At 33.1% G+C, this 72,089-nt stretch overlaps 6 protein-coding genes across 7 annotated transcripts in view; 4 read left to right on the forward strand and 2 right to left on the reverse strand.

The window, feature by feature from the left end:
• The first annotated feature begins 3,806 nt into the window (after window positions 1-3,806).
• LOC122610165 (receptor-like protein EIX2) lies at window positions 3,807-6,962 on the forward strand. Its single transcript, XM_043783158.1, has one exon. The coding sequence runs from the start codon at window positions 3,807-3,809 to the stop codon at window positions 6,960-6,962; it is 3,156 nt and encodes a 1,051-aa protein (XP_043639093.1).
• Window positions 6,963-20,475: 13,513 nt separating this feature from the next.
• On the forward strand, window positions 20,476-21,007 carry LOC122579938 (non-specific lipid-transfer protein 2-like). The gene has a single exon (XM_043752205.1). The coding sequence runs from the start codon at window positions 20,542-20,544 to the stop codon at window positions 20,833-20,835; it is 294 nt and encodes a 97-aa protein (XP_043608140.1). The 5' UTR covers window positions 20,476-20,541; the 3' UTR covers window positions 20,836-21,007.
• Window positions 21,008-24,219: 3,212 nt separating this feature from the next.
• Window positions 24,220-24,663, forward strand: LOC122610166. The gene has a single exon (XM_043783160.1). The coding sequence runs from the start codon at window positions 24,220-24,222 to the stop codon at window positions 24,661-24,663; it is 444 nt and encodes a 147-aa protein (XP_043639095.1).
• An 8,181-nt stretch (window positions 24,664-32,844) lies between these two features.
• LOC122578989 (alpha/beta hydrolase domain-containing protein 17B-like) lies at window positions 32,845-37,033 on the forward strand. Its single transcript, XM_043751064.1, has 5 exons — window positions 32,845-33,456; window positions 35,732-35,768; window positions 35,902-36,138; window positions 36,221-36,268; window positions 36,356-37,033. The coding sequence occupies exons 1-5, from the start codon at window positions 33,158-33,160 to the stop codon at window positions 36,755-36,757; spliced, it is 1,023 nt and encodes a 340-aa protein (XP_043606999.1). The 5' UTR covers window positions 32,845-33,157; the 3' UTR covers window positions 36,758-37,033.
• A 619-nt stretch (window positions 37,034-37,652) lies between these two features.
• LOC122610167 (delta(7)-sterol-C5(6)-desaturase-like) lies at window positions 37,653-58,303 on the reverse strand. Its single transcript, XM_043783161.1, has 4 exons — window positions 58,228-58,303; window positions 55,538-55,753; window positions 38,273-38,578; window positions 37,653-38,084 (listed from the first exon to the last, which is right to left on the reverse strand). The coding sequence occupies exons 1-4, from the start codon at window positions 58,301-58,303 to the stop codon at window positions 37,792-37,794; spliced, it is 891 nt and encodes a 296-aa protein (XP_043639096.1). The 3' UTR covers window positions 37,653-37,791.
• A 5,096-nt stretch (window positions 58,304-63,399) lies between these two features.
• The window catches only part of LOC122580417 (delta(7)-sterol-C5(6)-desaturase-like), a 12,163-nt gene continuing 3,473 nt past the window's right edge, over window positions 63,400-72,089 (reverse strand). The window contains exons 2-4 of one of the 2 annotated variants that reach the window (XM_043752683.1): window positions 68,928-69,233; window positions 68,488-68,758; window positions 63,400-63,433 (exon numbers count right to left, since the gene is read on the reverse strand). In XM_043752683.1, the coding sequence (XP_043608618.1) occupies window positions 63,400-63,433; window positions 68,488-68,758; window positions 68,928-69,233 (611 nt within the window). Of the gene's footprint in view, window positions 63,434-68,465; window positions 68,759-68,927; window positions 69,234-72,089 lie in introns of those variants that run through there. The other variant, XM_043752682.1, reaches the window with a different exon arrangement.

Genomic DNA, 72,089 nt, shown 5'->3' on the forward strand with positions numbered 1-72,089 from the left:
TAAAGATGAAAAGATATATAAGATCCAACAAAAGTGAAAATCTTATATACTTGAAAGTAGGTTTTTGAAGGTGTGATTTAAAGGCAGATCTACACGCATGAAATTACATTTTTACCCCTCACATACAAGTCACGTAGGAGGATTTTGACGGTCATCAAACAACGTTTGGGTCTAGGTATGGTCCGAGTGGACTTTTGAAGACGTTGGGTATGATCCGTGTAATATCAAAAGAATATGTATGAAACCACTAATATCGCGCAAACGTTAGGTACAATTTAAGTAATTAACTCTAAAAAAATAATCTTAACAAAATATTTTTAAAATGTAAAAGGAAAAAAAAAAAGAGAAAGAACAAAATGACATTTTCAAAATCCAAAGGTATAGAAATTATAAAAGGAAAACCAAAAAGTACAACAAAGTAATGTTAAAAAAAATGTAAAAGAAGGAAAACAAAAGGAATATAATGGCATTTTCAAAGTCCAAACAAAAAGAAAAAGGCAAAAAATAAAACAAAAAGGAGTAAAATATAAATACCTGATTTTTTCAAAAAAGTTAAAATGCAAGAAGTCTAAGTATTTATATATTTATTTCATAAAACTTAAAATGTAGAAAACCATATATTACGACTAATATGAATTACGTATATAATTGTTGTAAGATTTTGGACGATAAATCAAGCGTCAAGGTGGTGTCTACAACATGATTGATCTATATATATATATATATATATATATATATATGTATTTGAAGTGTCAATCTAACTAATGTCGTTCCAAGAAGGGAAATATATATATATATATATATATATATATATATATAATAAAAGGAAAAAAATAGAACATAACTACATTTAGTTCCGTTTTTATTTCAAGCCAATTAATCTCTCTCTTTTTTGATTTTCGGCGTCTTCTCGGGTCTAAATGAGACCATTTACTTAAGTTTCTTTCCCAGATCAGGCCGTCACATCTTTGCTTTCTTTACATCAACGATTTCATCAATCAGAGGGTTAAAGGAGAAGATGGAACAGGAATATCTACAGAGAAGGAGAGATGGAAACATGGACGAGTCTCAAAAGCTCCCGATGCTAACTGTTGCAACGGCATTAAAGCTAGACTTTCGTGACCATGAAGATATGTTTGAGGAATTTGTCTCAGTCCAAGCGGAAAATGGCATCTTGTTCAAAGAAAATGAAGTGTAATGCTAATGGTGTCCCAAAACGTAAAGGACTTATGTATTGGGACGCAGAAAACTGCCAATCCCAGCGGGTGTAAAATCCACGCAAGTATACGACAACATTAAATGGTTTTTAAATGCAAAAACTGGTTTGGAGTGAGATTTTCTACAGTGGACTGCTTTTGCTGATTTTTGGTTGTTAGATGAGGCTGCGGTTAAATCATTGTTTGGGACAGGAGTATTTCTGGCTCATACGCCGCATGATGCACACAAAAAGGACATTGCTGACAGGGCGTTGACCATTCAAATGTTCCTTCAATTTGTTACTACGGATTCCCGTGATGTTGATGTGATCCTTGTTACTGGAGACAAGAATTTTGGAATTCCATTAGGCATTTTAAATGGATTAGGATACAGGGTTTATCTTTTAGTAACAGAAAACAGAAAAATTTTAAAAATATTGACTCAGAATTTTATTTTTTAATTGTTTTCATATGGGAGCATGCAGCCAAAGGGTCTGGAATGAATGCAAGTCAGCAGGAAGAAAGTAAGAAGAAACGAAAGGAAATTTTAGATGACTGTAAATTGGAGGTGTTTAAGGTAGAGATAAAAGACCTTTTATCGAATTCTGATAAAGATAAAGAACCTTCAAACATTTCTTGTGTATTAAGACTAAATCATGGAAGAAATTTAAGTTTAACAAACATACTAACATACAACTTATATTATATAATTAGTGTATTGAACAAGGTTTTGTATAAACTTACAAGGAAAGAACACCAAAATAAATGGTGGAAGAAAGCTTAGAAGATGAAGTTGAATTGCTGGAGAAGATGTTAAGATCACCCTTTAGAAGAACACTTGAAGATTATAACAACTTTGTTGAAGAAAACTTGATGATATAAGATCAAAGATACCAAACTAGCAAGAACACCAAAGATAGTAGGATGAAGATAGCCATAATGTGGACTTAATCCTAATGAAGAGGCATCCTCCTCTTAAGAAGATATGATGATTTGAGACCCATAACAAGAAATCTTGATAAAAACATGAAAATGGAGATCAAAGAGCACTTTCTAGTTAGGAAAACTTGTAAGAACTTATGCTCTGGTTTAAAGCTCTTGCATTATTATTGTCTTGTTCGTTAAAGACAATAACGTAAACTTAATATCGTAAATGTGTTTAATAGTTGGAGGAAAAAACAAATGAAAAGTTTAATGAAAAACAAATCTTCTATAAGAAAAAAAATTACAAAATGAGTATAAAAAAACTAACATGTTATCTGAAATAAAACCAAACTTAAACAAAATGTTAACAAAAAGAAGCCATACATGAATAAAGAACAAAAAACTACAACAAAATATGTAAAAAAAATGTTTTCGAAAAACGAAATATAAAAACATAAAAGAAGAAAAACAGATAGGACATAATGACATTTCTAAAATCTAAAGAAAAAAAATTGACAAAAAAAAAGCTAAAAAACAAAAGAAAAACTTTTGAAATATAAAAGAAAAACATGTTCCCTAAATTAAATCTAAAGTTAAACAAAATGTACACTTTTTTTTTCCTTTTGAAAAGATACAAAAGGAAACTAAATATAAGAAAAAATAAAAAACACAAAAATATATAAAAAAATAATGTAAAAAAATGACATTTTAAAAATCCAAATATATAAAAGGTATAAAAGGAAAACCAAAAGATACAGCAAAATATAAAAAAAAAAATTGTAAAAGAAGGAAAACATAAGAAATAAAATGACATTTTCAAAATTCAATAGGAAAAAAAAAAGGCAAAAAGCAAAACAAAATAGAATAAACTGTAAATGCCAAATCTTTTCAAAAAAATTAAAATGCAAAAAAGACCACATAAAGAGATTAGTTTTAAACCTTCAACTTCTAACATACAAAATATATTACAAACCATCTATTTAAGTTAATAATTTTTTTTTCAATGAAATCCTAAACTATATATTATATATATATATAGGAAAAAGTTCATTTGAGAACCATTTGAAGTGAAAGAACCATGAAAACTTTTAAATTATAACTTGATGTTCATATGTGAATAATGTATGTGAACAAATTTGTCACATATGAACAGATCAAATTATAATTAAAATCACCTATATTCACATGTGAATAGTTCACAAATAACTTTCCTATATATATATATATATATATATACTTTGTATATTTTGCTTTAAAACTTATCTTTTACTACTCACATAGGTATTTGTTTTTTATAAAAAAATATTATTTGAAGTAAACGCGAAGGTGCTAAATGTGATGCACCTAGAATTCCATTTTTCAATAAACTATTTTTTTTTAATATATATTTATAAAAAAAGTTTATCTAGATTAATAATGATATTTTTTTTCTCATTAAATAAATGTGAAAACAAATTCGTTTTTTGATTTGTGGCCACACGGGCTATAGGCTAGTGTGTATACATTTGGCATTATGGTAGGTTTATTGTGGACCAAGTTTGTTACTTGTGCTAGTTGATTTTTTCATAGCTTGATTCTGGTTGTTAAAAGGAAGAAAAAAACGATACGTATATATCTTTGAAGCCTACTCATATAAACTAAAAATCTATTGACCATTTTGGTTATATCTATACATAAACATTCAAAATGAATGCTCGTTTTTCATCATCATGTCATTTGTGTTTGGTTCTTATTTTAACCCGCTTGTTTCATTTTTGCTCATCTAGTCAAAAAATTGATGATGCATTATGCTTGGATGTCGAGAGAAACGCACTTCTTGATTTCAAACACGGCCTCATAGATGAAGCAGATCGACTTGCTTCTTGGATCAGTGATCAGGAGAGTGACTGCTGCAAATGGGCTGGAATAGTATGTGATAACGTTACAGGTCATGTTCGTCAAATACATCTTCCAGGACTTAATGGAGATTGCGCGTATACATCAAGTTACAGCTCCTACGAAACATACGAAAAAACATTAAAGTTTCATAGGATGAGAGGAGATATAAATTCATCCTTGTTGCATTTAAAGCAACTTGAACATCTAGACTTGAGCTGCAACGATTTTGGAGGGATCCAAGTTCCTAGTTTCTTAGGTTCCCTTGGAAACTTGAACTATCTTAATCTCTCGAATTCTAACTTTAGTGGAATTGTCCCTCCTCAACTTGGAAATCTTTCTCAACTCAACGTCTTGTCTCTTGGAATTTCGTGGTATGATGAGGGAAAACAAACAAGTATGACAAGTATGCAATGGTTGTCAACGCTACGTTTGTTGCATCACCTTGATATGAGTGGTGTGGACCTAAGTGAAGCAACAGATTGGTTTCAGGTGATCAATACTCTTTCTAATTTAGTCGAACTTCGTCTGTCTGGTTGTGAACTTTCAAATATATATCCTGATGTTCCTAGTCTTAATCTTACATCCCTTACTTTGCTTGATCTTTCTTTTAACAACTTTAATACCTCTGTTCCAAATTGGATATTTGGTATAAATAGTCTGGTTACTTTGGATCTAAGTCAATGTAATCTTCATAACTCTGTTCCTAATAGTACTTATAGTTTCCGTAACTTGACATCTCTCAAGTTTCTATATGTTTCCGAGAATGATTTCATGAACTCTTCGTTGTTACTGAAAGAGTTGTCTAATACTATAGCTAGTAATCTTGTTTTGTTAGATATAAGTTCTTGTGGTATTTCAAGTTCTGTTCTTGATTCCCTTCACAATTTGACCTCTCTTCTTAGCCTTTACCTCTCAGATAACTTACTCACCAAGATGATACCAAAATCTTTCGCTGATCTTTGTAATTTGAGAGAGATCAATTTGTCAGGCAATGATTTTAGTAATATTAGCTTGATGTACCTTATTGAAAGTTTTTCTGATTGCAAATCCCCTCGTTTGGAGTCCTTATCCGTCGGGAAGTCAGGTATATATGGTCATCTACCGGATAAACTTGGACATCTAATACATCTGAAGATCCTAGAACTTTCTTATAACCGTATTTCTGGTACAATTCCAGATGCCATAGGACAGTTATCTTCTATGTGGGCATTATTACTTCCTGAAAATCTAATTTCTGGTCCTATTCCACTCTCAATCGGACGACTGTCATCATTGGAGTATTTGTATCTTTCAGATAACCAACTGAACGGCAGCATTCCTGATAGTCTTGGTCAACTTTCCAAGTTGACTAATTTGGATATTTCTTACAATTTGCTAACAGGTGTTGTGACTGAAGCTCACTTTGACAAATTAGTGAACTTGATATATCTAAACGGAAAAGGCAACAATTTAACTCTAAGACCTCGACTTCCAACCTGGATTCCCCCTTTCCAGCTGCAGAAATTGTATTTGAACTCTTGGGTTTTAGGGCCTCAATTTCCATTGTGGATTCAAAAGCAGAAAGATTTAATAGAGTTGGATATAAGCAACACACACATTACAGAATACATGCCCGACTCATTTTGGAGATCGTTCACCAACTTAGAGTGTTTAGATATGTCTCAAAATCGTATCCAGGGGACATTGCTGAGTATCCCTGTAACACTTCGTTTACTTGACTTAAGTTATAACAAGTTTGGTGGAAAGTTAACTCATCTCTCTAATGGTTCATTTCCGATTTCTTTGGATCTATCAAATAATTTATTTGCAGGATCATTACACCAATTACTGTGTTCCAATGGCGAGAAAGAAACACAAGCTCTTAATTTAGGAAATAATAATCTGTCTGGTGTCATTCCCGAATGCTGGCAGAACTGGCCAGATTTGCAATTCTTAAGCCTCGGGAACAATAGTCTGTCTGGTACAATTCCAAGAACTTTGGGTTCATTATCTCGTCTTAGGTCATTAAGCATAAATCAGAATAGAATAACAGGTAAATTACCGGCTTCTCTAATGAATTTGACAAAGCTAGTAATCCTTCAACTAGGTAGAAATGAACTTATTGGAAGCATTCCAACATGGTTAGGAACAAAACTCTCCTTTTTAAGACTTCTCAACCTCAGATCCAACAACTTTGATGGAATCATTCCTCATGAGCTTTGTTTTCTTACAAATATTCAGATTTTGGATCTTGCTGATAACAATCTGTCAGGAAGTATCCAAAAATGTTTCAACAACTTTAGTATCCTTACTGGAAAAGAAAATATCCCCAATGATCAGTTTTCTTTCTATGTGGTTTATGGCGGAGCAACTATTGCTAGTGATCTATTGGTGTTGAAGGGACGAGAAGATACATATAGCACTATTCTTGAATTAGTAATGTTGTTCGACCTGTCAAGTAACCAACTTGTTGGACAAATTCCAAGTGAGGTAACCGACCTTCTGAAATTGAAATCATTGAACTTCTCAAGAAATAAATTGACAGGAAAGATACCGAACAACATAGGAAACCTGAAATCACTTGAAACATTTGACGTGTCAGTGAACAGGCTCTCGGGGGAGCTTCCCATGAGCTTGTCTAGCTTGAGTTTCTTGAGCAACTTCAACGTGTCGAACAACAACTTGACAGGAAAAGTCCCACCAAGTACTCAGCTTCAAAGCTTCAAAGAGTCGTCCTTCTTAGGCAACAATCTTTGTGGTGCTCCTCTAAAGAGTTGTGCAGTCCGAATACCTGATACAAAAGACCAAAATGATGAGGATAATTCAGAAAAAATAGATACGGGCCTGATTATTAGTACAGTTTTTGGATTGGTTGCCGGCTTTTTCATGATTGTAACTCCATTGATAATTAGCAAATCATGGAGGATTGCATATTTTCAGTTCTTTAAATTTGTTATAAGAAATGATTCCAAAGAAAATTGGTGAAATTGCCGGAGTCTTCAACTAAACGACCCCTATTTTGCTTCAACCTTATACCCGAATCAGTGGTTACAGTTTTCTGATTCCATTCAGGATAAATATCATACTCCTTCTATGTAATAATTGTTTTCCCCTTGTAACTACAGCAGCTTGTACCTTTATATTGCTCCACTTCTCTTCTGTATAAATATTGATTGCTAATTATCTTTATCTATATGTTCTCACTTCTGTTTCACTTTTTTTTTACATGAATCGAACCAACTATATTCTTTCAACATCATTGATCCAAGTTGTAACTTGTTTTACATACATTTACATCGTTTGAAATATTTTTGCACTAAATGAGGCATTGGACTTGGGTCCTCTGCCACACTAGCAACCCAACCCAACCCAACCCAACCCAACCTTAAATAATTCTATGATGTCATCTGCCCGTTGAAAGCTAGCTACTAATGTCGTTGCTTGTCATACATGATTAATCATTACCCTTCTTTGTGTATTTCAGTAGCAGTATGAAAATATTACCCATTTATTTTTTACACAGATTCTTATGAACCAGTATGTGAAAAAGTGTATCATGGCAAAGTTTATATCTTACTTTGGAAATTGGACATTTATTTTAGAACAAACTAAAATAAAAATATTAAGATGACACTATATTTGGAACAAAGGGAGTAGTAGGCTTACAAAGCATATATAGTATGGTGGTTTCGCAACCCAAACAAAGACTTTAAAAGGCAGAACAGGGTGTTTATCTTTGTCCTAAGGCTAAACTTCATAGATTTTTTTGGGGATCCTTGGAAATGGGTAGAGAAAAAGGAGAAACGAGATAAGAACAAAAAAAAGCAAAGAGAAGGCCACCAAGTCAAAGCATTGTCAACAGAAAGCTTGCCACACCATGAGTTTTTTTGCACACATAGGGTATATTTTCAAATGCTTTGTAAACATTAGGGTATTTTTCATTAGCCTTTGGTCTATGGACATAAAGAATAGGCTTAGATGTATTTTTCTGTTCAGACTAAAACAATTGCTTAACTTGTTTCTTTTGTCGATCGTTAGTGTAGTGTATGGATCAACAAGTATAGTTGTAATGGGATTAAGATCCTCTAAAATTCAATGAACTTTATAGGTAAAGTTGAGAGATTTCAATCATTGGATTAAAATTAATTGTTAAGATTAAAAAAGTCATCTTTAAATTTTAACTATTGATTTTAATCCAATGGTCAAGATTCTCTTAACTTTACCTATAAAATTACCTTAACTTTAGAAGATCTCTATCAATTGTAATGAAGTCTAACCTTGTAAAAAACAATGGTGTAACAGTACTTGTCTCATTGATTTTATATGATTATAGAATCATGGTTTCTATTATGTATATGATTTGTGTTCCAAAATGTGTTACGAGTAATATTTTAGAAGTTTCACATCTATATTCTAAAACATCTATGTGTTGTTAGTAAGAAAAAATATGATCGGAACACAAAACAAAGGACATCAAGATTAACTGGTAATTAATCAACTTCATTCAAAATAGCAAGTGCATTCAAAATACAACAAATAACTTCTAATTCAAGTCTAATGCAATGAGTATACATAACAAATTAACAATGCTACAATTATAAATACAAACATGAGAAATTGATCCGAAATTTTCAATTTTGACTTTGTCAAAGTCAAATCTTCTTGAATCCTCATGTCAGATTAACATTCATGTCTTCATTTATTTTTCCACTTTGCAATCTCATTCCATAAACCAAATCCGTGTTGTATTGAGAAAAAATTAAGTTCATCATCAGCGAACCGAAATTGCTCACAATACATATAACCCAAACTAAAGAAAACTTTTATTTGGACGATTTTTGTCTGTCGACCTATTATCAAGGTTGCGGAAGTCGTTAATCATTCCCGGGTCGGTCGACAAGTGAGTTGGGAGTACTCGGGTGTATACGGAGAGTACTCGAAATAATCGGCCGACTCGGGTCGACTCGACACCTTACCTTGTAGCGAGTACTCAAAGAGTACTCGGCTCTACTCGGTGAGTTTTACAACAGTGCCTATTATACCCTCAACTCCTCATTATCACTAACTTTAATCCAAATGTGACTTATATATATATATATAAAAAAAAAAGTAGCATTTTATTGATTGAATAATTTGGTAATTATTCACATATTAAGTAGTAATAAATAATTTTTAGTACAAACATAATTAGACGGATGGAATAGCAAAATATATTGGACTTTTTGAGTCCCGGTAAACTAAAACTTTAGAATATGAACACTAATTAATAGATTTTTGGTATTTGAAGAGGCTCAAGAACTTAAGATTTTGGGTTAACTTTAGACATAGCAAAATGCTTGTCGAGTTGACGAGGGATTGTTTAGTAAAGGGTCCTTGGAGCTTTTTTGAACTTAAAAAGCTTAAACTTTGAAATATACTAGAAATAAAAAGTCATAGTCCCGAAAAACTCATAAAAGCTTCAAAAGATTTTTGAAAATAAAAACTTTTAATGAAAGGTAAAAGAAAAAGCTTACTTGGATATTCTTTGTGGTTAAAGCTTGTTCAAAACTAAGGGTTTTTTTTAAAGATGTTCTTACTTTAGGGCATGCCCTTACTTGTCTTTACCTTATATATTTTTATTTTTAGTGTGGGTAAAAGGATATGTAAGGATGTTTATATGATTGGAGATAAAATTATAAGATTTAAAAAATTTGTAAAAATGTATAAGGATTTCTAAGAATATGATGTGGCAGCTCAAGGATAGTCTTAATCCAACCTCAAGCTCGAGTTCCAATTCCATTACACACCCGAGCTTAACGCTTTGTAGCTAGAGTTCTTCCAAAAGTAATCAAAATTTCTTTTAAAATGAATATATAAATAGACAATACGTTAAGACTCAAATTTTGACGTTAATTTTTTTTTTTACACTGATAGTTCCTGCCAACATAATTGCATCGTTGTTCTGTCACCGAAGGCAATCCAAATTTAATAGAAGAAATTAAATGGCATGGGTCACCTGTACTTGAAGAACCCAATCACCAATAATTGATTACAGAATGACCGACATATTTACCGAGTACGTGTTTTACATTTTCTTTAAAAATAATGTAATTATTTGACTGTTTGTAGGTTTAATTTACACGAAAACTTATATTAGGAACCCAAAAATTGCAGAAACTTTTTAAACTTTTTTTAAATTAAAACTATTTACTATATGATTGATTACACATGTTTATATTGCTATGTAATTAGTTACAAATGTTTATATAACTATCTATATACATTATGAATATTTGATCATCACCAATCTTATTAAAACATTAATTTATAAAATACTTACATATATATGATCGATAGGGGTTGGGTATTATAAAACAAATATTAAAGTAAAACAAATAAGACAAGATCTTGACCCTTAGATCATGGTTAAATTGATGCACGAAGATTCACGGAGCAATTGATATACGATGATTTTCATGATGCATAATGACTATCACTAAAGAAAAACCTATTGTTTTATTTGTTTTACCTTAATAGTTGTTTTATTTTACCTATACCCATGATCGATATGCATACATGTGATCAAAGCACTATTTGTGCACATGTGATCATAAAGTTCATGTCTCCAAAAATTATATAATGGGTGATACATGTTTCCACATAATTGTATAATCCAAAATTGCACGTAAATAACTCAAAAATAATCAAAAAACAATCACCATGTAAAGAATAACCAAAGATTAAGCTTGATTTATTAAGTTCCTAAAAGTTTTTGCAATTTTTGGGGTTCCTAAAATAACTTTTCACTTAACTTACATATGTATTGTCTTGCTTTTCACAAAAAATTTATATAGGTTTTAGGTAAAATAAAATTAGCATTAAAGTAAAACAAATAAAACAATAGGTTTTCGTTCACTGAAAATCATCATGCAGATATGCATCATGAAAATCACAATGCATCAATTGTTTCATGAATCTTCGTATATCAATTTAATCATAAACTAAGGGTTAAAATTTTATTCTATTTATTTTAGTTTAATACTTATTTTACAATACTCTATCTAACTTAGGTATTGTTTTAACCAAATTTATACTAAAGTCCCCTGCATAACGCATATCCCTATTTAAACCCTTCGAAAAAAAAATCCATACATTGTGAAGGATTGTGAACATGAAACATTGAAGGGCAAGACTCCCCTGGCCCACTATAAGGTAAATAAGTGAAAATCTATATTTTTATACTTCTATACTACTATATAAAAATTATACCCCTATGTTGAAAAGTTTATAATTTTGGGACATGCGAAATTATTATTTTACTCTTAATTAATTACTTACACAATCATTCCATAATCTAAAAAAGATATATTCACTATCCCTAAAAATCAAATATCTTTGTATCAATTACCTACACCACTTAACGTCGACGCCATCACCATCCGTCGACGCCACCACATCGCAACTAATATCATCGTTGCCGCATTGCGCAGGTACCATACTTGTTGAAGTTGGAGAACTTGTGAGTTGTGATTTACACTCAAGTAGATGAAAATGAGAGTTAAAAGTTTTTAGAGTCTCAAACTCAATTTGAGGTACACATTTTGAAACTATACATAGTAAAAAAGTTATAATTATATTAATATCTACAATTTTAAATATATCTGTTTAAGAAAATTAATATAGTATTTCAATGCTTGAAATTAAAGCATAATAGCAGTTGATATATTTACATTTCATCATTATTTAATCTGTCTTGCCGGAGGAATCCGTCAAGTTCATATTCAACTTCATCTATCATTTTTTCTTTTTTTTTACAAGTAAAGTTTCTATTATCACTTACCCCGGCAATTTACCGGCAGTATAAATAATTACATGAATTGGAATTACAACAATTTACATGAATTTGGAATTACACCAATCCTCCTACGTGATACTTTTATTTTTTGATCTTGTACTAAACCATAGATACCCTAACGATTTTATGTCTTGAACGATCTTCAACACATTCTTTTTTCCATTATCGAACTTGATCTCGTTCCTCGCTTTCCAGATTCTCCAACAACTAATCCTAATAATCCCTTTGATAAATTGTTTTTCTTCCTTGTTCCACGCCTGCTGCTTGTGAAAATCCATGAGGTCTTTGATGTTGAAGATTTAAAAAGGTGGCAGCCTACACCACCTACTGATGGCGTGCCACACCCTTGCCGCCACTTCACATTCACAAAACAGGTGGTCAACATCTTCATTCCTTTCCTCGCAAAAGACGCAAACTTGGTTCCCAACAGAGCAATTTTGAGCTTGAAGAGCAGCAATGGTGGGAATCCGATTCAACGCAACTCTCCACATAAAAATATTGCACTTTTTGGGTACCTATTTGCATTCCTCAAAAATGGTTCTGTTCCCGGCATCCAGATTTCCCCATAAAAACTCTTTCACATTTCTCACCGTCATAACATTATCTTTTCCCCCCATCCATACCCATTTATCGGGTTTGGTCCTAATATTAGTCCCATCAAGCAACATAGTAAGATTATCAAATTCCCTCGACTCCTCCATGCTTGCTAAACCTCTTGACCATTACCACTTACCATCGAATCTGTCCTCCCTGTCGTTATACCTATCCACCACAAGAGCTTTCTTATCTTTATCAAGCTTAAACAATAAAGGGAACAATACCTTAAGTGGCTCACTACACACCCAATTATCGAGCCAAATTTTTATCTCCTTTCCATCTCCCACCTCCCCCCTTAGCATACTGTTGAAGCCTACACCCTTGACTTTTTGAGCTTCTAAACAATTAACAATGTTCTTCCAGACACCTGGAAGATAATATTCATAGGAATATAGTTCCAACCACGTTTTGTATCATGAATTGCTTTGATGACACCCCTCCAAAGACTATTCGGTTCTGTTTATATCTCCAAACCCATTTAGAAAGTAAAGCCAAATTTGAATCTTTAAGTATGGAAATACCCTACCCGCCCATGCTCTTGGGCGAAGCAATAACATCCCACGAGACCCAATGTATCTTCCTTCCCGATTCCATGCTTCCCCACAAAAACTTTCTCATGATTGACTCTAACATATCTATCACAACCCCAGGAGATTTGAAAATAGAAAATGAATACGAAGGAAGACTTTCTAATACCGATTTGAGAAGTGTGATCCTCCCAGCCATAGATAGCGAGCAGGCTCTCCATTTAGATAATCTTGTTTCAAAGATGTCAACCAAAAAATTCCAGTTAGCCGACTTGTCCATATTTGTACCGATCCACACCCCGAGGTATTTAAATCGAAGAGATCCAGCCATACAGTTAATCTCTTTCGCCATCTCATAAACTTCATTGTTGCCCACCCCTACACCGAATAAACTGGATTTACCCAGGTGGATTTTTAATCCCGAGCATATGTTGAAGACTTTAAACACCTTTGCAATATTCCTGATATTTTCGAGAGACTACTCCCCAAGGATGATACAATCATCTGCGTAAAGCAGATGTGAGACCACTAACCCATCTTTGTCTAACTCAACTCCTTTCACCGAACCGTGGTTAGTTGCTTTCTTTATCATACACGATAGAGCTCCATCACCATAATGAAAAGAAAAGGCGCCAAGGGGTCTGCTTGTCTCATCCCTTTTTGACATTGGAACTCGAATGTCGGGGAACCATTCACAAGGACCGAAGATCTTGCTGATGATAGAATTCCGAAAATCCAGTCACACCTTGGGGGCGAAACCCATCAACTCCATAACAGAATTCAAAAAACTCCAATTAACATTATCGTACGCCTTTTCAAAGTCCACCTTTAATGCAAATATCTTCCTTTTTTTCTTTTTGGCCCACCCAAAAACCTCATTGAGAATAAGAGGCCCATCTATAATGTGTCTATTTCCAATGAATGTCGTTTGATCATGTGAAACAACTGATCCCACGACCCTTTTTAATCTATTAGCCAACACTTTCGAAATCACCTTATTGATAATTCCAATGAGATTAATTGGCCTAAACTCGTTCAGACCATTTGGATCTTTAACTTTAGGAACAAGAGTTATGAAAGAGGAGCCACATCCATTGTTGATTTTGCCAATCATATAAAATTCATTGAAAAGTTCTCAAAAGTTACCTTCAAATAGATTCCAGAACCTTTTCACGAATTTGAAGTTAAACCCGTCCGGCCCAGGTGCCTTGTCATCTCCACACTCAAAAACTGCCTTTTTGATTTCTTTAATGGAGAACTGAGTGATCAGCCCCTCTGCCTCATCCCTGCTCAATCTTGACCCCCCTAGTTAATAATTTTAGGTCGGTTGACCCAATCCTCCTTATATTTCTCTTGAAAGAATCCCATAATGTGTTTTTTCAAGGCTTTAGGACGCTCCACCCATTCCCCATCAATAAGAAGTCCCGGGATATTGTTACTTGATCTCCTTTTATTAATAAACCCATGAAAGAATTTCGAGTTCTCGTCACCGTCTATGGCCCATTTGATTCTGGACCTCTGTTTAAGATCCATGACCTTTGAATTATCCATCTCCACCATACGTCTAAGGCATTCAGTTGGAATCCAACTTTCTTCATCGTTCAAGTCCCTTTCTTCCAATATCGAATCAATTTCAGCGAGTTCTTCTATACACTTTTCTCTTTCTTCCCCTTCTCTGTCCTTGCATTCATCCTTCCATTTTTTAATGCTTTGTCTGACCTATTTCATCTTTAACATAAGCATTGTATCAGCAGACCCGAAAACCACGGCCTCCCTCCATGCCTTATTAACAACTTCCTCAAATCCATCTTTATCCAACCACGAATTAAACACTCTAAAGGGCTTTGGGCCGAAATTAGACTCCTTAAAACTGAGAAGAATTGGATTGTGATCCAATAAGAACCTAGGCAGAGTTCTCGTGCAGGCCTCGGGTCATCTATTAAGGATCTCAGCACACACGAGAAATCTATCGATTTTACTAAGCTTTCGTCTCCCATTTTCTTCCTTCAAGAATGTAAATTTATTCCCTTTCATCTCATATTCGTGCAAGTCAGCTTCATACAAAAATTCGTTTAGCGCTCTAGCTCATTGAGGATTAAAAATAGAGCCTTTTTGCTCCTCAGGACACCTAACCGCGTTAAATTCTCCCATCATTATCCATAAAGCCTCTTTGGTTATTTTTTAACTCTATCAATCTTTCCCATAATAATCTTTTCTTGTCCCTGATCTTTTGTGGAGCGTAAACGTTAACCATCATTATACTTTCACTATATCCTTTTATTTTTCCTTTTAATGCCAAAAAATTAGCTTCCTTAATGGTTCCCACCACAGAGAACACACTCGGATCCCACACACAAATCAATCCACCTGACCTCCTCCCCGTCGGTTCAACCTTCTCCTAGCCCATATCACAGTTTCCCCAAAAATTACTAACAACAGATTCAGTAATAGAAGTCTGTTGCGTTTCTTGAAGAGATAAAAAAGAGACACCCTCCTTTTTCTTCAAACCCTGTACCCACTTTGCTTTCCCAGTCCCTCCAACACCTCTAATATTTAAAGAAAGACAATTCATTGATGGATAGTATTAATACCTTCTTTGATTATCGACTCATTCACCTTGTTAGCCTGACTCTGAAAGTCAACCCCAACAATGTGTCCCATGTCCATAGTGGAATTGTATTCTTCTTCAATGTTTCTTTCAATTTGATTTACTTCGCCCGTCTCCACTTCCTTATCTTCCTCCATATTTCCTTCTTTCAATTCGCTAATATGAGATTCTGTATTGTCTGAAGGGCTAGGGTTAATGTTTAAATCCACCCTATTTAATTTATCTTTGATCCCCAAATCACCAGAATACTCCTTATTAGGATGGCTACCCCAACCTTGGGCTACTAAATCATCCAGCCCATTTGACACTTCTTCTCTCAGTCTTTTCTTGGGCCTGACATTTGGCTCGCCCAATTTACTGGCCCAGTCCACCGAAAACGCCCCATAATTCTTTTTAAATTTATGTTTATTAAAATTCCTTTTAATTACTTTTTTCTTTGTGGGAACCGTTAAAAATTCAGCTTCCTTGGGGGAGGCCCTGACATTAACTTGCATGGGAAAGGTGAGAAAATCTTCTACCATTGAGTCCACATTATGTTCTCCATGCAACCTTTCGCCTTCTTCCACATCAAGCCCTTTCGGAACCACCTCTTCTTCTTCCCTGATCGGAACCTGCTCATCGGAAAAACTCTGAAATGGTGCAGCTGATACTTTTGCATTATTTTCTTGCTTCTCCTCACCATAATTAGGGCACCACTTTCGATTTTCTTCATTAATCCAGATTTTAAACTTTCAATCTTTCCATTTTAAGGTCATAGTTCTGTTGATTATACTTCCTTCACCACATAAGATCCCTACCGAGAAGCATGAAAAGTTGAAATCTTCATCTTTTATTGACGGGGAAACCACTACCTTACCCAGCTGTGAACCGATCGAATTGACCACCTTAGTTAGGGCAAGATGTAATGGGACACCAACCACCGATACCCAAGCAATCTTTTCGAATGGGAGGACCTGTCCCACCCACACTTCAACCTTACTGAACCAACTCTTCCATTTTGACTCCATATATATAAAATCCGTGGCTTTATCTTCGTTACCAAACTCTAGTAACAGATTTAGACCCCCGACATATTTGTGTAAGTCCACCTACACAAGATGTACAACGAGAACAAGATATAACAAGATATAAAATAGGTTAGTAATAAACACAAGTATATCAAGTAACCCGACTGGCAAGTGGTTCGAATCTAGATAACGACTAGTTAAGGACCACGATCCAGATATGGACATGAACAATAAAGAACAAGTGCTTGAAGCTATATAAATACTAATTATATTCAAGTATTATGGCAATGAGTCGAGATGTATTTTTTCAATGTGTTTTATTTATATCTATAAACAAAATACAAGAGTTGTTGCGGAACAAAGATAATCACACTTGTGAAAATATCTAAACAACCCTAGAAATACAAATGATCTATGCGACAAGGAATTACTCGTAAGAATACTTAGAGTAATATCACACGTTGCAATTGCCAAAGTTCCAAGCATTTTTGCAAGTGTGAGAAGTCTTATATTTATAGGCAAACATGTCTTGATGACATGGCAATATGCCGTACAAATATGGTTGGATGCATTTATGGATTTGTGGGACAAATCCATAACATGCTTGTTTAAAGTAACATGTTTGTTTAAGGTAAAGTATGTAAGTTTCTTTGATGTGACTTGACATACTTTATTCCCAACCTTTTGCTAAAACTTTCCCAATCCCAGGTATAAGGTAATAAGCCGGGTAAAGGTAGTTAAAGCTGCAAAAAGACTTTCCTCATAATCAGTGAAAAAGTGTTGTAAATACTTTTTCACTGAGAGCCTTCAGATTTTCAATCAGGTAAGATCCTCTCTGAGCTCTGAGTCTGAGATGATCTTCTTCTTCAGTCTTCAGTCTTTGACTTCAGTCTGAACGTCTTCAGATATGTTGATCTTGATCTGAGGTGAGACTTCAGAAGAACTAATTCTGAGGGACGTCTTAGAATTTCTGTACAAGTATTTCTTCTAAGCTTCAATATTTCTGAACAAATTATACTTGGTTGATTTTCGACCTAACAATTTGAGTTTCACATCAGCCAGTCCCACCCCAATAAGCAAAGATTTTGCAGAACATAAAATCGAATAGTCACTGCATCTAACGATCATTGACCTGAAGTGAAGCCCACCCAGCGCCATAATCTTTGGAAAAGCCATGATCATCTTCTCCTTATTCATTTCCTCTGTATCTCCAGCCACCACATCTCTGAAAGTTTTCATCCCCCAGGACCCAGCTGATCGTTGAGGAGGAATGAAAGGCTTAGGTGGTCTTGCTGGAGCATGTATACTTTTATTCCATGGACCCTTTCTTTCCTCCTGACCACCGTTCTCCTCAGCGAACAAAGCTACATTCGCAATGATGTTGTGTTTCCCCACCTTCGCCTTCTTCATTTTCAGAATCAGATCGGCCTTATCCCTCACCTCTTTGAACGTAACAAAACCAAATCTCTCCCCATATTTGTTCTTTCTCCTTGCAATATAAGCTCCTTTAATCGTACCGTATCTTTCCATACTTGTTCCAAGATCCCAGGGACGACAACCATCTGGGATATTAGAAACGTAAAACTTAACCACTGAAGCGTCCCAACCGCCATTCCGTCCTCCCCCACTCTGCCTTTGTTTTTTCTTGTAGCTGACTTCTTCCCAATTGGTCTCTCTCTCTTGGTTTTCTCTCTCTCTATTTTCTCTCTCACACACACCCATTTTTTCTAAAAGATATTAATCCTCATCATCATTTTTTCTAAATGCACCTTCTTGAAAAACAATATTTCAACATTATTCACCGAGTCATGACCAAGTTAAGTCTAATTTTACCGAGTAACTGATCTTAACTAAATTGCCCGAGGTTTACCTATAATCCGAGCCTGAGCTGTTCACTGAGTTATAAAGCTGATAGAGTTGGACTGATTAGACTGATTTACCCACCGAGTCATGAGTCTATTCTGGATATTTTTTTGTGTTTTACAATCTTAAATATCTCTTATTTATTTCATAGGATCGTCAAATATGTATCTATATATATTATAAAACAAGAAACACATTATTTTTAAAATTGTTGAAAATATGTAATTATTTCTTTTAGCACCCTTTAAAATATTAATTTACATTATCAATCATTTATACATCAATCTTTTACATCAATTAGTTTTACGTTAATAATCTCCAACATTTGACGCCACCTCCACCACCAACAGTTGTTCACACCGTCACGACCACCGTCGCATTTCGTGGGTACGGTGTAAGTAATAACACATATATACAATGTACATGTAAATATATCAGATATTGTTTTTAAAAATTGGAAAAAAATATCATTTTTTTTAAAAAAAAAAGATATATATATATATATATATATATATATATATATATATATAACCTATTTAAACACAATTCGCATGAACAGTGTTTTGATTTGATTTGTCCAGAAAAAAGTTACCATACCATTTAAATATTATATGTGTGGCTAAAATAAACAACTATTAGGGTAGAGAAGGTGGCTATCAGTTACATCTTTATAACACTGGTGGGGGTTTGAACCCCACTTAACATCGGCCATGATATTAATTTTTTGTTTTTTTAGTTCCAGACCTGATCCAGAATAAGATTGGGCCATTGGGCTATTTTGCTTCTATTAAAAAGTTTTCCCCTGTTTCATATACAAGAGATGGTAATAAAAAAGAAATGGAATGATGATAATAATAGGATTTTTTTATTTTATAAATTTTTGTTGAGGTTTTTTTTTTAATTCTTTACATTCTTTTTAAAGCTGTAATTCGATATGTGTTTTTTTGTTAATGGATGAGTATTTATATTTGTTGTCCTTGACTAAGAATATTAACTTTTTCCTATTTATTAGAGTATTAATTTTTCAAAGTTTTATTTTATTTTTTTTATCAAATACTTAACCAAATATTTGTTATTTCCGACCGACGACCGGATATAATACTAGTTTTTTTATCAAAAAATATCTGATACATTGCATATTTGATAGCTAGGTGCCTTAGGGGGGGGGGAGTGGTCGCGGGGTGTGTGTTCCCCACTAGCAGCGCCGCGCGGGTACACCACCGCCGGCCATTCGCCGCAGGAGAGAGGGAAGGAAAAACGGGGAAGAACACCGATGGGGGCAAGAAAGGAGAGAGAAAAGAGGGAAGAGAGAAATTGTGTGATTGGCTGATGGATGTGGTCCCAACCTTTCTTTTTTTTTTGATAATGGTGGTAAAAAAATACATACATATGTATGTATCTATACAGCTGCTGCAATGGAGAAGAAGCAGATCTCAAGCTTTTCTTTTATTAATTTTTTTTATAATAATTACATTTCAGTCCTTGTAGTTTGTTTATATATAAAGTTTGTCACTACATTTTTATTATATTAATTGCAGTTCAGTCCCTATACATTTATTTTATTTCTTTATTTATATATATATGTATGTATGTATATGTTTTATTTTTATATAGTTTTAGATTTGATCTATTAAAATAAATAGAAAAAGAAATAATGAGGTGGAGATTGGGAAAGATGAGAGAAAATGACGCCAGTGATTTAGGGAAGATGGCGGAAGAATGGAAAAAAATAAGGTTACAAAATTTTATTGGTTAATGTTGGGAGAAGAAAATTTTATTGGTTAATGTTAGGGGAAGAGGGGTGACCACTCCCTCCCCCTTAAGACTTACTCATTATTCCTTATTTTTTAGTTTTATATTTAGGTGGGTTAGCTTTTATTCTATCATCATATCAATCATACATTTTATTTATCGAAGTTAACAATCCCAATCTAACATTCCTAGATTAGCCGGTGCAATGATAAAGTGCTACCAATCTTTTTCCTGTACAATTGACTATTTAGTCACGGGAACATTAATTCGGTCACCTACTATATCTTCTTTTTCATTATAAATAGTACACTCTTAAAACTTTGCTCAAACCACACCACTCTTCTTTATTTCTTGCAAAAACCTTAATCAGTCCAAAATGAAGAGTTCCACCAAAGTATTTTCTATTGTTCTACTTTCTACATTCATGTTGGTTCTCATGAACCAAGTTCCCGGCTCAGAAGCCGCGAACTGCAACTACATGGATCTAATGGTGTGTGCGGGTGCAATTTCGTCACCGCAACCACCATCTAGCGATTGTTGTGCCAAGGTGAAGGAACAACAACCTTGTTTCTGTGGATACCTAAAGAACCCGACACTTCGCCAATATGTCACTCCTGATGCTGCTAAACGTGTTGCTACACAGTGTCATGTTGCCATTCCTAGATGCTAGAAAGTGAATTTTGTGTTATGATCCTAAAAGTCTTGTCGAGTTCTCTAGTACTAAATAATTATTCCAACCTAAGTTATTATATATATAAAATACTGTATGCTTTTGGGAGTAACACAATGAAATGAAGAAGTATTATGAGATCTTTAATACTAATATATGTGGCTTGTTTTCACTAGCTAGTTTCATTTTCGCTACGATTATGATAAAAGAAAATGGAAATGTTGCTCTTGGAGGGGTCGTAATTCAAACCATCAAGCAGTTGCGTTACTAATGTGCTTAATTATGATTTATGGATATTATTAGTTAAGGGTAACTTTTTAAGTTTGTAAGATTCCTCAAAAACAAAGAAAAAAGAATGCGATTGTAAGTTTTCACTTCTTTAAAAACATTATAAAAGTTTATCTAATTCATTTATAAAAAAACCGTACATTGTCAGACAATAAAAACTATATCGGTAGTTTTAAATTTTGTACTCTATCATTGAATAATGTATTAATATACTTTTAACGATCATTTAACTATTAACATTTTGATGACATGTACACCGGTGTAAGTTATACAATATGTAAATTATACAACTTATACATGTGAATGTAATATATATATATATATAGGAGCACAATAAAAAAAGAACAGTCTTAAAAAAAAAATTGTGAGAACACTTAAAAAACATCATTTTAATGCATTAAAAGTTTATAAAACTAACATAGTGCATAACTAATTATCATTATTTAAGTGTACAACAACACATTGACCTGTAAAAATCAAGAAAATCATATTTTTTGTTTTGTGCATCCATCTTGGATGCATATTCTTCAAAATGATGCATCCACCAAAAAACGTGATTTTTTCGATTTTGACGGATTAATGTGTTGTTAAACACTTAAATAACGATAATTAGTTATGCACTATGTTAGTTTTATGGACTTTTAATGCATTAAAATGATGTTTTTTAAGTGTTCTCACCGTTCTTATTTTAAGACTGTTCTCACTAGAATGTTTTTAAAGTGTTCTTACTAAAATATTACCATATATATATATATATATATATAATAATTAGTTCGTTTTGAATGAAGTCGGGCCCTGCTCTTAATATTATTATTAATAGAGGCTAGTTGGTATGGGTGAACGACATAGGAGGTGATCGGTGAAAGATGATCCATCGAACACTTTAACCGTCATTGTTGTGCATGTATGATCTTTTTGTATATTACATGTGAAAGCAAATGTTTTACACATATATAAATGGGGAAAGGTTAGGTAAAGCATGCAGTACCTATCTTAGGTAAAGCAGGGGGTGATTATGTAAAATTTAAGAGGAGTTTATGTAAAATTCAGGGGGGGGGTTATGTATGTTTATTAAATTCAAAGGATTTAATATGTAACTTTTTTTAATGTGGCAGTACCTAAACTTAGGTAAAGTATGCAGTACGGATTATTTTCTCTATGTAAATATACAAGTCCTTAAAAAATGGACGAAATTTTAAAATACATAAGATGAAAAATAAAAATCGTTAAAAAAATATATCGAGTTATTATAAAAGAGACGAAATTTTTAAAAATCGAAATTGCAGGGAATAGTGGTTTAATTTACTTTACACGAGACATGGGCTTTTATAAGTATGGAAAATGGGCTGAGTATACTGTTTTAAGTTTTATATTTTGTACTCATGGGCCAGGTTTGACTGGGCCTTTACAAATGCTCCTGCCTCCATGGCTCCATATGATAAAAGGGATATGAGTGAATGTCATTTTGTTTGTTGTATGTGGTAACCACATAATAGAAGTATACTCGTCTAATGTATGCACGGTAGTGGTAAATGATATATCAAAAATTAGTTGTAGTGTATATAAAATTGGTAAACGTATTCAGTACACGTATCGAACAATGATGGTGGCCGACGGTCGAATAAAATTGTACAGTACAACTGTCTGATGTTGGGTATATATAATATATTTCTTTTCATTACTAGAATGTTTAAGATTTAAATTATTATATATAAAATTTAAATAATATAAATTATAAATGATAAGGTAAATGAGTAATGTTAGTTATAATAATACCTAAAACTTGTAAAATCACTATATAAATGATTTATAATGAAATATAGATTACATATTTGTACTTATAAAGATTTAAATAGTGTACTTATAGTTATAAAGATTAAGAGAGCTAGTAATAGTAGATTAAGTTGCTTGTCTTCATGGGGTAAGAGGTCATTTTGCCTTGATCTGGACCTAATCCTTAATTTGTGTTAAAATGGTTTTCATATGACTCGAGCGATGCCTCCTTCTAGACGGGATGTTGTCCCCTTGTTATTGAGGATTAAACGTGCATAAAACATATTGAAAAGCGATGTATTCTTAGCAGGCAGCCGTTGATGTTTGCTACATAAAACATATTAGTGCATTGCAATAAATATATTTGAAATTTGGCGATATAACCTCAAGGGGACAAACTATGTTACAATATTAGTCATAAGGTCATTCCCAATGATTTTAACATATTCTTTCACTAATTTTATCAAATCAGGCAGGATTACATCAACACTTTTAATTTGACATATTTTTATCAACACCACCACTTCACTTTTATGTTATATCATCATTTTATTTAAAAATAATCATCAACGACTTTCTGTTCTATTATAAAAATAATACTCCGTTAGATTAGTCATGGACTCATGGATCACTCATCGTCTCCCTAGTATCGCTTAAAAAACGTTACAAACCGATACCCAAAAACCGACTCAGCCGTCCAACAATGTTGTTTAACCAACACAATCGTTGGAAGTTTCAACCGACGCTACCAATTGGGGCAATCTAACAAAATTCCATTACTCATTATTCTCATAATAATTACTCGAAATAAGTTAAAATTGTATGTTGATGTTACGTTACGATTAAATATTTCACAGCAAACTCATCAGCGAATAAAACTATTATCCATACACCTCTTAGAAAAAACAAACATAAAATGCCAAACAAGATACTTTACAGATCAATAAAAACAAGAGTACAAACAAAAATACACGAGGTACAATAAACAACATTCTATTTCAATAGAATTGGACTGCACATAATTTTCATCTCACCCATCACGACAAACACACCCATTTCAAAATTCCCCACACCCTTCCACGTGTCATCATATCCTAACTCTCCAACTGTCACCGCCCGTTACTCTAACCTTGCCGTCCGTAACCGTCATTCTCTTTCATTTATTTAACCCCACACATTTCTTTCTTTCTCTATCTCCAAACAAACCTCTCTATAATTTTCACAGAACAAACTTTTTAGATGAAACGACGACGTTTCACACTTTGATAATATTCCTATTTCAAAACTTTTTTTTTTTTCAATTTGAAAATCTATGTGTTTTAAATGGCGACATTACAAAAAATAAGGTTACTCGCGACACAATGTGCGGTTGCGCCACCGACAAGAAGTCCGTCGCCGTCAACAAGTCCGGTAATCCATCTCCGGCGACGAAAAACGTTACGAATGTTACTGGGTCGACGGAGAATGCCGGAATTTACAGATCGGAGTGACGTAAACTCATCGGAAAATAGAAAATGTCATCATAATAATAATAATGTGGGTGTGAGAAAAAAGTTGAAGGACTTGCTTGTATCATCATCTCCGCCGTCGCCGCGGCTGCTTGAAGAAAAGGGTTGTGATGAAATAAAGCGGTGGGGTGTTGACGGCGGCGGTGGGATGATTTTCCGGCGCGGTGGTGGTGGGTTGAGAGGGCGGTTGTCGGGGACGTTACGGCAAAGGTTACTTAGACGAGCATGGAGGCCTGTACTTGTAACGATTCCTGAGTGAAATTATTTATGATTAGTTTTTGTTTTTTTTTTTACTACTCGTAATATGGAGTAATTTGTTTAATTTTGATTTGCAAAGTAAATATAGATTTATTTTCATTTCTATATCTAATAATGATGATATATATGATTTTGCGTTCACTTTTATGGTTGATTGTGAGTGCCTAATTAATATTGGTGACAACCATGATAACAGCATTTGATCTAACTCATGGCTGCCAACGACAGTGATAGAGATATTAAAGCATTGTTGTATAATTGACACATTTATTTGTTTATTTCTTATTAATCTTCAATACTTTTTCATTTTTTCTAATTTCTTATTATACATGTGTATACTTATGAAATTTAATCATACATATCATTTTCGTAATAAAAGACATTAAAACGTTGTATTAGAGGAAATCCACCAGGTTCGAATTTTACTTTCTACATTTGTAGGAGTGGATTATTAGGGGGATTTTCGAGAGTTTTGAGTTTCATCTCAGACATGTGTGTTCTGAGCACTGCATATTGCCCAATTTGATGTAACTGTGGTATTTTGAATGCTAACTGTTAACTACTTAAAAAAAGTTGTATTTCAATCTTGCCGTGTCTCTTAATTTACTGTCTAAATATGTTTGCTTGTGAATTTAATCACATATCATTTTGTAAACATTACAACATATATTTGCGATTTTTTATTAAGAGGTGCCCAATACATATTTTTCTCACTCGTTTACCACTCATCCTTTGCATTTGTTCTTTTAGGGATGAGTCCACACCATTAGGTGTGACTCGTCCATTGACTCGTTTTTGGGGGGTTAATCCTTAGAGACGAGTCTTATTATGATCATCCTAAGCAATTTCAAGTTTTACCTCTCGTATGGGTGATTTGAACTTCACTTTTCTAATTTTATGGGCAAGGACATCAAGCACTTAATTATGTATGGTTCTCAATAGACGTATGATTTCCCAAGAAAGCTCCCACCCGGTCTTAAAAGATCTTGCGGGCTTGCGACGACTTTCTAAATTAACTTGAGCCATCAATATCTATCACGAGTCATGTTCATTTTTCGTGACCTCACAAATAGAAAACGATTGCTCTTTCTTTGAATTTTAAAGTCAACAAACTATACATGTAACAAGTGTAACTTACTTCAAAGATATATATTTAACGTACCCAAGTTTGATCGCTTAATTAGTGAATTGTTTGTTATTATTACTATTAATATTATCACAATTCACACACATATATTTGGTATCTTGGTGGTGATCACAATATCAGTACTATTAATATTAGTATTAGTATTAATATCGTTTGAAAGATGGTGGTAGAAATATTTTAAAAAATAAGAAATTTATGATGTAAATTAATTTATTAAGGGTAAAAAGATCATTTCACAACTTATTTTTTAACAAGGGTGTATTAATTTTTACGGAGTAATTATGTTTCGATACCAATTGATATCAGAAGCTCTAAGAATCAATAATATCAAGGAATCGAATATATATATGAACGGCTAGTGGAATCGAACCTTGTATACTATACAAGTAAGAGTTAGTATTTTGAAAAAGAACAAGCTAGATCACAAAACATCTATATTCATTGATGATGAACTAAATTATGAAACCTTTTCAGGCCAAAAGGAAGCACTCTCGCTTCCCGGGTCCCTTTCCTTGGCGTGCTCGATCATTTCTCTTCAAATAGTTTCTCTGAAAGTTTTGGCACTTGAATCCGAATTTAAATTTAAATTTGGTTGCTTGTTGCATGCTTCATCATTATTAATATACCTAAATTTAACTAATGACTACAACTTCTAGTCATTTTTTATTAAATTGAATTGAGTTGAAATAGAATGAAAAAAAATTGTAAGATAATTTAGAAAAAATTTAATGACTAAACACATTCAAGCTAGGGAACGTACATTTGGGTTTATAGAAGGAAAAAACATACCATCGTTAACTAAAATTGTATTCATACGATGTACGTAGATGGAAAATTTCTCTAACTTTTCTACTTTTAAAAAATCAAAATTTTCTATGAAAAGATACGGTTGAGGGTAACAATGCCTATCGACTTTGGACTAGGTTGAGTTAATAAGTAAAGAGGTCATTAAAACTTTAACATTGACTATCTATATTAATATTGTTAACAATACTGATTAAAGCCACATTCAACTTACAAGTGATTTGTTTTAGGACATACATCGATCGATATGTACTTGTCTATTTACTTTACCACTCTAAGATCGAAGTATCGATTATCGAACACTTGTATAGCTTGATGGTTCTCGTCCCAATTGTAATAATTATTTTCTTTTTAAAAATGTTATGAGTGTACGTCTTTTAAATTTAATCCACCTGGTGAGGAGTGTCGTTTCAAACTTCTTTGAAACTTTCCAGAACTATGATACACAAACAGATTCTTTCATGAAAAATAAATCTTCCACAAATAATTACTAATTCAAACTAACTATGACAAAGTACATAAAAAGAGAAAAAAAAAAAAAAGGAAGAAAACGTTTGAACCAACAGCCCAAACTTTTATAATGGATATTTTTGCTTCTTTAGTGTAGGGACTCATGAATTATTCCACTTTATTTTATGAAAAGGCTTAAAAGAACTACTACACATTCTTGGGACATGTATTATTCAACGTATGGAGTTTGATCACACTTTACAAAACATGTTATTTTGAACCAATCAACCAAAAGGAATCAAAAATACTCATTTACTTATAGAAACCAAGTGAACTTAAAGAGCCAATTTTAAGTACCCTAACAATTAATGAAGCTAAAGATATTGAATTCTTTGTTTAGAAGCAAAGCTAGCTTATGATATACGAACTTTTCAAGTTCTAAAGTGTACATTAGAGCCATGACACCACGAGCATGTTTTGTCCATCATATTAGCTTGTTTCCGTGGTCCTTTAAATTGTTATAAAGTTGTCAATAGTGGGATATAACAGTCTCTACTTCCGGATAAGACGCTTTCCGGTTAAGACGCTTTCTACTTCCAGATAATACTCCGTATTTGTTCATTGCTATGTTAATTTGCATTTTATTCCATAACGTACCGTCCATCTTATATTTCTCATGATATCTATAGCCTGTTATTGTTTAACATGAAATTACAATATTAGATCATGAGTATAGGGTATTATCAAAATGCGGGACAAGAAATAAGGAAGACAATTGTTATTTAGCCGTTAGTTAAAATATATTAAATTCAAAAGCTTGAGCAACTCATTTTCGATATCAAATCTAAACCTTTCTTTCATAGTTTAGGTGTTATCTTATCCGTCACCTGTAGCCTGCCTCATTAGTAGAGATGGCATCATGCCGGATATGGGCTGGGTTTAGGTAATCTCGTACCCAGTTAAAAACAACTGTCTCAATTAGTAGAGATGGCATCATGCCGGGTATGGGCCAGGTTTAGGTAATCCCGATCCCGGTTAAAAACAACTATCTCAAACCTGGATCAGACGGGTCTCCATTTATTTACTAACTGTCGGGTATCGGGTTTTCCCACAGGTAATCGGCGATTAATTATTGGTATTATTTTTTAAACTGTGTTGCCCGCTTAATCCCCCCCCCCCTTCATGCCGGGTATGGGCTGGGTTTAGGTAATCTTGTACCCAGTTAAAAACAACTGTCTCAATTAGTAGAGATGACATCATGCCGGGTATGGGCCCGCTTAATCCCCCCCCCCCCCCCCCCACCAAAAAAAAAAAAAAAAAAAAAACAAAACTACTCATAACCTTTGTAATAATGAAATTCTTTTTATCTCAAATAAATGATGATTACTTAGTAACTGAGCTTTCCTTTAACAGAAAGTTGTTCGACATTGGAGCATAAATGCAACTTCGTTGTTAACTAGTTACTCACATAGTCACATATTATGTAAAAACATATTATTATTATTATTATTATTATTATTATTATTATTATTATTATTATTATTATTATTATTATTATTATTATTATTATTATTATTATTATTATTATTATTATTATGTAATGTAATATATAAAAATCGGGTATTAGGGTTCAGGACGGGTTTTGGGTATATGGTTCGGGTATACGAGTTTTCATATAGAACCGGACCTAGTCTCAAACACGTTAAAAAATCTTAAACAAACTCCATACCCTGCCATAGACCCACATACCCGGACCTGAACTTGGTTTCGAATTTTCCCTTCGAGTACGGGTTTCTTTGCCATCTCTACTCATAAGTCAAGTTATAGCAAGTTATTTTCCCTTTTAATTAAAAAAATAGTAGAACTTTTATCATTTTAATGAATAATTTTATCAATTTTAAACCTAATGTTAAGATATCTCAATTCTAAATCCAGTAAGTAATCTTAGTGTTTTTTTATTAATTGATATAATAGAATCATATGATTTATATTATAGGTCAAAATCATACGATAATTTTATCACGCAAACTCGGCATCTCTCTTATCTTTATATTAATCGTTTTGATAACAGCAATTAAAGTCTTTCGGTCTTTTGGGCCAACTCATTAGAAATGGCCCATGATCATGGGATCGATATTTCATCTTTGACCCATTAGTACTGCATCAGTATTTCACACCTCCTTTAGTGATTATGGGCCAAGCCTAGTTTCAAATTTCAATATGCTAGTGAAATGTATTCATATTAGATTGAACAAAATATGGTATATTAGTTAATCAAATAATATTAGTTAATCAAATAATATTTGATTAACTAACGATGAAAATACCTAAACTGAATAGCTTTTTGTTTTAAATTAAAGCTATGAAATTGTTAAAAGTTTTGTTTGGATGCAATTAGTTTTAGCTTTTATTTGGAAAAAAAAAAGTTCTAAAATGAAATGCTACTTGAAGTAGCGGTTCAGGAGCTTTACCTTTTCAATTAGGGAAGTGATAATCATCCAACACAATTTAATAGATCTACCACACTGTGCATATCTTATAACATGTCGTACAAGTTGAAACACCCCAAAAATATGAAAGACAAATAAATCAATATTTTATGTATTTTAGCCCTTAAAATAATTTTCTAGTATTTTGTTTTGAGATAAGGGGTTAATTTAGTTAGACATTTAGTGGCTAGCAGGTATAATACTCACTTAAAATAAATAAAACGTGGCAAGAGAGTGGGATGTCCAGCCACTTTGTGTTGATGATTCATGTTTTCACTATCTAACTCTCTTTCAAATCTTCTCTTCCACTAGTTCTTCCTTAACCTTCTTAATTCACAAAATTAATATATGGAATTCACTCCCTAAATTCTCTAATTCAAATTAAAGAACTAAAATTCAATTGAGGATTTGATTATCCTTGGAGGGGAGTTTGATATTGGCAAGGAAGAAATGAAGGAGATTGGATTTCAATTGTATTGATGTTCTTTTAAGGTAAGAAATTCTTCCTAATTGTTAAATTAAAATATTAGGGTTCTTGATTATTGAAATTGTGGTTTTTGTTATTTTGGAAAAGAACCCTAATTGAATTAAAAGGGGGAAATTAGGGGTTAATGCAAATGAGTTTTTATGATAAAGCCCCGTAGTGATAAACCTTATGTTTTTGGGTGTTTGGCTAGAATTATGTTATGAAAATCATAATGAAATTGTGTTGAAATGTTTTGTGAAGCCAAACACCACAAGGAATGAGTTCATAGTGGATTTAGTTTGGTAATGAAGGAAGAATTGAGATAATGGAACTCATAGATATGTATTGTACATGAATAGGTGATGGTGAAGACCACCTAATTGTTCCTAATAGTCAAGTAGAGCCTAATAGCCAAAATTAAGGTGAGTGTATATGCATATGATCATGTTCTTGTTAATAGAGGTCATAGGTGGGTAAATTCCTATGACCCATATGTTTGTTGAATATGAAAGCTAGTAGGTGGGTAAATTCCTACTAGCAAATATGAATGTTGAATGAAAGCTAGTAAGTGGGTAAATTCCTAATAGCAAAGTTTGATTAATGAATATGTAAGCTAGTAGGTGGGTAAATTCCTACTAGCATATTTGATGTTTGATTATGAAAGCTAGTGGGTGGGTAAATTCCTACTAGCAAAATGTGATTTTGATTATGAGAGCTAGTAGGTGGGTAAATTCCTACTAGCCAATTATATGATTAAGACTAGTAGATGGGTAAAGTCCTACTAGCATTGTCCATGGCCATGTTGAAAATGATTTGTGATGATTTTTGTGTTTATGATTGATATGAATGAAATGGCTATAAAAAGATAGGCTATGAATGATGCTTGATGCACTAATGTTTTGGTAACTTGATTATGATCATATGTGTATGCATTCACTAAGTGTTTTGCTTATTGTTTTAGTGTTTACCTTTTTATAGGAAATTAAAGTTTGTAGTCGCGGTAAAGAAGTGACCAAGTATAAGTGTTTTTGCGTGAAGCTTTGGGTAAAAGATTCCTCGTATAATTGTGTGATCATTTTGAATGGTTAGATGATTCCGAGACCCCATGGGATCCCAAGACTAATTTTTGTAAACGAAATGATGAGTTATATGTCATGGTCTTGTTGTCTATCTTGTTAAGCTTTAACTCAACATTTACTATTGCAAGTTTAGTGTCAAAGTGTTGAACTTTGGTTTGGTGAAATATGGGTATGATGACCCGTTTTGTAAATACTTGTATTTGAGAAATGGTCATTGTTGAAAGTTGGATACTATGTTTATCACTTATTTAGATGTCTTTTTGTTCATAAGTATGTTGTCAAGAATTGTTGTCAAATATTGTGGAACTGCAGGAGACTGCGGATGTTGTGCATCATCCGCCAAAGCATCCGCAGGTGAAGGCGGATCATCTGCCATACCATCTTCCATTAGCTGTCCTCGACCTCACTTTTTACCGAGCCTTTCTTTAAACTTCTCGAGTCCTGAAACTCGTAAATTAGTCTTATTATACCATTATAAGAACATTTTCTTTGTTATTTCTTGAATTGGAACACTTTGCTTTTCGACGAAAACTTGCATTATTTTTCTAAGTACCGAGACTGTTTCTAACTTGTTCAATATTTTATTATATTATGTCAAAAGAGTTTGGGGAGTTATACAAGTATGCTATGCATAGCAGTGGTAGGTTTATCAAGTTATGTGGTACGAATATCACTTCCCTTTCGATTAAGGCTTTAAAGTTACACAAATATCTCCTGAAGTTGCATATGCAACTATCATACAAACACTTTTAAAAAAATAAAAGCTCTAGCTAACAACTTTGTTTAAAAGCTACACCTTACAAAACTAAAATCTACAGCTACAACTAATTTTGTCAAACGTACTTATATGTCTTGTCATTTTTCAAAACTATTATCGTGATCCATTCCGCCCTGTACATATATATGGTATAAAACATTAATTAGCTCGCAGTATACATATAATCAGACAAGGGCAACAAAAAAAAACACACCCGGTTAAAAAAAAACTGATAAAGAAAAACCGAAATCGGTACTGAAAAAAATCGGTTCGGTTTGGAACCGGTTACAATTTTTGGTTCAGTATGAAAAACCTCCGTTTTGGAACCTGTTCCAATTTTCAGTTCCAACGATTCTAATTCGGTTCAGTTTCGGTTTTTGATAAAAAAAAAAAATAGAAAAAAACTAGTCAAAGGTTGACCAAAAGCGGTTTTGGTCAAAATGATTATTCTATTTAATGAGGGTGGGGATTCCATTATGTTATCTCAAGTTGAGGGTAAAATTGGGAGATTTTTGACCATTGGATTAAAATCATTGTTCAAGATTCATTGATCATTTTTGAATCTTGACCCTTAATTTTAATCCAATAATCAAGATCACCCAAACTTTAGGGGATCTCTAGTTCTCTACCCATTTGATGAAGAGTTTTTTTTTTGAACGTTCAAATGGATAGATCCTGTTTGTCCCAATTATCGGTACCTACATAAATTCGTGCAGGATGTCATTCAAATTTCATTAAGGTGCATTAAATAGTTGTATGCTTACCATAAAATCAAAAGGTGAACTTTTGATATGACAACATACAACCTTCTTATGCACATTAAGTAAAACCCTAAGAGTCTCGTTTAACATTTTTCTTATTTAATTATTACACAAAAAGTGCTTTAACAATCTATATGTACATCTAAAACTATAGTATCATAAATGTCACATGGCATCTCAAGATTTTGTACAACCAAACTATTAAAAATGACATATTAGTTTCCTCTTTAAGATCAAAACACAACATACAACAATAATTACTTGTTAAGTCGATATATAGAAATACATAAAATCTGCCATTCGCCACCATTAAAATACACGCGCCGCCAGGAAACACCTCCAACCCCACCACCAAAAAACATCAGTGACACATCGCAAACTTACCACTATCTTTTTTGTCCACATAATAAAAAAGAGATCTGATCAATACCCACAACTTCAAATCCCTCAAAACATAATAAAGTTTCAAACTTTATTATTATATGTAAGTTTATATATAATAAGTTGTTATATATATATATATATATGAATAAGAAGAGAAAATGGGTGGAGTGACATCATCAATAGCTGCCAAGTTTGCTTTTTTCCCACCAACTCCGGCGTCATACACGGTGGAATCCGACGGCAGTGGAGGGTTTGTTATACCGGAAGTTCCCCGGAGAGATGGTGTTGATGTGTTGAAACTTAGAACTAAAAAAGGAAATGAAATTGTGACAGTTTATATTAAACACCCAAAAGCTTCTGCTACCCTTTTGTATTCTCATGGAAATGCTGCTGATTTGGGTCAGATGTTCGAGCTTTTCGTCGAATTAAGCCTTCGTCTCAGGGTTAATGTTGTTGGGTATTTTCTTTCATTTTTTTTTCTTTAGATTGTTTGCTTTTTTATGAAAAGTTGATCATTTGATTTATGTATGATGTTTTGTTAGTTGTTATAGTTGTAAAATTTTGTGTTTTTATTGATTGCTAAGTTAGACTTTTTTGCATATAGATATAGGGAAAGTCGAGCCTTTTGGTTTAAATGTATGCGACCTAGCTAGTATTCCTGTGGCCGTTTCTGTCCGAATCCCTGGCCATCCTAAGGGGTTTACCTTAGGATTGCTTTACCAATAGGTTACTTTGGAAATGGTTGGACTTTTTGTGTAAATATGAAGAGGAAAACAAAGTTTTGATCTTGGTTAGTTAGGGTTTACGCAAAACCTTTTGTTGCCGTTTTACGATAGTAAGATAATGCCCTGATGTTGTTAGTGCTGTAACATATTTTGATTTAGAAAGTTGAGATTTGTATGCCACTTGAGACCTTGAGGGAGAAAACAGTTGCTTTTGAACGGTTTTCCTGCTTATTGTATGTGTAGCTTGTAACAAACTGAACTTGGATTAATTTATTTGATCAAGGAAAGTCAAAGGTTGTGGCAAAAGGTTGGATATATTATGCTCTACCACATGCCATGCAAAATTTGATTTTGGATTTGTGCTAAAGACTCCTTGTGTTTACTAATAAGGCCAACAAATATAAGTATATGTTTGGACGGATTTAGTATTCCTTAAAACTATACTAGGAATATCTTTGATCTTATTTAGATACTAGTTGATGCTTGTGGGATAATTGGATGAGCACGTTTTAACTGTTTATTGCAGTTTGAAGTTGCATTATCAATTTCGAGGCAAGGGTGTATCTACGTAGATGTAAGATGAATCATGGGCCACACTTTAGAATCCAGAGTTTCGATAGATTAAATACCAATATTTTGAAGTACAAACTTCAACATTTTTAAAGATCCTATACCAATTTTTCTCACAAACCAAAATAAATTGCTCAAAATACAAGCCCATGAATCCATCACCAATCTTCGTGTAATAGCCAATAAGCAAATATGGTAAATAGGTTGTTTCCTAATTAGTCAGTTTTTGATATTTTCATTAAATAGTTGCTACTTAGAATCTAGGACTCTAGGAGTAAACAATTGATAACTAGGATAATGGCGTTGATAGGTGCTGATGATAGTGGTCTAATTAAAAGTGTAGACAAGTGTGTACATAATTTTTTTATAAATGTGGTTTATGTTTACATGATTTTTTAGTTTCTCCGTGCTTATGAAGGTAACGGTCTTGTCTACGTTTATAAGTGTGGACAATTTGATAACATTTTTAATGCATGTACAAAGAAGGGTTTGAAATCATATATATGTCTGTTTCCTGTAACGGGTGCATTAATAATGTATTTCCTTATAATAAAGTCTAGTCTGCAAAAAAATGTAGTACTGCATTACTAATAACCTGTTTAGTTTTTGTAACAACCCGAGCATTAATCCAGCACGTCTTGCCAGTCATTTTTGACTTTTTGTCGCCTAACCTAAGTAGGACAAATATGATTTTGAAGCTTGGATCTGCCACATTTTTGAGTGTTTGGGTAGAACAGTAGAAGTGCTGATGTGGTAATGGTTCTGATTTTTAATTAGTTACATATATCTAAATAAATGGCTTTGGAGAAACATTTAACTAGTTAGTTGCTGTATAATAATGATTATTCAGATATATATAAAAAATTTGATCAAGGAAAAATAACTGAAGATAACATTGTTTTTGGCCAGTCTTTCTACTTGTATGCCTTTTATTAAATTGAATCTCACTGGTGAACTTCATGTCAACCCATTTTTGAGTTTAGACAGTATGAGTGAAAGACTATGGCTCGAAGCTAGATGTCTGGTGCTTTTCCGTAGTTCTCCTTACAAGATTAGAAGCATTCGATTTTAGATTCGTAATGAGGACTCCTGGTGTGTACTTATAGGCCAACATATATGAAGATTAGTTCGATTCAAAATAAATGGTTTGAAGAAACATTTATGTAGTCAGAATATTTGATTTTGAGTGTTTGGGTGAAAATCGTGTTACTTCTGATTTTTTTGATTAGTTTGATTTAAAACAAATGGGTTGAAGAAACATATATGTAGTTGCTATATAAGTAAATTATCAACATAATTTGTGACATTTTGTTTCAAAAAGAAAAGAAAAGAATAATTGTGAAATTTTCTACTTATCTCTTGCTTTAATAAACTGATTACTTCAAATGGACATTTGATCATTTGTAACGTTTTAACTATTCTCTTACGTGTATGCAGCTATGACTACTCTGGCTATGGGCAATCAACCGGAAAGGTTTGTTGTGTATATTATCATATCCTTGTTATGCTTTATAAACATATCTATGATCATTAAGAACAACTATAAATCCTAGTAAAGTGACAATCATCCTTTCTTTTGCTCTTCTCTCTTTCCCTCCACAACGCAGCCATCTGAGTGTAATACATACGCAGACGTTGATGCGGTATATAAATGCCTCAGGGAGAAATATGGTGTTAAAGACGACCAACTAATCGTATATGGTCAATCTGTTGGTAGTGGACCCACCATCGATCTTGCCTCACGTGTACCCGACTTAAGGGGTGTGGTTCTACATAGTCCCATCCTCTCAGGCCTGAGGGTGTTGTATCCTGTCAAACGAACCTATTGGTTTGATATATACAAGGTTGTAATCAAATGCATACCGTGAGAACCTTTTGTGATGTAAATATAATATTAAGCCTTTTATCTGCTTTCATTTGTTTCAGAATATTGAGAAGATCAGTTTAGTGACTTGCCCTGTTCTTGTCATCCACGTAAGATGAATCATTGCGGTTTTTAGATTATACAAAGTAAACCTGAAACTCGTGTCTTAATGGTGAAGTGTCCGTGTCTGTATACAGGGAACATCAGATGAGGTGGTTGATCATTCTCATGGGAAACAGCTATGGGAGCTTTGCAAAAACAAGTATGAACCATTGTGGCTAACTGGTGGCGGCCATTGCAACCTTGAATTTTATCCCGAGTTCATCCGACACATTAAAAAGTTTGTTTTGTCGCTTGGAAAGTCAAAAGGAACCTCCACCAGCTCAAAAACCTCAACAGCAGATGTTGAGAACCAGAAGAAAGCATCTGAAAGTGGCACAACGGCCACTGTAGACACGTTTGAGTTGCGGCCTGACCTTCCAGAAGTTTCTAGGAATAGTTTAGATAGTAGGCTTGAGAAGTCAAAGAAGCCAAACAAGCCTGAGAAGTCTCGAATGAGTGTTGACATATTTAGAAGACGAAAGGGGTTGGTCTGGTGATATTTGTGGAGCAAGTTTCGTGTGGATTGTATCATGATGCTAATACACTTTTTAAGGTAACTTTTTACATAATCATCTCGCCCTTTTAATGGCGTTTGGTAATGATTTGTTATGAAAGTGAGTTGTGTCCCTGTTAGTATTAATGTGGTTCTCGAAATCATTTGTATGTCAGCGGACATTAATGACAAGGTGTCTTGGTTTTATTTATCTTTTCTTTTAGTATTCCTTTTTCACATGTAAAATGAAGCATTATAAATGAATATGAATTGTGTTGAAGTTCCTCCGGTCCTGCTTTTTGGTTCGCGTAATGAGTTACTTCAATGATACTTCTGACGTTATATTCAGTTCTTTCCTCGGCGTACAGGAATCACCTAGAACATCTGTCTACCAATTGTGTTAGTATGTCATCCTGGTCCTCTTAAGGCGAAATCTTTATAATGATATCCCAAAATCTGTAACCCTTTCCTTAATTGCCTCTAATGTTACTCAGTCGGTCCCAAGCTAGACTAGATCGGGGCCATATATAACACGGCTTTGATGTGAATATTCAGGATTATAAAGGGACAACCAGAACCGGCTGGAGATTTCAACTTGGTCCGGGCCATGTTTGGGTATAAAAACCTTGTGTACTTAAAAGTTACGAGAGATAGTGCCCGCATGTTGCGGCGGTGAGATGGTGGGGTGATAGGTCAAGTCATAGAGATGGTTAAGATTTGAGGAGAGAAAAAAAAATGAGTTGTTGAGATTTAAGGTTATTATAGGTTTATTAGGTAAACATGTTTAAATTAGTGAATAAAGAGTATGGGTATTTTGGGTAGTTCAAATCATGTTCTAAAAAAAAAAAAGGGTAAAATGTTTTATAAGATAGTGTTAGAAGTATTAGATAACTGATATGTACAATAGTTTATTGCAGCTATGATTATTACACACAAACACAAGGAAGATAAGTTGAATTGAACCCAAATCAACCATAGCCCATCATTTACATAAATACCACCATACAGTCCTTAACAAGGTCTTGCTACCATCATGAATTACATTTGTTTGGTCTCGTATTCAGCTGGATGACGAAGTGTACCAAAAGCCCAATCCATCCAGACAGTATAATGCCCATAGTTATGGTGATAAGTTGTGTGATGGATAGTGTGGTAAGCTGCACCCATCACTGGCCAAACCTTGCCATCTACACAATCATGAACGTTTGCAGCCCATATTGCTTCAATAAACAACAACGCTATGTGCGATGTGAAATGCATCGGGACTAGGAATAATGAGATCACGTGCGGTAGCCCTTGCAATATCCCATCCAAAGGATGCAATGCCAATCCTGATTAAAAAACATACACATTGTAAATATCATTTTACTTAGGGCTGGTAAAAAGATTTCATATAAGGGTTAGATATACCAACCCAATTATCTATTGGGTCAAGTAATTACTCGAACCAATATTTCTCAACCAAATTATCTAATCAGGTCGGGTAATTACTCAAACCAATATTCGGGAAGAGACTCACCTCCAAAAGGTGAAAGTGTGTTCTGATTATTGTAGATATGATGAGTTGCGTGAATGTATTTGTACAAAGGTTTAATGTCATGTAACTCTCGGTGTATCCAGTAATTCCCGAATTCAACAACTACAAGATAGACACTCAAGTTTACGGCATAGGAGAGCCAGCCAACGTCACTTATTCGTGAAAAACATCTTGTCCAACCGTTTTCAATCATGTACTCCGAGACCGTGGGAAGAGCAACATAAATAGGCATAGCCTTCATTACAACATAAATCTGTAGTAGCATTGCTTTTCTTGAAGGGATAGCATCTGGAAAATTAATACACATTTCATCAAAACACAAACACTTGTGTATCTTTAAATATCACAAGAAACAAGTAGTACAATTAAACATAGTAAATATTTAAAAAAAGATTACCTTTTTAACACATATTTTAAAATTTTGTACATATAATATTTGTAATCTATATAATCTATATAAACAAACTACCCCCTAAAATTTAACACTCTACCTTTAAAATCTTTAATTACTCTTTTAATCTATACTACCATCAAAACTTTATCCCTAAAATTCCAAAATTACCCTTAAAAAAAACCTTACGCGTGTCCCTTCTCTTCCCTGAATTTGCTCACATAGTATACCAAAAACACACACATGCGTTACTGAATTTAATAATTGATCAACATAATTAAGCTCATCCCTAAAATTCCAAAAATACCCTTAAAAAAACCTTACGCATGTCCCTTTTCTTCCCTGAAGTTGCTCACATAGTATACCAAAAAAACACACATGCGTTACTGAATTTAAAAATTGATCAACATAATTACGCTCACTATAAAACAACAACGGCAGTTTGCACTTTCTACCGGATTAAGAAACACTTGAGTTGAATCATTCATTCATGTAATAATACGGTACCGCTACTTAACCAGTGTTTTATTCTTATGCCCCGCCGCATTGCACGGGTACAAGGCTAGTAACTTGTACATAAATAGGTGATACGAAAAAAAAATATTCTCTTTGTCCCATTAGAAGGATTCTATTTTAATTTTTCATAGTCTTTATTCTTCGGTTTTATTTTAAATATTTTTGTTTGTGTTATATGATACTTAAGTTATATGAATTGATTGAGTATTAAAATATATTTTCATTGGTTATAATTTTCATTAAATAGTATATAACACAAAAAAATATTTAAGGTTAAAGTTTAAATACAAAAACTTTGAATATTCAAGGTTAACATTTCTAGTGTGACGGAGAGGGGTAGTAACTATCGCCCGTTAGCCTTGACGGAACCACACTGCCGATTATTAGGGTGAGGCGTATGTACTTGTAATAGAGTCACATTAGGGGCATGTAATAATACGAAAACAAGGGGGGTGAAAAATAAAAAAATGGCAAACTCGAAGGGGGTATTTGGAAAGAGGGAATTGTATAAAATGAAATGTAATAAATAATGAAAATAGTGAGAAAAAGAATAAGTATTTGAAAAGAGAATAAATTTTGTTATTTGGTACCAACAGATAACGAATATAAATAAATAAAGAGTTTTAAATAACAATAAAGTAAATACATATAACATCATCAAAACGTTTTTTGTTTTTTTTTTTCATTTTCACTCATTCTGTATAATTTACAGAAAATGGAGAGAATGAAAATGATTCCAACTTTTTCATTCACATTCTTATTCTCCATTGTAAACAAATAAGGAAGTTTTTCCCATTTATTCCGTCCTACCAAATACGAGCATGTGATGAAATTAACTCTATCTCTAATATATATTAAAATAGAAACTTTAAATAGCAATATGAAGTAATCTCTACCCTCCATTAAATTCCATCTTTAATCTCCATTCTTAGATCAAATTGCTTACATCATCTTTGATTAAATTTTTTAAAAAGATGATATTAATCCTTCAACTTTAGATAATTTTCTTAAACTAAAAACAATAAGAATTACAGATATTTATCTATCTTTTTGTTTATCTAATTTTTAAAAAATAATAATATCCATCTTTTGTAATCCTATTGCGTTATTGGGCCAATCACAATTTTTCATTCATGTAAATCTTTAAATATATATATATATATATATATAAAAGAGAAACCTTAGTTCATAATTGGAGAAGTTTGGAGCCTTAGATGAATTTCAATTTTTTATTAAAGCCATTAGATCAAATAATGATGTCATATAACTTATTTAACTTTTTATATTTAATTTTATTTTAATATAATTAAATTATTATTATTTTTTTATATAAGTTTATAGACATTAATAACTAATGTTGTTAATGATATAATTATGGAAACTAATATTTTTATATTTTACATCATTTTTATCTTTAAAACTAATTTAAAATTTTTTAGAATAAAATTTTATTTTCTAATTTAATATGTTTTTATCAAGTCATAAATTTGTATAGGGTTTTTATTATATAACGAATAACAAGGTTTTTTTTATAAGATTTTTATCATATAACGTTTTTATTAAATCAATGTTTTAAAAACCGGATCGAATGTCAAACCGGCCTTTTTAATAAAAAAAACTAAAAAACAAATATGGAGTCTATAGTAAGCTTTCATAATTATATATCAAAAAAATAATTGTATGAAAATTGCAATGATATTATACATAGTTTTAAGTTAAATTAACACAACATGCGATATATAGATTGATTATTAAATTGCTTAGTAATTTTAGTGTATAACTAAATTATTCGAGCAAAATGTTAAAGCACATGTACCATGACATTACAGACATATCCGAATGAATGAAAGACATATAAAGAAACGAAAACCTTACTTAGCGAGACCTCTAATAAATGATGTATATATTTTTCAACTGTGTTGTCACTGTTAACTGAAATCTAAACGACCACTAATGTAATTTTATGTTTTTTAATGGTTAAATTCTTACCAGGTTAAATATTTGTCAACTTATGATATTATAAAAATTTAACATGTCATATTTCCCGCGCATTACGCGGGTAATAATCTAGTTAGAACAGTATTTATGTAAAGGATAATTACTTGGTTAGACAAATTAAAGGGACTAGTTCTTACTATGGACTACTTTTTTAAAAATATCCAATTTGGACGATTGTTCTGTGGGCAACAGTGAAAAATAACAAGGATTTAGTATAACCAATAACAATATAACATCTGACACTTTTATTTAGTCTTTCATCTTCCCTTACATCCCTCCTTTCTTTCATCTTTTCCCCCAAATGCGACTTATGTTTGAGTGTGTGTGGTGGTTTCGATCGAATAAACAACAGTTGCATCTTAATAATAAGAAGAGAAAAGATACTTGGACGGTTTCTAATACGAAAAGGATGTTGGTTGGAGCAAGTGCTCGTGCTCTGTTTTATTCAACCGTACTTTTGTATTATGTTGTGAGAAAATCTAATTTTGGTGGAGGGATCGGGCTGAACAAATACAATTTAGTTTTGAATTGTTATGTTGTGTATGACTCATATATGATTATAGATCGTTTATCTTGTATTGTATAGTTTGTTATCTTTATATATATTGATGATGATTGTTTGTTGCCTTGAAAATTCAAAAAGGTGTTGCCAATGGTTGTTTGTGTTTTCTTGGTATTAACATAACAATCATACTTTTCACCTTATGTAGTTCTGGTATCTTTGACAATTTCGGAAGGGGTTGGCCGGTTGGGTGGGTTTTTGCCGGGAAGATTATTTAGTCCAATAGAATGTTTTAGTGAGGGATGTAACTATGAAGGATGGAAGAAAAAAAGAAGGATGACAGATGTTGTACTGTTATTGGCTTTATTTAATCCGTGATGATTTCAATTGTTACCCAAGTAAAATTTTCCAAATTGAGTATTTTTATAAAAGGGTTAATTGATTAAAAAATACCTCAATTTACCACTTTTTATTTTATTGGGGTTCATTCAAAAAAGTGTTCTATGTTAAGGATAAAAACCGACAAAAACAATTATGTTGGGTTTTTACTGGCTAACAGATGACGTGGAGCCGGCTTTATAGTGATTGTAGCCCTATTGGCATCCAAGTGTGCATATATAATAAAAGGGGGAAGGAAATATGAGGCTGTTAGACATTTAAGTTGGGTGAAAAACCTCTCACATACCTTGTTTTAAACCATAAAAATCATGGGGGGGGGCAAACATTTATTCAAAATATTAAAATATTGGTATGTGAGGGGTTTTTCACCCAATTTGGATGCATAACAGTCTCATACTCACTTTTTAAGAACACTCATATAAATTTTATAATTTATCGATGTACGGTTTTTGAGATAAAATATTTTGAATGAATTAGATGAATAAAATGATTTATGAATGAGAGAAAAAAAATGAGTGGTTGAGACTTAAGAAGAGAGAAAGGATGTTATAGTTGTTTTAAGTAAATATAGAATCGATCAGAGAGGTATTTTGGGGAAGTAAATGTTGAAACTTAAAATTTAGACAAGGGTTATTTGCTTTATAATATAGTATATAGATATACTAGTGTTCAGGCCCGTTCAATGAATTAGGGGTGCCAAGTGTACCTCCAACCCCTCTTTTAGTTATATTAAGATTGTTTTAAGATATCAATTCACATCAAACTATTTAAATTTTTAACGTGGTTAAATTGCGATAACTATCATCACGTGTACTTGAAAATAAAATCATATTCATTAGGTTTTATAAAGAGAAAGTTGGACTATCTTTTATATATATTAAAAATGAAACTTTAATTAAAAAATGAAGTAATTTGCATCCCTTATTAAATTTCTTCCTTTACCCTTAGATCAATACATATTATTAATTAATATTGTATTAAACATATCAAAATTAATATGTTTAACTTTTTGGATACCCTTTTGATTCACATCATTATCTATCTTTTTTTTCTTTAATTTTATTTTAATTTCATATTTGATTTTATTATAAATTTTCTTATAGATTAATATTATTAAAAAAGAAAATACACTTTTTGTTTTCAAATAATGACTGTTTCAAAGAACTATGTCATCAATACATATTCCTTATAATTTTTTTAATACTTGAATTTCTAATAAGTATTAGCAATTATATTTACGCTTAATTTGTGTCAAGTAAGATTATGATCCATCTTCCATTATATTTTAGTTTTCGTATTTGATTTTCTTACAAATAAATAATAAAATAAGTTTGTATTGGATTATGGTTTAATTTAACCTTATATTATGAAGTATAACTATACACTTGATGACATATGATCAAGGTTAAAATATATGATTGTTATTACTTATAGTAAATCATTTGAATGAGTTCAAAGAAGGTTTTTTCACCAATGTTTTAAATACCGGTATTTTACACATACTGGAATACCATCCGGTACCCGGTATTCCCGGTATTGTGTAAAATACCGGCCGGTATTCCTTCAAACATGAAATATACCCCTGACCCAACTTTAGATACGCCCAAACTACACACACCACCAGTCCAAGACCAGATAGTTCATGGTTGGGCCTCGAACATAATGGAAGAAGAAGAAAACAAACGTAACACTTCACAAGTTCACAGTCCAGCTGTTCTGTTTATCTTCATCATCTTTTTCTTTCTTCCCCTTTTTCCATTTTAATTTTAATTTCAATCCTCTAAACTTTCGTACTTCCCAAGCCCTATTAAATATCTATATCTATTCATATATAAAAGTAGGACAGCACCGCTATCTATTCTTTACCTGTTTCTCTTTCTTCTACCCCTGAAACGCGTTATTCAACTCCGGGACGACGACTCCGATTAACCAGAACGTCGACTAACTTTTGTCTTGGAACGCGATTTACTAGATTAATACGTCAAATCAAGTATGCTTATCTCACGATCCTTTTTAATTTATTTTTTATTTTTTTATAAAAAAGATGCATACCGCCGGTATTATGTTACAGGTATCACCAGTATTTCGTAAATACCGGCCGGTATCTTCGTAGGGCGGTATAATCAAAATATCATGTGTAAAATACCGGGGTACCACCCGGTATCCGATATTCCGGGTAATACCGGCCAGTACGTACCGGTATTCAAAACTTAATCACGGTTCAGATTCTCGTTAGATTCACTTTACCTAAGTAGTAGTGCTGTCGCTAGACTCACAATACCCTTTAAAACAAATTCTCGCTAGATTAATTGTTTTAAGTATTATGACCTAAAATTTGTGTTACTAATTCATCTTTTAATTACCCAGCTCTTAAGCCATGACCAGATATAATTCCCTCTGGTGACCACAGTGCTCGTTTCCAAGTCAAAGGATCGCGTCTGGTATTGTTAAGCTTCATGTTCAATTCACCCTAGTTACTATGGTTCTAGATCCCTCGGTTACAAGTGAATCACTTTTTACTTCTAGTTATAGACCGACTAGTTGTTTTCTGTCCTAGCATATTAGTCCTAGTACATGATCATAGACAATCATCAGAATTAAACTAATATGTTCAGATATAAAACCAATAGCAACATGAATTACTAATAAACATGGATCTACGATAAACAGTAAAGCACACTCCAACAGAATCTAAACAAACACAGTAAAACAATAAGCGTCTACATGATCACATTGATCCAAACAAGTATTCAGCCTACTAGCCTAACATTATTAAAGGAATAACAAAGTCTGAGAATATAAAAGACATAGTTCAAAGGCAAAGAGTAAATAAAGATGAAAGATCTAGACCAAGAGTGAAGATCGGAAGGTGTTTAGATGCTCCAAAACCTTCTTGGAATCTGCAATTTCGATCTAGGGTTATTCCTGGGCGGCTAGGGCCGCTGAATCGGCTCTCTCTTAGGGTTTTGAGGGTTAGTTCGACTTAAATAAGTGTTTAAGTCGGTTACTGATCTGGGCCGACTAGCGGCGCTGGTGGGCCTGCCAGCGGCGCTGGCTAATGGGCTAGCGGCGCTGGTGATACTTCGAGCGGCCGCTAGTGAAGCTTCGAGCGGCGCTTGTGGTTTGGAGAGCGTTCGCTGGTGAGCACCAGCGGTGCTGGGTATGTGTCCAGCGGCGCTGGTAGCTGCTGTCTTGCACTTGAGTCTTCGTTTGGCTCCCGAACCACTTCCTTGTGTCTTGTAACTTCATAGGCTTCCTTCTTGAGTCAGTTGATGTCATTTACCCTCTCTCGCATCTTCCGGGAACCTGCACAAACATATCATTCATTAAGTATCGATAGTTCCGGAATATTAACTCATTTAAGCATAGAAATGAAGCCTTTCTTTAGGGGTTTTTATCACAAAATGGACGCTCATCATATACCCCCACACTTAAGCTTTTGCTTATCCTCAAGCAAAATTGTCCCAGAAAAATAAATCAATTGATGAGTGGACATTTTAAGTGTAAAAGTGATCTACTATATCGAATTCATTCAAAGGATAGTCATGCAAAATGATTTGAGAAAGCTTTAGACAAAATCAGTAAGCTATAGCTAGAGGCTAATAATCAGTCAATCAAAACTAAAGCTAACTTTTTATTTGTGTTAATACCTCTAAAATAGTTCTATACTTCCACATGTCTCACAGCTCAATCTTACTACCTTTTGCAGACTAGTTAAGCACTTAATTCAAGTTTGTTTAGCAATCAGAACTACTAGCTACTAGCAAGGCGTTTATATTTCAAAAGTGTGTGTACTCGTGAGTCACTACTTAGATATACTCCTACACTACAGTCATGTTTGCTAGCTAGATACAAAAGCAGTCATACAATATTATCATCTTTAATAGTTGAGACAGCGGTGACAGGTCGGTGATTCCTCACTCGCAAAGCGACATAACTCAACTAAAAGTTCTACATCAAGAAAGCGGTGACAGGTCGGTGATTCCTCACTCGCAAAGCGACATAACTCAACTAAAAGTTCTACATCAAGAAAGCGGTGACAGGTCGGTGGTTCCCCACGCGCAGAGCGACATAACTTGATGCATTTTTATTGATTTTACTCGTTAATAGTTCTTTGAACTTTTATTTAATCTACTGATTGCCTTTTCTTTTGGATTTACTACATTATTCATGCAATAGACATTATCAGAGATCCCAGATGACTCATAATCCTACTCCGCATGCAACTAGTCACATTAAATAGTGTAAGATTTAAGGTAAACCATACATCTAAATGAGTTCCTACACAAGCACGTAAATTAAGTCCAATTTATACACCTATGCTAATGACTAGAAAGCTCTAAATTGCTAGGTATATTAAAGTCTAGTTAAATGTGCTATGACAAACATAATCGCATACAGTTTCAGTCTAAGCTCTAATTCAGTTGGAAGCATGAACAGCCACAAATCTGTAGTTAAGCTAACAATTCTAACTAACCGTTCATCTTACCAAGCTAATGTTGCTTAATTATCGTCATCTTTTGTCTACTTGCAAAGCTTATAATCTCAAAATAGTTTTCAGACACTTAAAACTTGAAATTTGCATGAAATAAGTAGTAGAAAACTCGTTTAAAATCAAACAATTTGACCAATGGTTTTTCCTATTCCATCCCCCCACACTTAAATTGTACAACGCCCTCGTTGTACTAGTCATAGAATACAAAGGGTAATAGGAAAAACACGTGAAATTTAAAGTAAAAAGGATTAACGAAACTTCCCGGGTCTAAAATTGCATGATAATTTGTTGAAGATGGCATTTGTATGGAGAGAGTTGAACATGATGAGCTTCTTGATAACTTCAATCGTCTCCATTCGATGGCGATCCATGGTTGCTTCTCCATCTTCTTTTCTTTTTGGTATTTTTTGATTTTTTAATTTTTTTTGGATTTTTCTGATTTTTTTGTATTTTTGGTGATCTGGTGCACAAAACGGAGTTGTAAACGACGCTGATTGGCGGAAAATGGTTCTGGTGGTGGTGCCAGCGGCACTGGTGAGATACCCAGCTGCACTGGTGGGTGATTTGAGCTGGTAGCGGCGCTCGTGGAGTGGGTAGCGGCGCTGGATCTGCACAGGTGCAGGTCCAGCGGCGCTGGTCTGCCCAGATGCAGTTCCAGCGGCGCTGGTTGTCTGACTAGCGGCGCTCGTGGCTCCTGTACTTTTTCCGCAATCTGATTTCTTCAGCGATTTGATGCACAAACTCCCCCACACTTAGCTTTTGGCCAAGTGCATGGTTTCCTTCAGAATACAAAGCAAAATACTTCTGCACACTTCAATCAATTTATCAAAAATGGAAAATACGAGCTAAAACAAAATGAAAAATAGAAACATAAAACACGATTGCAATAAGTTACTTGGTCCTTCGATCCTTGAAAGCTTGCGTCTGTGATACTTTCAACATTTTCATATCATATCACAAACGACAAAGTTTAAAACAATCACTTAGTTGCAATTAGTCACAATTCCTAAAAATGAAAAATAAAAATAAAAATGAAAAATTACTGCTTGGGTTGCTTCCCAAGAAGCGCTAAGTTTACTAGTCTTCAGCCGGACTCGGTTTTGGAACTAGGTTGAGGAGTACGGGTTAGGCCTAGGGCCAGCAGCCGTTGGTGTTTTGATGTAAAGGTCTGATTTATCCCTAAGGTGTGATTCTATCCTCCTTTTCTTGCTTTCCCAAGCGTAACTTCTAATCTTACATCTAGTTCCAAATGGATTCAGATCACTGATATCCTCCTTGATTATAACTACTTGGTTAAATCCTAAAGTCATGGTCATCTTCTTAGCTTTCACATTAACTGATGATCCTACTGATAGTAAAAACGGTTGTCCCAAAATGATATGGTCCCTTGTCATCGAATCGTCTTCGACTAAATAAAAATCAGTCGGGACATCAAATCCTCCTACATTTATGACCACATCTTTTACTATACCTTTAGTTAAGACCTTTGCTCCTCATACTAACCTAATTTCTAAGTTTTCTTGTTTCCACGAATTTTTACTACTTAACACTAGGTCCTCGAAAATCCTTATGGGGAGAACATTTGAGGTGCACCTAAAGTCCATGTAAGTATTTTCAAAACACACTGAATTAATGTGACTAGGGACTTGAAAAATGCTAGGGTCCCCATAAAACTTGCCATAAGGTTCTCTAGCCATTACTTCATTCATTTTGTCCCTCTCAAGTTCAGCTACACGTTCCTCCCATTTCATATTTCCTAGTATTTTCCTAATCCTATTGGCTACTTCTCTCCCATTTCTTAATTGTTCTTCTACTTTCTTCTTTTTCTCTCTCAAATTCCTAAAGCATTCGTAACTTATTCTGCCCTCACGTTTTCCTTTCCTAGTTTGTTTGCCACCATCTTGATCATCATTCCCTACTTCCATACTCAGGCATTCTGCTTTAATTATATTCAATTTTCTATCTAAGTCAGATACTTTGACCACATTTTTCCCGTCAGACAGTGTTATTTCTCTTTTGAGTACATGGACGGTTACATCGGCAATATGCAAAAATGGTCGACCTAGGATTATAGGTGTATCTATTCCATCAATTGAATCAAGTATAACAAACTCGGTCCAGAATTCTAAGTCCTTAACCATGACATGGACTTGTTCGACAATCCCCTTGGGTTGTCGGTAAGTCTGATCGGCTAACCGAATACTCATGTTGGCGGGTTTTAGCGAACCTAGGGTAAGTTTTTCAAAAACAGCAATAGGCATTACATTAATACTTGACCCTAAATCAGCTAATGCACTCGAAAAATATTCATCATTAATAGTGCAAGGGATAAGAAAACTTCCCGGATCCTCGTTTGCTTGCGGTGTCCGCTTTTCATCATTCTGCGTGTCGAGATTCTGAACTTTTTCACTTCTGCCCAAATTGTCTCCATCCTCCATTTTGCATTTGGATGCGAGCTGGGTACCTAAGTCTCCGTTTGAAATTGAAATTGGGCCTGAATCCGAACTGCAGGGTTCACCAGCAGTGCTGGTGGTGTGCGAGCGGCGCTGGTGGTCTACCTGGGGGCTTCCAGCGGCGCTGGTGGATACCCAGCGGCGCTGGTTGTTACCTGAAGGGCTACCAGCGGCGCTGGTGGGTGATTCCAGCGGCGCTGGGTGGTTCTGGACTGATTCCAGAGTTGCCTTTTTGTCCGTTTCGCTTCCATTTTGCCTCCGTATGCCCTGTACCTGACTGGAACTTTCACAAGAATCATTAGAAATCACAGTGGAGTCATTACCTTCGGTGAACACGGCGTTCACATTCTCATTTCGTCCGATCGGGGGTTGGTACTTTTGACTCGGATTAGGGTTTGAGAGAGGATTCGTCCTTGGATTACTTGGGAGAACACCATTTTCCTTCCTTGCATTTAATGCCATCATCTTTTCCAGTTTCTTCTCCAATCCAAGAATCGCGGATTGTTGGTCTCTTGTCACCGTATCTACCTTGTGGTCGAGATTACTAATCTTTTCATCCAAAAACCTTGTATACTTGTCAAGTGAATCATGCCTCTTGTCATTCATGTCTATGTACTTTTCCATCATGTTTGTGAGCTTGACAATAGGGTCCTCCTTGACTTCATTTTCCGCTTTTGGTTGCTCCGGTTGACCGTTACTCCTTTGCCACCTATTTTGAAAAGAACCAAAATTATTTCTAGAATAATTTGCATTATAATTAGAATTACCGGGATTTCTTTGAAATAGTCCTCGTTGAAAGCCTCCTCGGTATTGATTCTGGACAAAATTGATTTGCTCGGTGGTTTCTTCTTCACAATCTTCGGTACGTTGCATCTCCCCGCATTTGTTGCACCCGTACCTTGAGGTCCTTATCCATAATGTTCAACCTGTCTTCAAAAGTAGAAAAACAGTTAGATAAAGCTTTAAGTTCATGGATTACCTTATCATCGGGGCTGCTCTCGATGCTAGCCACGGTCCTTCTCGACTTTTTATCTCGATCCTTGTCATCTACATCTCGAGCTAAGCTTGCTTGCACCATATCTTCCATCATCTTGTACGCGGCATTAGTAGTCTTGTACAAAAAGTTACCACCTCCGGCTAGGTCCAAATCCTTTTGGGAACTCTTCGTTAAACCATAGAAAAAGATTTCCATGATCTCATCCTTGCTAAGTCCATTCCCGTGACAGTTTCTGATCATCTCCCTAAGCCTTTTCCATGCAACAACTAGTGATTCTCCTTCGTCTTGCTTGAAAGCTTTGATGTCTCGAAGCATTTTCCTAGCTAAACTCGGGGGAAAGAATCGCGAAACAAACTCCTCGCGAATTTGATTCCATGTGGTGATGGTACCTTCATCGAGCTCATCGAACCAAGCACGCGCCTCTTCGGTGAGAGATGACGGGAACAAGCTAAGTTGCACATCGTCATCGGTGACGTTTCCTCCATATTTGAACATTTTGCATAGGCTAGTGAACTTGCTTACATGCTTGTGAGGGTCGGAATTAGCTCGGCCGTCGAACAGGTTATCCTGAATTAACTTAAGGTGGTGTCCTTTGACTGAAAATGAATCTCCTAGGTTGGGTAAAACTATAGCGGATCCCGACGTCGGTGCTACAGCTCTTGTCCTTTCCATCATCGGTCGGTCGAAATCGTCAATTACACCTCTAGGTGAGTTTGGTTAAGACATGGTTTCGGTTGTTCCTACTGAGTTTTCTAGGTTGAAAAGGTGTTCTAAATTCCCTACGGGGGTTGAGTTGGATCTGTAAAGTCTCTTCCTTCGTCTGAGTCTACTTAGGCTCGTCAAACTACGTCTTATGACCGTTCCGGATCTCAAACGCATGAACCACCTAAATATCCTGCAAAACTCAAGAAAAAGATCAACGCAACAATTTAATTCTAAAAATTGAAAAACTACACTAACTACCTAGCTAGAAATGAAAAACACAAATATTTTTGGATTTTTAAATTTTAAAAGAAAAATTAAAATGCAACTAATTATGCTAAACCTAATTTTGACCTAATTTGACCTAATTTTCTACTTAACCTAATTTGACCTAATATGAAATGCTAAAAAGTAACTACTTCGTGCCGAAACACAAAATAGGGTCGAACTACACTACTAAACTAAGAATGCGTCGCGTCCCCGACAACGACGCCAAAAAGACCTGATGGGTGTATGTTTTTTATTTATTGCCTAGTCTTTAAAATTTATGTTGTACAAGTAACTATCTAAACTAACACACACTTTAACGAGCAGCGAACCTGGTCAGTTGAGTATAGCCTAGTGGTAAATTACAGGATCGTTCACAGAGACGCGTTGCGTTACCTAATCTAGTAGTACGTGTAATTCTAGTTTGTTTGGGGGTTTGTCACTAACTCCTAATAAACTAATTTTTAGCAATTAAATAAGAAAATATAACCAAATGCTTTGCAGCAAAAGGCTACTCTGAAAACAGTTTTGAAAGGACGAATATCAGTATTAAATTAAAATACTTGTTTGGCATCTCCGATCTCATGGTGCGACCAAATACTATCCTACTGGTTTGTTAGCCTGTTGGAAACTTAATCACGGTTCAGATTCTCGTTAGATTCACTTTACCTAAGTAGTAGTGCTATCGCTAGACTCACACCACCCTTTAAAACAAATTCTCGCTAGATTCATTGTTTTAAGTATTATGACCTAAAGTTTGTGTTACTAATTCATCTTTTAATTACCCAGCTCTTAAGCCATGACTAGATATAATTCCCTCCGGTGACCTCAGTGCTCGTTTCCATGTCAAAGGATCGCGTCTGGTATTGTTAAGCTTCATGTTCAATTCACCCTAGTTACTATGGTTCTGGATCCCTCGGTTACAAGTGAATCACTTTTTACTTCTAGTTATAGACCGACTAGTTGTTTTCTGTCCTAGCATATTAGTCCTAGTACATGATCATAGACAATCATCAGGATTAAACTAATATGTTCAGATATAAAACCAATAGTAACATGAATTACTAATAAACATGGATCTACGATAAACAGTAAAGCACACTCCAACAGAATCTAAACAAATACAGTAAAATAATAAGCGTCTACATGATCACATTGATCCAAACAAGTATTCAGCCTACTAGCCTAGCATTATTAAAGGAATAACAAAGTCTGAGAATATAAAAGACATAGTTCAAACACAAAGAGTAAATAAAGATGAAAGATCTAGACCAAGAGTGAAGATCGGAAGGTGTTTAGATGCTCTAAAACCTTCTTGGAATCTGCAATTTCGATTTAGGGTTATTCCTGGGCGGCTAGGGCTGCTGAATCGGCTCTCTCTTAGGGTTTTGAGGGTTAGTTCAACTTAAATAGGTGTTTAAGTCGGTTACTGATCTGGGCCGACTAGCGGCGCTGGTGGGCCTGCCAGCGGCGCTGGCTAATGGGCTAGCAGCGCTGGTGATACTTCGAGCGGCCGCTGGTGAAGCTTCGAGCGGCGCTTGTGGTCTGGAGAGCGTTCCCTGGTGAGCACCAGCGGTGCTGGGTATGTGTCTAGCGGCGCTGGTGGCTGCTGTCTTGCACTTGAGTCTTCGTTTGGCTCCCGAACTACTTCCTTGTGTCTTGTAACTTCATAGGCTTCCTTCTTGAGTCAGTTGATGTCATTTACCCTCTCTCGCATCTTCCGGGACCTGCACAAACATATCATTCATTAAGTATCGATAGTTCCGGAATATTAACTCATTTAAGCATAGAAATGAAGCCTTTCTTTAGGGGTTTTTATCACAAAATGGACGTTCATCAATAATATATAAGATAAAGAGTATTATTTTATTATCTCTAAATATATATTAAAGAGAGACCATAATTTATAATTGAAGAAATATGGACCATTAGATGAATTTTAACTTTTATTTAGAGCCATTAGATCAAATGATAATTTCATATACCTTATTTAACTTTTTTTAGATTTAATTTAATTTTAATAAATTTAAGTTATTATTACTTCCTTGTTTAAATTTGTAGACATTAATAATTAATATTTTTAATGATATAATTATGGAAGCTAATAATTTTATATTTTGCATCATTTTTTATGTATAAATATAACTTTTAATGTTATTACAATAAAATTTTCTTTTTTAATGTAATACGTTTATATTAAGTTATATTTTTGTATAGGACTTTTATCATAAAACGAATAAAATAAACGAATAAAATATGGTTATAAGAATTTTGTATAAGATTTTTAGCATATAACATTTTTATTAAATCAATGTTTTAAAAACTGGACTGGAGTCAAAATGGCCTTCTTAATAAAAAAACTAAAAAAACAAATATGGGGTCTAAAGTAGTTATCCCAATTATATATCAAAAAATAATTGTATGAAAATTGCAATGATATTATGCATAATTTCAAGTTATAGTAACAAAACATATGATATATAGATTGAGAATTAAATTGCTTAGAAATTTTAGTGGATAACTAAATTATTCGAGCAAAACGTTAAAACACAAGTGCAATGACAATGCAGACATATCCGGATGAATGAAAGACATCCAAAGAAACGAAAATCTTACTTAGCGAGACCTCTAATATATGATGTATCCATTTTTCAAAATTGTGGTTTAATAACACACACATATATATGAGAAACAATGACTAAGGTTTGTTACAAAAGTGAACTTCATGCCTAAAAGCGAACTGTCTGGTCATTGTTAAGCGAAATCTAATCGTCTAATGTAACTTCATGTTTTCTGGTGGTTTAATTCATATTAGCTATTAATATAATAATATATTAAAAATATAATATTGACTATTATTCTATTATATATATATATATATATTAGCTAGTAACTTTGATTTCTTGATTAAAATTATTGAGAAAAAAGTGTAAATTTGTGATGAAAAACTAAAAAATGTAAATTAAATTTAAAGGGGTACACATATATTATTAGCTATTATTTTTTATTTCTTGATTAAAATTATTGGGTAAAAAATGTAAATTTGTGATGGAAAACCAAAAAGTGTAAATTAAAATTAAAGAGTATTTTTTGTATAATCATAAAAAGTATAACTATTAATATTGTCATTTAAGAAAGATAAACTAATTAAATATGATCTAATGACTTTAAATTAAAGATGAAATTCATCCAAGGATTTTTGTTTGTTTATAAATGAATTTAGCACCTTGTTATATATATATATATATATTGGTAGATGATTTAAATTACTGTTGATAAACGTCTATACCCACAAATACCAATGAACTAAAATAGGATTAAGGCTACACGTGACGTTTTCTTTAAACGACACGTGTCTACTAAATCTATATATTGAAAAATCTTATTTTTTAATTAACCTATATAATTAAACTTTTAATTAATTATGTATAGTATAGATTCTTTATAATTATAACTGTTGTATAAAAAGTCATATTATATTTTTTGTTACCATAAATATAGATTTCAATCATCATTATTATTCTAATAGTAACTTTAATTAATAGCTTATATATATAATTTATTTATAAGTTAAAAACATACATGTACTCTTCGTCCCATCTTAATTGTCTAAATTTGACTTGTCAAGTCTTCTCCCTCTTACTTTGACCGTAAATATTTTGGTTTATATATTATAACACTTACTATAAAATATATGAATGAATTGAGTTTTAAATATATTTTTTATTGATATAAATTTCATTAACTAATATATAACACAAACAAAAATAATTACAGTCAAAGTTTAAAGAAGAAGACTTGAAAAGTCAAAATTAAACATTTAAAATGGGACGAAGGGATATATCTTTAACTTATAATTTAATATTACTAATTATTTAATTATTTATCCATCTATTAATACGAGATAAAGGTATTCGCGCGTTGCGACGGTGATAGAGGTGGCAGCGGTGGTGGTGATGTAATGGCGGCATCGGCGGTGGTCGGTGGTGACGGGTGGTGGTGGCGAGCGGCGGTAGAGGCGGTGATGGTGATGGTGATGACAGCGGTACTAGCGGTGATGGATAATGGTGGTGGCACGCGGCGGTAGCGACAGTGGTGACGGTGGAAATTGGTGGCGTTGATAGCGATTGGTGGTTGGTGGAAACAACGAGTAGTGGAAGTTATTGATGTAATGTGGCTATGATGTATGGTAAATCATGTACTAGACTGTGTACATTGTTGAAACTTAAATCAATATTAAAATTTTAAGTTTAATGTTGAAAATTAAAAATAGACTTGTTTTATATAGTATAGATAATGAAACGTGGTTAAAAATAATAAAAGCATGTGAACTATGTTTTACATCATTCCTTTCTATTAAGTTATATAATTATCAATATCAATATAGTAATAATAGATTTTGATGAATACTTTTATGAGTCACTGTTATGTTATTATTAAAGCGACCAAATGCATAATACTAGTATTAAGACTATTAAAGTATATGAATCAAATAATTAGAGTGATCGATCAGTACGAAAAACAAACCTTTGGTAACAAATACATTGTATTTGTAGACATAAAGATAGAAGCTCCAAAGAAAGCTTGTGATGAAATAAACTATGGTTCCTGCGGTGTAGTTCCGAAGACATGTCTGAACAAAATGTGGTAAGGGCTCCCATATTTTTGCTGGCAACAGTGTCCCGAGCACGATCCGGTTGGCCATCGCGGACTCATTGACAAACAGCTGCAAATAGTTTTCATCTATTGGGTCAAATGTAGTAGAAAATGAAGAGAGAATGTCGAAATATATATGAGATTATGTGGATATATATATAGATTCACCATTCTTATAAAGCCTGGAAGTGTATAGTAATATTAATTAGTACCAACAGTTAATTAAGTAATTATTATGATTTCATACTTGAGTCTTCGAGTCAAATAACTAAAGAAAGAGATGTAGATAGAAATGTATCAGTCACTATGTATACTATTAAATATTTAAATGGATTAATGAAAAGAAAACTAAACGTATGATTTTCATTCTCAAATCTAAATCGCCATTTGACAGTTGATAATGATTAAGATGTATAGATTAATTTTATGATGATTTGCATAACATCAGTGTAATGTGATGATTTGTAAATTTTTTTATGAGTGGTGATTTAATACCAGAAACCTAAATTTATCATATAATACAAATAATATAACACATTATATAAGTTTTTAATGTGCGGTTGTGATTAATATATCAAATTTTGTGGTATAAATCACCATCTTTAGTTTATTGTTGGGTTTACATAGATTTTTAATCATAATTATGACATCTCTATCTCTATCCATAATAAAGCAAGGTTCCTTGCATCTAAAATGTTTTAAAAAGTTGCCAAGTGGCAACCTTTCCCTTTCTTTAAAAAAAAACACCCCCTTAACTTAACAAAATTTACACGGAGGCTTTAAACAAAAAGATATTGGAAAATAATTCAATGTTTTTTTTCAAGGATGTTTCTTCTCCATGACTTTACTATTTCTTCGCCTTTCTCATATTTAGGGTTTCAATTTGAAGATATTTTTTACTCTTGGCCGGACGGAATTTGCATGGAATTTTTCTCGGGAAAACAGCATTGAAAGTTTCAAATTAGGATTATGATTTGTTTTTCTTGGCTTATAGTTATTTTTTTATATATATATAAAATGCAAATTTAGATCTATTCTCTGTTTTTATTTTATTTCTAACTAATTTTTGTTGATTATTTGTTCCGAGCTCTCCTCCCGTCAAACGTATTTTTTTTATATATAAAATGCAATTTTAGTACTATTCTTTGTGAGGGTTTTGTTGGATGAGATATTTGGGTTGCCTGGGATTGACGACATGGAGTTTTGTTGGATAAGTGTATTGTCAAAGGCTTTATTAATTGCAACCACGTCAAATTATTGTGTTTAACTTGTGTTTACCATCTGATTTGGCTACCCATATTTTTAATGTGAATGACACAAAAATCTTGCTAGGTGTAGTCTATGTAACAATTCAAAATTAATCTTACTTATCACATTATGGGTTAAAACAACTTATTTCCATTACTGGGGGCATACTTTCTATTTGTATATAAGAAACATACAAGTTGAACGGAAACCAACTTGTGGTTAGTGTTAGTCATTTCTCATTTCACTTATTTTGAATGTAAAGCAATTGAAACCTAAATCATTCGCATTCTTTCTTTGTAACTTTTGCCAGACTATTCCTACAAGCTTTGTCTGAAGATATCAACTGAATTCATGTCTTCCAACTTTTGTGCCGTAGGGTAAACAAAACTGCGAGCTAAACAATACAATGACACTAAACGCTAATACTATTAAAAATATATAGTCAAGCACGCCTTTAGTAACACTTAACGCCAATTTTATGCATTTGAAGGTGTTGATACATCATGTATAAGGTCCATAAGGAAACTTGCTACCCTCTTTGTCTTGTCTTATGAAGTGTTTATTATCATGTACGATGTATGCATCTAACTCAATAATATTGATTTATTTGATTGAATATACTACACTTTTAGCTCTCAATGGATATGTCGTAAGCAACATTTGTTTGCTACTGAGATTGTATATGTAATAAGTTGATTTTACTATAACAGGATTGCCGATAACCAAGTTGTAAGGTTTCAGGATACGCCTCATGAGATGAGAGTATAAGCTCATACGATTAATTGGTCGATTCTGGTAAACTCGGTGACAGTGTTGAGGTAAACTTCAATATGAACTTGAAATGTGTTGGAATTTTATTTACTGTGCTCGGTAGCTTTCATTTTTGAACTGACTTTTATTTTTGTTGAAAAGATCACTGTTATATACCGGGCTATGAGTGCGAGGATTGGTTAAACTCAGAGGATGTGAACTCTTCAGCTTATTTAGGCTACTCTTTACAGGTGGATTCTGAACTTCATTTGCATCTACCTGCATACGTACCAAAGGAGTTCTCCCTAAACTCTCCACTAGGTGAGTACATGACTTTGATCATTATTCATCAGTGACAAAATGGACAAGTATATATCAATATGATTGTATCTTTTTCGTGTAACAGCTTCTTGAGCAAATATCTATCTTTTTTGGAGTAGTTGATCTTGGCGTTTTTTCAAATACGGCTGTTAAAAAGGAAGTCTCTCTTAGTGGGTATTGATCATTATTAATTTGTGTCCTAAACATGTTACCTCTCAGCTGACTTTTAAAAATGAATGTACAGGAATTCCTGTTTTTCCTGGGATGCATGTTGTAACCAAAGCTTCCGATATAACCAAGGTATTCCTTGACTTTCATGTATTCAAATTAGATGGGTTAGGGTGGTCATGTCAGGCTGACATGATACGTGAAAGTGATTCCCATGCTCGGATTCGATTCTCAAAATGGGTTAAGAAATATATCTAGAGGCTTTCCGGCTTCTTGAAGTTGCTCTGCAGTAGCATATCACGCTACTGGTAAACATTGATTTTATAAAACAAGATATACATTGCCTTCACCATTAATATTGCATGTAATCTTTATTTTGCTGTGAAAAGAGAACTCTTTCAAAATATATCTCATCTGACACGGTGGTTCTCTCAATAGGAACCATGAACATGGACCCCATTACGAATGGTGTGTTAGAAAGTGAAAGAATGAGAAAGGATGCAAGTGAAAGAATGAGAAAGGACTATTTGGTTGGTTGTATAAAAAAGATGCAACTAGGAGGTTGATATATCATATATATAGTTTATTAAATGTTTTCTTTCGATTTTAGCAACATTGCAAACTTGACACCAAAAATGCAGATATTTTTACACTATAATTGTTTTAGGATTCATGATAAAGGATAAAGCATTTTCATGGAATTGAAGTTTTGATATCTAATATTGGAACTTATTAACATGGCTACTTTCATATGAAATTAATTTTGATTCACTGCTTTCATATCAAATTCCCGTATAGCCACGACACATATAACGTATTTATGCTTTTAATAAACGTATTTTGCGAAACTTTTATATAAACGCACGGATTGAACCCGGGTTAATTAGCTAGTTTGATTTAATAATTTGAAGTATGACACGATTATTTATTATTTACCTATATTTATTGATTTTCATAATAAAAGTTATTGTACTAACTAGTAGCTAGTTACAATAAACTAGTTAAATTAATATTTTAAATGAGTTAATTACAAATAGAAGAAATATTACTAAATATGTAAGAAAAGTATTAATTTATGTTAGTTTAAATTGTCGGGATAGGTCATTAATTTCCAAATGTTTGAAATTTTAAGAGATAAAAACGTGCAAAGACTTTAAAATAAGAGAGAAAATGAATATAATGTAGTTAGACATACAAGTTAGATGAAAAACCACTTATATACAAATATTTTAATATATATTATATATTATAAAATAAATATGTGATTTTTTGTTTTTGGCTTTTAGTATAGTATAATACTGATTCTCATTCAACTTATATGTCTCCCAAACAACATATACACTTTTTCATGCAGAGAAACTTAATATTGATAATGGAAGCTTGTCTACAATTCTAATTGACCAATTATTATGTTTAATTATCAATCTTTTATTATATTAAAGCATAGTTGCTCTAATAACTTATCGATCAATCTCAGTTCTTGATTTTTTTACTGTTGACTTTTTTTTTTCAATTTTGACTTTAATTTACAATTTTTTTTCCATCACAAATTTACACTTTTTATCCGAAATTTCTAATATAATAAACATATATAATAATAGCTAATATATATGATATATCCGATAGAATAATGGTTAATATTTATCAAATAAAATAATAACTATATATATATATATATCTAATTTATATTTTTTACCCGATAATTTTAATATAATAAACAAATATAATAATAACTAATATATATCCGATAGAATAATAGCTAATATTTATCCAAATAACAATAACTAATATATATCAAATAATATGTTCTATTATATATATATATATATATATATATATATATATATATATATATATATTAAATTAGTTAATTAAAATAAACTAAATTTAATGTTAATATATTAAGATTTCAATAGTAATTGTACTATTTTAATTTTAATATATACTAAAAAACAGTTGAACTAATAACTTATTAAACAATCATATCGCTCGATTTTATCAAATTGACTCTCGTTGATGTCATCATTTAGTTTTTACATAATTTTATTTAATTAATAAAAAACAAAAAATGAAATAATTAATTTTACAATGTTATTAAAATTGGTTTCTATCTACAAAGTCCGGTTTTCACACACGAACAATTATACATTATAGTATCTCGAGTTTAGTCGAGAATGGGCTTTAAAGTGTTAACATGTGACAAAGATGAAAAGACAAAAAACACTACAACTTATATCTACAACAAATAATTAATTCTTATAATTTGAATTGAACACTTAGTATCCACTTATATCTTCAACTTTGAACTCATAAGCTTTTATGAGTTACATGTATTAATATCTAATATTAATAATGTCGTAAGTCTCGTGTCCAGTGTTAGACATGGGTCTAGAATCTAGTTGACCAATTAAAACTTTAATTAATTTACACTTAGTAATTTCCTATCTAAATATCTTTAAGATTTATTTAACTTAACATCAGTGTATAGTCTTATTCTTATAACTATAAATAAAGAAAGAAATGTAGATTGAAGTGTATCAATCTAGGAAATGTTGGTAGAGTATGGGATTCTAACAAAGATGAAAAGACGTAGATATAGAAAGATATAATATTATTAAATGGATAATCAAAAGAAAACTAAACACTTGTATTTGTTTTAACGATAAAAGTAAAATGAGCATGGAAGTGGTATCGCAGGTCTCGAAAATGGGTACCAAATTTCGATAAGTCTGGACTAACTTTAATAGCTAACTCACTAATTTAAAAAGATAAAATAATGTGAATATGTATCAATTTAGGGAGGGATTTTGTTTTGTTTTGTTTTGTTTTGTTTTTTTATATTTTTTTATTTTAATTTTTACAAAATACCTAACAAAATCACAAATAAAATAAAAGAAGCGCAATAATATTTACAAAATCGCAATGAGATTCTAAAAATTACAAAAAGATAGCGTAAAATTGCAACAGAACTCTAAGTTCTTTATGCGATTTTAAAGTGTTTTATGTGATTTTAGTTTCTTAATGTGATTCTATGTTCTTTATGACATTTTAGGTTCTTTATGTGATTTTTATGTTCTTCACAAGAATTCAGGTTCTTTATGCGATTTTAAAGTTCTCATTGCAGTTTTATCCAATCAATGATAAAATTTCCTACGAGATTTTATGACCATGAAAGTACATAAAGGTACAATAGTTACTGACAGTGCACAAGTTTGCTAGTCTTATATTAATTATTTAAACAGCTAATTAAGAAATGTAAGTAAAGAACAAGAGTAAGAATTCAAGAAACACAATCTATCTATGCAAGTCTAATCATATGTATCATTGAATAAACAGTGAATACATGATCGATATTACAACTTTGCTTACAAGCATGTAAATAAAATTACAATTGTAAAGTTTAGAAAAATTAGAAACTTAAACAATTACAAGAATATATGAAAGACAAACTTTCTAAGTGACACAAGTTTGTGGTGGAGAAACACACCAATTGATGGCGGTTGTGATGCCTTATATAGGAGAAGAGATAGGGCGACACAACCGTGACTTGATGGTGATCGGATGGTGGTTGTTGATTCATCATTGGCCTAAAGTACTTGCGACAGACGCCTCTTGTCTTCTTTACCAAATCGGGTATGAATGAGAAATCCTTTCTTTTCTTTCCCCACCTTTGCCATATAAGGTACATAACAGTTTGAACAACTAATATGTGACTTTTGTCGTATTCTTGTTTGAATTTTCCCGTCTTGACTAACAATTTGGATATTAATGCAATGTTGGCAAAGAGTCACTAGACTCGCTGGTGGATCGCTGATGAACACACATCAGCGACCAAGTCTGGTCAGCGAATCATTGACTTAATAGTTACCGAGAAATTATCTTCATTGTATATATATATATATATATATATATATATGTGGGAAAAGTGAATATAAGGTTGTCCGACATCTAAGCTTAGGTATGGAACACCTCACATACAAATTTTTTAATATTTCTTGATTAATGAATAAATGTTTGGGTCCCCATAGATTTTATTAGATTAAAAAACAATATGTGAGTGTTCCACACCTAAGCTTAAATATCTAACAGCCTTGTATTCTCATCCCCTATATATATACTATATCCTGAACAAAAAGGATACCAAACACAAAAGAATTTAGCATTAATAAATTACCTAATAAAATATGTTAGTTACGTTGGCATAGATGAGCCTGCAAGTAGTTTTTTGAAGAGATGGAATAAAGTAAAAAAGAAAAAGAAACATGTAGAAGTGTGGAACCGACCTAATTTGGGTTTCTGTAGGGGTGAGTACGATTCGATTTAGGTCGGTTTTTTAACTAAAATCGAAAAACCAAATCATTATAATTTGGTTTTTGAAAACTAAAACCATTGGGTTTCGGTTTTTTCGGTTTAGGTTAATTTTGGTTCGGTTTTAGTTGGTTTTTAACCACTTGTGGTTTGGGTCAAATTGAGCTTGAAAAGTTTATAAGTTTATACCTTATAATTACACCATAATTAATTTCAACAAGTTTTCAAAACAATATTAGTAATAATAATACTATAACAATGACAACAAATCCATAAAAGTAAGGTTTAAAAATATATAACTATTTGTATGTTTAATTATACAAGTATTAAAGCCAATCAATATTGTTGTGTATTTTCTTTTAAAACATATAAATGATATTATTATATACATCTAAAAATGCAAATATATTAACATATTTACCAAAAATTAATAATTAAATGATATAAATATAAAATAAAGTAAACAATATATATTTTTGGTTTTGTTCGGTTTTTATGGTTTGGTTTTTCATTTGAAACCAAAACCGAACCATAACTTTCGGTTTTTAGAAATCCAAAATCATTGATTTTTGGTTTTTTCGGTTTCGGTTTTTTCGGTTTGGATTTTCGGTTTTTTTGGTTTTCAGTTCCGTTTTTGCTCACCCCAGGTTCCTGTATCATATGACAACAACACGTGGCCTCACATATATATATATATATATATATATATATATATTGTAACAATCATGATCTTTGACTCTTTGACCATATGTGCAATTTAACTAATTATCAAGTTGGCCAATATAGTTCAAGTGCAATTTGGAGTTCATTTAAGTGCAATGTGTACATATAGATCAATTTATCGTTTAGCTATTTGTCGAATTTAGTGGAGTGGGAGCCTACCGTTTTGGAATCTAGACCCCCTTCCAACTCTTCCTCACACCCATCCATTCCTTCCCTTACCTTATCTTTTCTTTCTTCTTGCAAGAACAAAACACACACACACACACAAATCTCTCTCTCTCTCTAAGATTCTTACACCAAGGTTATGGTTTCAAGTTAGATTAGTGCTAGAAACATCATCTATTACATCTCTTTTGCATCATATCAAGATTTGGGTCGTCAAAAAGTGCAAGAACATTCTTTTTCTTGGGTCAAACTCGGGTTAAGCTTTTGGAACAAGATTTGGTAAGTGAAACTCATCCCTTAATCATCATTTTATGTTTATTAACTTGTTTCTAGTTGATTTCAAGTAAATTCGGGTCACGAATCGGGTCAAACACGATTAGGGTTAAATTAGGGTTTTAGAAATGGGTCAACTGATTTGGGCATGGATTTGATATTATGATTCGAGTTTATGATTCGAGTTTAATTATGTCCAACAATGCTTGAAAACGAGTTTTGGATCATCACAAGTCATCTTGGAAATCAAAAATGGGGTTTTGGAGTTGTTTGGGTCGTGTTTGGCTGCTGATCTATGCAGAACTGGATGGGTTGCGGCGCAACTAGTCAAGTTGCGGTGCAACTAGAATCTTCTGTTTTAAGGTTGCGGCGCAACTATAAGTTGCGGCGCAACTATAAGTTGCGGCGCAATTGGGGGTCCAAATCACTTAACTTTTTCCTAGCTCCAGTTCTAACATCCTAGGATCGTCCCGACCTTTCCAGAATGTCCTCTTATGACCTTATTGGTGCCTTACACAAGACAAACCATTCGTTCAAAGTCGTGAGTCACTTTTGGAACCAAACTTGAGATTTTAACTCAAACTATATACATATATACTTATAACTTTTGATCCGTAAGTCCAATCGAGTCATATGACCTATCGTTGGAATCGTATGAGAGTTTACTTTCTTATGATATTATCCATTATGTCTGAATCCTTCCTCATTTCTAAAAATTTTGGGTCAAAGTGTTCTAGCTCATGCTCAGGAGAGTCATTAAGGCGTTTGTGGGATTTTGGCGTGACTTAAACTTACTTAACCAACTTGTGCAGGGTTATAGAGTTGAATTTGATGATACTATGATATATGTTGATAGGTTGTGGGCACGTGGCGGTTATTGGACATTTATAGCTCGATATTAACTTGTCGTTTTGATTGGAAACCAAGGTGAGTTCGCAGCTCCCTACTCGTTTGAGATTCGGGCTGGAAAGTGTACAACCTTTGTGTGTTAACTTGTTTGTTTGTGAAATTATGTGTTGCCTTGATTGATGACATAGTTCAATTGTGCATACGTTTGAGTTCCTTGATGATGACATGACTTGATTGTGCATATGTTTGAGTGTTTTGAGTGATGACATTGTTTGATTTATGGATTTGTTGACGTGTAAATACGTGGTTGTTATATGATTATTGTATGTGCATGTTTGGTTGAGTATTAGGTTAGTTGTGCATATATGGAAGACGGTAATACTTTCGAAAGGTTGGAGATGTGGTGGAAAGGCTGCGGGTGACCCTATATATAAGCATCAAAGGCCTTTCAAGAGTAGTATCGTACGAAGTATATACACATGGTGTTTGTTTCTGTGTGGGCCTTGATGGTCAGGGATGAACAACATTACGTGCATTTTAGTACAATGAGGTACATTACATGCAATTGAGTATAATGAAGTACATTATGTGCAATTGGGTACAATAAAGTACATTACGTGCAATTGAGTGAAAGTGAGGGATATTGATAGTCATGTTTGGCATTATAGAACTTGTTAGATACTTATCGATATCATTATTACTTGTTCTTGTTTACTATGCGTATTCTAAATACCTTGCATACTTATGTGAATACATTTGTGAGAGTCATTGATGAACATTGATTGATTATGGATTGTTTGAGTATGATTGATTTATTTATGATTAGGATAGTTGTACATACATCGAAGACGATGATACATTTAATGAGTTGCAGATGTGGTGGGAAGGCTGCGGGTGACCCTGTATACAAACATCTAGGATTCCTTGAACGTAAAGTCGTGTGAAATGTATGTGCATTGTGCATGGTTGAGTTGATGGACATGATGGACATGATGACATTAAACGGGTACTTACGTACTTGATGACATTAAACGGGTACTTATGTACTTGATGACATTAAACGGGTACCTATGTACTTGATGACAATAGAGGGACAATGTGTGCATGTGAAATAAACGGGTGCTATACGTACTTGATGACAATTGGATGACATGAGAACAATCGAGGGACATTGATGAACATGTTTGACATTTTAAAACTTGATGGATGATTGTTGATGTCGACATTCTGTGTTCTTGTGCATTATGTGTGTTCTAGCTATGGTAAAACTGTGAAATGGATACATGTGGGTCCAGGTTACGCTACGAGCCAACCTATATTGAGTACTTATGTCTTTTAAGGACTTACTGTAAGTGTGTTCCATGCTGATTAACTTTGTTCATATTGTGAATGGCTTTGGCATTAGATCCTTGTCATTTGCTCCTACGAACTCACCAACCTAGTGTTGACTTTGTTTAGTACACTTTTCAGGTATTCAAGAGAATCCAAGATGTGTCGATTGATTGATGTTGTGCTAGAGTTTGGGCTTGGACTTACATGGATCTAGGATTCATTTGCCCGTATTTTCTTTGCATTATGTATTATGTACTTGTTGTTGATGTTGGATTCACCGAATCCCCTTTATTTCATATAGTTCATATTCTACGATAATCCCATGCTTACGCTATAACTTTTCGGTACATTTCGAGCCTAGCTCGGGGTGTTACATATATATATATATTTAATCATATTATAATAGCAGCCAGCCAATGTCTATCTAGCTATATAAGCAATAGCCAACTAAGCCAATTAGATTGTAACCCAATAGCCAAGTAAAGCCAATTAGATTTAAACTAAGCTGTACTGTAGAATTGAACTTTTGGATTGTTAAAAAAATATTGTTGTTATGTACATGATATATACCTAACTTAACAAAGTGATCATAGGAACACACTTACTAAAAAATTAATTTGAAACTCAAAAAGATACCCTAGCAACAACATACAAAAAAAAAATACTCGATCACTTCCGGCCGAACATATATCTATATTAATATTAAAACAGTAAGAATCCTAGCCTTTTAAGCTATCCTTCCTAAATCAAAGCTATGCTTAAATGTTGCCACATAAGATTTATCCTATGTGGCATCTCCATGTTTTTTTTTAAATTATCAATCTTTTTTATAGAAAATATAGTATAAATTAGAATATAAAAACTATAAAATTGGATATATCATATATGAAAAACAATATATTTATGGGATTGATCAACATTTATTTTGGCAAGAATATTACAAATCCACAAATTCTTACATACCCTTTATTATTATTGTTGTTGTTATTATTATTATTATTATTATTATTATTATTATTATTATTTATTTATTTTTATTTTTAATAAAATCGTCACTTTGTACGTACGATTACAAATTCTATATTACTAAGTCTTTATATTTGTTAGAATTGTACATACGATTACAAATTCATTTGTTATTGATTTCATTTGTATGTATTTAGGATGAATGGTAATATAATCTAATCACATTAGTAATTCTATAAAAAGGGGTTTTTTTAAGCTTTATTTTGTGTATGTATATAATTGCTATTTAACAAATAGTTAAACATTTATCAAGCTTTATGTAGTCAAAAGATGCAATCATCATTAAGGGGGAATCATCATCATCATCATCATCGTCGTCGTCGTCGTCGTCGTCATCATCATCGTCGTCGTCATCGTCGTCATCGTCCTCGTCGTCCTCGTCGTCCTCGTCGTCGTCCTCATCGTCGTCCTCGTCCTCGTCATCGTCATCGTCCTCGTCCTCGTCCTCGTCGTCGTCGTCATCGTCCTCGTCCTCGTCCTCGTCCTCGTCATCGTCATCGTCATCGTCATCGTCATCGTCATTATCATCATCTTAAAACACCTTATTTAATACAACTGTAAACACCACCAAAATTTTGAAGGGTTAAGATTTCCCTAAGTTAGGATAACTTAAGGGGTAAAGTTAGATTGATCTCGACCATTGATTTAATATCAATGGTCAAGATTCAAAACTGATAATTAAATTTTGACCATTAACTTTAATCTAATGGTTAATAACTTTTCAACTTTACACCACAAGTTACTTTTAACTTGAGAGAATCCACACCCAAATTTTGAAATGAAATATTAGGGGTTGTATACATGTGTACATATCTTTATATTGTACAAATAAATAAAGGGAAATGCTAAATACAACCCTTTGTGTATAAAAAAAAACTTGTATCTTCCATATTAAAAGTCTATCCCCTGATTTTCATGGTAAATGTACAAACAATTTATGCACTTTAAACACATCTCTTAAGGCTGTATTTATCAAACCCATAAATAAAAGGAGATATTTTCCTCATAAAAATGTGTAAAACGTGTGGATAAAAGATAAATATAGAGGATAGATACATTTATCTTGAATGATTGAATTTGATTTTTTTTTGTGGGTGGGCATACCATTATTGTGTATATCTAGCTAAATGGTATTACTATTTAAAGATTTTGTATATCTAGCTAAATGCAGGACTACTTTAATGTGTTTGTATCTTTTGTTGGAATTATTTTTCACATATTTGGAATTATTATCCAAATATTTCCAATTGTGTTAGTATGTAGTTCTCTTAAGGCGAAATCTTGATACTATACTGAAATCCCAGAATCTGTAACCCGGCCCTTTTCTTAATTGGGCATATATGGTTATTGAACTAGGCCTCTAGTGTTACTCAGCCCGTCCCAAGAGGGACTAGATCGGCGCCATTTATAAATCGGTTTTGATGTAAATATTCAGGATTATGATAACTGGAACTGCGTTGAGATTTTAATTTGATCCGGGCCATGTATGGGTTTAAAAGCCTTGTGTAATTATAACTGATATGTACAATATAGTTTATTGCAGCTATGATTTATTGATTTTTACACATAACCATAGCCCATCATTTACATAAATACCACCATACAGTCCTTAACAAGGTCTTGCTACCATCATGAATTACATTTGTTTGGTGTCGTATTCAGCCGGATGACGAAGTGTACCAAAAGCCCAATCCATCCAGACAGTATAATGCCCATAGTTATGGCGATAAGTAGTGTGATGGATAGTGTGGTAAGCTGCACCCATCACTGGCCAAACCTTGCCATCTACACAATCATGAACGTTTGCAGCCCATATTGCTTCAATAAACAACAACGCTATGTGTGACGTGAAATGCATCGGGACTAGGAATAGCGCAATCACGTGTGGTAGCGCTTGCAATATCGCATCCAAAGGATGAAATGCCAATCCTGATTAAAACACATACTCATTGCAAGTATCATATTAGTTAGGGCTGGTTAAAAGATTTTTATATATTACGGTGTTAGAAATGGCAACCCAATTATCTAATTGGGTCAGGTAGATTTCAACCCAATTATCTAATCGGGTAATTACTCAAACCAATAGAAAGAGACTCACCTGCAAAAGGTGAAAGTGTGTTCTGCTTATTGTAGATATGATGACTTGCGTGAAGGTGTTTGTACAAAGGTTTAATGTCATGTGACTCTCGGTGTATCCAGTAAATCCCGAATTCAACAATTATAAGATAGACGCCTAAGTTTACGGTGTAGGATAGCCAGCCAACGTCACTTATACGTGAAAAGCATCTAGTCCATCCGTTTTCAATCATGTACTCCGAGACCGTGGGAAGAGCAACATAAAATGGCATAGCCTTCATTGCAACATAAATCTGTAGTAGCACTGCTTTTGTTGAAGGGATAGCATCTGGAAAATCAATATACATTTCATGAAAACAGAACATTTGTTGTATCTTTGAATTTAATAAACACCAAGATCAAGTAGTAACACCTAATTAAACATAGTAAATATTTATGAAAACGATACTTTATATATATATATATATATTTTAAAAATTTTTACACATAAAATTGAAGTAATACAAAAAATATACAGTGAATATATTTAATTTTATTTATGTTGAGGATTTTTTAATATTTTCTTTTGGTTCCTATACGTTATGAATATTGTGTGAAAAACCTAATACCGTGGAAGTAAATATTAAAGGACATGCATTTTTGTATGTCCAACTCAATACGAAAAAGTATATATTGCTGGAAAATGTTAGACTCACAAACTAAATACAAACAAAACTTTACAAACATATGTGACATGTGATATGGACCAATAAACAAAAAGAGAGAAATAAGGATGATAAAAAGTAAAATGATTTGATTGGTTGGAAGATGTGTTTGTAAACTCTTGTTTGTATTTAGTCTGGAAATTTAACATAATTCTATATTGTATCAATGTTTCATTGTTGTTTTATGTGCCACTTCACCCTAACTTTTCCCCAATTTTAACACTAAATTTAGGCTATTACAAAATGACTTCAAAAGTAACACTAATTTATTCTACCTTAAAGAAAAATAGTCCTGGCTTGATTTCAAATTTTAATTATTGAGGCTATTCGGACTGAGGTTACTCAAAGCTCAAAGGAGTGGGGACTTCTACCACGTGACGTCTCATCAGCATGGAAATAATAGTTCCAAAAAACTGTAGCGAGGCTATATGTCACGATGGTAGACTTATGCCATGTAACAGTCTAGAAATGATATGTACATCTAAACATGTAAAGTGGATGAATATGTATGCAAGGTTTGTGTGATGTTGGACGCAAAGGTTATTCTTCCAAGTCGCCACTTAGGATTGTTTTTCATTGTAATAAAAGAGAAGACATCGTTCACTTCAGTCTAACATTTCAATAAACGAGAGATACTTTTGTCTAATAAATAATGAACGATGTAACATTTATGAGATTTATTGTTCTATGGAATTTTATGTTTTTTTTATTATAATATTCGAGACATCACAATGATCGACATCTAATTGAACGGAACTCGAAACAAACATGCCTGAGATGAAACTCATAACTCACGAAAACTCAACTAATTAATAACTCACTTCTATAAATATAAGAAGTGAGGTATTTTATGTTTACAACGTGAGAATACATCAAGGAATCATAAATCGTTGTTGGTGCGAGAAGTAATACATTAAGGGGATGTTTGGTAGGATGGAATGGAAAAAGTGGAAATGAAATGAGAATCACTTCCCTTGTTTGGTTACACAAGAGAAAGGAAATGAAGAGGTAGAAGGGAGAATCATTTCCATTCTCATGATTCTTCCCAAAAAGGTGAAAAATGGTGAGAATGGAATCAAATTACCTTTTTTTTCTTTTTTTCTCATGTTATTAGCTATTAATTTTAATTATTTATATTATGATATTATAATTAGTTTTTGTTAAAAAAAATTCATATTAATTTGTTTATTTTTTATATTTCTCTTATTATGATTCTCTGTTGTTACCAAACAATGTAATTATTTTCTTTTCAAATACTCATTCTCTTTCTACTATTTTCATTCTTTATTACATTTCCATTCTCAATGATTCCCTCCTACCAAACGCCTCCAAGGGGGAGGGAGTCATATATCCTCATGACCTCATCTCCCTCAAATTACCTAATCAAATTATTTTACCTCATTTCAACCCTTCAATTTTTTTTCTGACCCTTTTTAATGGCAACCATCACTTCCAACCTTTTTTTTTAAATTTTCATAATTTATCCTTAACATTATAAATTTACATAATTAATTTTTTGTTAATAATAAATACATTACGTAATATTAAAATACATATTACATAATAAAAATAAAAATATTACATAGTTAAAAAAAAGGTTGGAAAAAAAACAAAAAAAAATAATACTTACAGTGACCTAATAAAAAAAAACATAAGCAATTTCATTTTGCTAAAAAAAGAGCTAAAATTACATTTTGCTAAAAAAAATGGCAGCTAAAAGGTTGAAAAAAAATTACTTACACTTTTGGTCCTTGCAACTAAAAAAAAACAACGTGTAGCATAGCAACTAAAAAAAAAAAAAACAAAAAAAAATGTTTGGTCCAGTTTACACTTTTGGTCCCTGACGTCTGCATACTTACAATGTTGGTCCCTGTAACGGTCAGAAAAATTTACACCTTCAGACCTTTTTCTCCCATCTCTCTCCCAACCCTCCACGAGATCAGAGCTCGCTGGCCTCCAGCCCTCCTCCAGCTCGCCGTAGTGGTGGCCGAATCAATTGCAACCCTCTCATCTCCCTCTGAACCTTCTCACACACTCCCTAGCTCCACCCTAGGGACTCATAAATCGTTTTTGGTTTTCGTATATCACGTCTTAACATTTTAATTTTGACAATAAATTTGGAATACTTATTGGATCGTCAATGATATCACCGGATTATATTCCAATATTATATACGAAAATCCATCATAGTTACGAGAAAATCAACTGACTCGACATGAAAAATCTCACTTTTCGTTTCGTGTGTGACCAAATTTTAATCAGTATCTACTTATCACGATGTATAAATACCTTAATATATATGAAACTAGATTATTAACCCGCATAATATGCTGATGAATAGATATAACTAAAACATATTATTACAGTATATTATAATATCAAATATTGACAGAATTAGATAAAGAAAAATGTTGAAAAAGTGGTGTTATCATTATTTTAAAATTATTGAATCCCACTAGGTTTGTGATTACGTTTTGAAG

The sequence above is a fragment of the Erigeron canadensis genome, chromosome 8 (assembly GCF_010389155.1).
Source record: "Erigeron canadensis isolate Cc75 chromosome 8, C_canadensis_v1, whole genome shotgun sequence".
Taxonomy (NCBI): Eukaryota; Viridiplantae; Streptophyta; class Magnoliopsida; order Asterales; family Asteraceae; genus Erigeron; species Erigeron canadensis.

Bases quoted from the DNA above. Each gene is read 5' to 3' on its own strand.
- LOC122610165 (XM_043783158.1), top strand. From the start codon at position 3,807: ATGAATGCTCGTTTTTCATCATCATGTCATTTGTGTTTGGTTCTTATT.
- LOC122579938 (XM_043752205.1), top strand. From the start codon at position 20,542: ATGAAGAGTTCCACCAAAGTATTTTCTATTGTTCTACTTTCTACATTC.
- LOC122610166 (XM_043783160.1), top strand. From the start codon at position 24,220: ATGGCGACATTACAAAAAATAAGGTTACTCGCGACACAATGTGCGGTT.
- LOC122578989 (XM_043751064.1), top strand. From the start codon at position 33,158: ATGGGTGGAGTGACATCATCAATAGCTGCCAAGTTTGCTTTTTTCCCA. The intron at 33,457-35,731 runs GTATTTTCTTTC...ACGTGTATGCAG, and splicing joins CTCAGGGTTAATGTTGTTGG to CTATGACTACTCTGGCTATG. The intron at 36,269-36,355 runs GTAAGATGAATC...GTCTGTATACAG, and splicing joins GCCCTGTTCTTGTCATCCAC to GGAACATCAGATGAGGTGGT.
- LOC122610167 (XM_043783161.1), bottom strand. From the start codon at position 58,303: ATGAAAGTCAAGGAATACCTTGGTTATATCGGAAGCTTTGGTTACAAC. The intron at 55,754-58,227 runs GTACATTCATTT...TTGACCCAATAG, and splicing joins CAGGAAAAACAGGAATTCCT to ATGAAAACTATTTGCAGCTG. The intron at 38,579-55,537 runs GTTTGTTTTTCG...TTAATTTTCCAG, and splicing joins CAATGTATTTGTTACCAAAG to ATGCTATCCCTTCAAGAAAA.